Here is a 72,089-nt window from a genome sequence, read left to right on the forward strand (position 1 = left end):
TATTTGTTTGCTTTGAGTGGATGTACTCTTAAAAGTTCCGAAAGTAACGGGTATAACATACCGGCGTTGAAATATTGGGCAAAACCAAGTCAGAAAAAAGAAATCATTGGTTTGAACATGAGTGCGAAATGGCCACAAATAGAAAGAACGCAGCATATCAAAAAACCATTGACGCAGGTTGTACACGGAGAAAAAAAGAAGAGTATAGACGTCTTAGAAGAGAGGGAAAACGTATCCATCGACGTAAGAAGAGGGAATACGAACAGAACACTCTCAGTGAGATACAAAGTTTATTCGAAAAAATGAAACGAGGAAATACAAATCCTTAAATATTAGCCGTCGAGAATTTAAACCACGATTAAAAATTTGTAAAGACACTAACGGTGAAATTCTACATGATAAAAACTCAGTTCTTAACAGATGGGCAGAACATTTCAGCGAACATCTAAATATAAACGATATTGAAGGAGAGTACAATATAGAAAATGAACAAAATATACAACGTCAACTACACAGTGAAGACCCAACAAGAAGAGAAGTGTCAGATGCGATCCTAAAACTCAAAGACAATAAAGCCCCAGGAATCGATGACATCTGTTCGGAAATGTATAAAAAAGGTGGTGATCAACTTTTTGCAGCAATCCATAAACTAATAGTACTTATATGGCAGAATGAATGGGTACCAGAAGAGTGGCTGAAGGGAATAATATGTCCATTGCATAAAAAGGGGGATCAACTGGAGTGTAAGAACTATAGAGGCATTACTCTGTTAGCATTGAAGGAGAAAACTCTACGTTCTTTGACATTAATAATGGTCTAAGACAGGGAGACGCGTTGGCGTGTCTGCTCTTTAATATTGCCTTGGAAAAGGCAATCAGACAATTAAATATTAGAATGAATGGAACTATTTTTAATAGATCGACGCAAATTCTCGCATTCGCTGACGATATAGTTATAGTGGGCAGAAGTATGAGAGACATGGTGCAGTGTTTTACAAGGCTTGCGGACGCAGCAAGTGAATTAGGACTTGTGGTAAACGAGGAAAAAACCAAATATATGTTGGTTTCTAAAAACCCTCGAAATATCCAACAAAGAATTCAAATTAACAACCATACCTTTGAGCAAGTCAACGAATTTACATATCTTGGATCGCTAGTAAACGCAACAAACACGACAAGCGACGAAATAAAAAGACGCATAGCAATAGCAAACAGAACTGTTCACGGCCTCCAGAGACATTTAAAAAATAAAAATATAAACGTGCACTAAAGCTTAATATATACAGGACCTTAATAAGACCAGTTTTGATATATGGGGCTGAAACGTGGATCTTATCTCAAAATGATAAAAGACTTCTTGGTATTTTTGAGAGAAAAATTCTTAGAAAGATTTTTGGGGCCGTAAATGAAAATGGGCTATGGCGTCGAAGATACAACTTTGAACTGTATCAGTTATACACCGATCCAGATATTGTGAAATTCGTTAAAGTGCAGAGACTTAGATGGGCTGGACACATTGCTAGGATGTCAGATCACGAATACACGAAGAGATTAACATTTTCACAACCAGAGGGCACAAGAAGCAGAGGACGACCACGAATGAGATGGATTGATGATGTGGAAGAAGACCTACAGATTCTAGGGGTTAGAAGATGGAGGGAAGTTGCCAGGAATCGACAGGAGTGGCGACTTCTTTGTGAGCAGGCCAAGATCCACAACGGATTGTCGAGCCACTTATGATGATGAATATATTTGAAATAAGGCATCGTTTTGCTTTTAAATGTCATCTATTTGATGCTGATTGCATCGATTTGATTTGTTTTCTAAAATTGACGCCCCTGAATAAAATTATCATTAGCCACCATTGGTCAGATATTCCACGAATATACGACTGTTTTGGATTACTTCGACAACGAATATTTTACTGTGCAAGTAGAAGTATGAAGGTAAATTGGTCTAATCATTATTCCAATAAAAAGGATCTACTAGTATGACATCTAAACTAAAATTATTTCAGTTAATAGATATTCAGATAGACGCAAAATTTATTGTGAAATTTAATCCGAAAATAACAAAAAATTTTACACAAACGCTACTATAAATAAATATAATGACAGACATTTGGGTAAGCTTTCCGTGAAATGTAAACACCAAAGAGGCGTGTCGGGTTTCTTTGATATTACACTATTGTATTACTTTATTAGGTACTACAACTGTAATAAAAAGAAATATACTATTTTTAATATAAATGAAAAGAAATTGGCAGATCGATGGTTCAGAAACCAGAAAAAGAATCTAATATTTCACTTTGTTAGTTTTAAATATTTGTTTGCTTTGAGTGGATGTACTCTTAAAAGTTCCGAAAGTAACGGGTATAACATACCGGCTATTGATAGTTAAAGTAACAAGTCGTTACAGATATTAAATAGTAACGAAAATTTATATACAGTTTCATATATCGCCGACTGATTACGGCTATGAATCTGATCGTTGATGATAGTTTTAGGAGATTAGGAGAATAAGTAAGTTTTTTTGTTTTTTTAATACTAATTGAATATTCGACTAAATAAATTACACTATTTGATCACTTAAGTATTGTTACACTTCGATTAAATGACTTAATTCAAAAACCAACTTGTTTACAATACTAAACTCAATGATAGTAATTATATACTTCAAAATCTGAATTACTGTTCTATAATTAACTCTATAATTATATCATAACTTCATATTTAAATCTAAGGTTTATATCTGTCATAACAGTACTTTAAAAATGATGAGAATTTACTATTGTACAATTCAGCACATTGGACCATTTAAATCGATACCTTAACCCTTTCGGTCACGCTTTTTTTTAGTGTAATGAAATATATTTTGTTAATAATTCCAAATTATTCCCAGTTATGGTACTCTTTTGTAAGGTAATGTCTTTTGGTAGGAATATTAGCATTTTTTTAAATAAAATAGGGCTCGTTTTTGATGTTGTTAATTGACAAAATTGTGACTAACTGTAATATTTACTTAAACGAAGTTAAAATTGTGTAACAATAAAACACTGAAAACTTTGTTTTCAAAACTTCCGAAGTTAAAATTCTTGTGTCGTCAATTGACGACACAGTGACTGAAAGGGTTAAAGCGAATTTAAAACAGTCGTATATTCGTAAAATGGAGTATAGGAAAAATTTCGATACCGTCAACACCGGCAATTAAAATTAAAATCAAATTATATTTGCGAAAATTAAGAAATAGATGATTGTTTTTCATGTAATACAATATTTGCTCCAGAAATTCTAATATCTTAGTTTATCATTTCCATCTTCAAATTGAAAATAATTGTCAAAAATATTTTACCATTCTACGCTTAGATGTCACAATTAACGAAATAATGATGATTTAATATTATGTTTATATGGGATTAAGCCACAATTGACTGTAATGAAACAAATTGACGTTTTCCACTCACTGGTTTCCACTCCGGAAATCGTTTTCAATAAAGATTACTTTAAATTATGGAGTTGTTATTATAACCTGTAGTTGTTTAATTATATCAAAGAAGATAGACGCTTAATAATATAATTATTTAAGCCCTAATAAGCGTCTATATTCTTTGATTATATTTATAAAAAAGGGCCAAACCTACTATAGGTTATAATAACAATTCTATAATTTAACATAATCTTTTTTGAAAACGATTTCCGGAGTGGAAATTGAAACGTCAAACACAATTAGAAAATGTAAGTTTCATTACATATTTAACTTAGACATTCCACAAAAAAATAGTTTCAAAACCTTTTAATTATCAAAAAACACAAAATACACACCAAAATGCGTAGATAAGTATATAGCATTTTAAAAGAAAATCTTCCTCCTGGAGCATTTACACAAATAATCACCGTGAGATTCCACCGTACTGCTATCAAATACAAAGAAAGTACAGTAAAATCTCACGGAAAATAGTGGCATATTCATTACATATTAAACTTTCCGTTGGCACTCAACGCACAATTCGCAAGAACAACCTCTTCTACTGTTTGTGACGAAAGTACTAATCTACATCTACTAACAGAGAACTACGACTACTAATGAGAAAGCTGCAAAGTGCAGAGCTACCCTAAAATTTGAACAACTAGGGTATGTGCATTGGTAATGAGGGGGTAATAAAAGGAGAAAAGGTTGTTATTGATAGAATTCTCGGAAAACGGATCAGGTACACGGATCTGTCGATGGTGGAAGGCGGTGGCCGTGATTTATTTTGCGGGTACTATAAAATGATGTTTTTGAAATCAGTGGTAGTACAAAAAGGATTTGTGTATAATTACAAGGCAATAAGAAACGAGACATATGCACTTGTAAGAAAAATAAAAAATTATCACTGGGTACGCTGTTCGAAAGAAATGGAAAATGATTTTTATGGTCTACAAAAGAAAATAGGCGCTTTATAAGAGGTTAAAGAACGGAGGCAAAGGAACTAATAGAACCAAAACACATAGAAAATGATACATGGATTGACACCTAAAAAGATCTATACAGAGGCAGAACAAACGACGCTAGAACAGGATACATCAGAAATGACCATAAATAAAGAACTTAACATAAATATACAAAGAGTTCGTAAAATAGTTGGATAGCTGAAGAACAGAAAAGCAGCAGGTAAAGACGTGATAACAAACGAATTACTGAAATATTGTGGAGCAGCAATGACAATTAACAACATTATTTAATAAAATTATAAAATATCGGAAAAATTGAGAACGAGCGAACTAATTCGCAAAAAAGGAGATAAAACAGTCAGAAAACTACAGAGGTATAAACTTGACTACCCTAACTTACAACTGAAATTTTAGAAGAACTCATGAATCAGAGGATAAGTTTAGCAGATGAACAACAGGGTTTTTATAATAATGTATATTCTTATAATGTTTATGGGATTGCTTCCATCAAGAGTTCCATATAGTAGAACTCTAGGGGTAGTTTACCCCTGCTTGCGGGGTTGATTAACTCGAACTCACTGGATGCGCATAATTATTTTATTTGTTCCCTAAGTACAGTAATAGAGAGAGTACCCAGTTGACGGATGATAACACTAGCTTCGACTGTTCACTCTTAATTCTTAATAGTAATGATCTACTCCCGTTATTTTCTAGCTATTTAACTCACGTGCGTTTGTTTATATAATAATGTTTTACTAATATAATTTGTACACAATATCAAACAAGCTTTTGATTACATTGCAAAGGCTATAGCGGGATAAGATGGTCAAAAGTGCCCCCGCACCGATCAGCAGCGCGACCTGTGCTTTCGATAAAGCGTATAAAAACATGACTTCATACAAATTTTTAGCTTCCCAGATTCAACATAACCTCTTACATCTAAAAAGAAGCTTTTTTCGATATTATTTTTTTCTGGACGCAATTTTACTTTAAAAAATCGGAAAAAATTCATGAAGGTGTATCTTTCGAATACAAAAAGCCTGGTTTTTTTCAAATTTTTATATTGAAAATTGAGCCTAGGAAAAATCATTGAAATTTTCAATAATTTCTTAGGTTATGTTAATAATTTTTGGCTAACTTTTAAATAGTAATTTTTGATGTATTTTTTTTTTTTTCGTTTTTTTGAATGGCCAAGGTAGAATTTCCAAGTTCTGAGCGGAAAGCATCGAAAAATTAAAAAAAAAAACGTTTTTTTACTTATTTATTTGCACATAACCTCAAAACTCACTTGGTAATTTTTATCGGTAATAACATTTTTCAACATTTTTTCTTCCACATTATCAAATTCTATTATAAAAGTCCCCATTGAACTCTTTCCTTAAAGATAAAATTTACTATATATTTCGTATATTTACGAAAATACCAAAATAATAAATAATGCTTAGAAACAGTTTTTTTCAAGTTTTGACTATTTAACAAAAAAAAAAGACAAGTGGTATAACAAAATTGAAGGGTGCAATCAAAAATACGCGGAAACTCTATCATTTAGCTACTTGATTTTAAGGTTATAATATAAAGAGTTAAATGGGGACTTTTACAATAGAATTTGATAATGTTGAATTACCAACTGAGTTTTGAGGTTATGTGCAAATAACTAAGTAAAAACACGTTTTTTTTTTATTTTTCGATGCTTTCCGCTCAGAAATTAAAAATTATTCCTTGGCCATTTAAAAGAACGAAAAAAAAAATACATTAAAAATTACTATTTAAAGGTTAGCAAAAAATTATTAACATAACCTAAGAAATTATTAAAATTTTCAATGATTTTTCCTAGGTTCAATTTTTAATATAAAAATTTGAAAAAAATCAGGCTATTTTGTATTCTAAAGATACATTTTCATGAATTATTTCAAATTTTTTACGCAAAATTGCGTCCAGAAAAAAATAAAGTCGAAAAAAGCTTCTTTTTTAGATTTAAGAGGTTCTATGGCCTCTGGGAAGCTAAAAATTTGTATGAAGTCATGTTTTTATATGCTTTATTGAAAGCAGAAGTCGCGGTGCTGATCGGTGTGGGGGCACTTTTGACCATCTTATCCCGCTATAGCCTTTGACTGGGCCAGCGCGTGTTCTAGTTACATCGATATTTTCAATGTCATACACAAACAATCGCATTTAGCAATAAGCAATTATTAATATTATTAAAAGGATTTTAAATTTTTAAACTAAATTGGGTTACTTAGATCTGATGCTTAATTAAATCCCGTTACATCCCTATCCCTCAGAAGAAAAATTTTTTGAGTGCTGTTCGTTTTCAATCAATTACATAAACTGTTTTTACTCTTCCCTTCCGAAAGAAGAAAATTTTTCGTGTCATCATCAACTGATTACTATACATACATACATTACTTACATTCACAACATTTACATATACATATTTATATAATTGTATACAAATTTTTGGTACATATTTCCTTATATCTGTGTTTCTGGACTGTAAGCGTATAGCATATTTTTATGCACCTCCTTGATCTTACCGTTATCTATCTTAATTTTACAGTTAACGTTATTTACCTCTGTTATTATGAAAGGACCTGCATAAAGACTATCAAATTTACAATTCTCTTCTCTTTTGACCAGGACTAGGTCTCCTATTTCGAAGTGTTGTGGCGTCGTTTTTGACTTATTTCTTTCCTGTCGTTCTTTTTTGTGCTTTAATAAGAAGGTTTTAGCTCTCTTGTGTGCGAGTTGTAGTTTATAGCGTAACTCATTGTAGTAGGCATCTATGTTGTAACATGGTTGAAGGTCTCGTGTAAGGTCTTCAGTTAAGTTTACTTACCTGTCATACAGCAATTCGAACGGTGTATATCCATGATACGCGTTAGGGGTTGTGTTGTAGCAGTTTGTGAACATTCTGCAACACACGTTCCAATTTTCTTTGTCTTCATCTATGAATGATCTCACGTACTCGTTTAATGTTCTATGTAGTTTCTCACAACTTCCAATCGATTGTGGGTGGTACGCCGTTGAGAAGTTGTGCTCTATCTCTATCTTTAGCATTTTTGTTAGTCCGTGCATTACTTCATTTTTGTACTCTGTGCCTTAGTCTGTTCTGATTTGTTTCATGAGTCCGTATGTTGGTATAAAATGATCGAAAATTCCGCGAGCTATTGTCTCGGCTTCTTTGTTGCACACTAGTATACTCACTGCGTATTTCGTCAGTTCACACAGCATTGTGATACAGTATCTATCGCCTTCATTACTTCTAGGGAATGGACCTATCGTGTCGATGTACGCTATGTCCCATGGTTTTGAAGAAGTGTCCGATATCACGAATTCCTCGACACGTAGTCTTTTCGGTTTGTTAATTTGACATTTATGACATTGTTTAATGTATTTTCTTACGTCTTTTTCCATGTTTTTCCATTTAAATCTTGCCTTTAGTTTTTTTATTAGCCTATTATTTCCTACATGATTTCCAAACATCGGATGGTTATTATATTCCTCCATTATCCTACGTTTTTCTTTGTCGTCCTCTATTGTTTCTGGTACTTCGCATATGTATATTTCTATATTTTTCAATAATTTGTTTCCTTCTTTTATAAATTCATCAATTGTGCACAATTCAAAAATAATATCATTTACGTAAAAATAAATACATATATCTAAAACCCAGATGATGACAAATATTGTATTCAGCGAAGATATATGCGTAGGAACAAGATCCATAGACCAGGTAATGGCCTATAAATACCTAGGTCATGAGATTCGCATAGGAAAAGATAACCAAACCGTTGAGCTTCTCCGTCGTATAAGACTGACTTGGGCAGCCTTCGGCAAGCTGAACCATATTTTCAAATCGTCTGATATACCAATATGCCTTAAAAGAAAAACGTTTAATCAGTGTGTTTTTCCAGTGTTAACTTACGGTGCCGAAACGTTGACCATGACAAGGAGAACAGTTCAAAAGATCCGTGTGTGTCAAAGGGCGATGGAGCGTGCTATGTTGGGCGTTTCACTACGAGACAAGATCCCAAATCGCCAGCTACGACAAAGAACAGGAGTGGCTGATGCAGTAGAGAGAGTAGCAACACTAAAATGGAACTGGGCAGGTCACGTGGCTCGAATGATAGACAATAGATGGACAAAGCGGATACTGGAATGGAGACCAAGAGATGATGCCTACCGAAGTAGAGGTCGTCCACCAACACGTTGGACTGACGATCTAAAACGTTGTCATAGGAATTGGATGCAAGAGGCACAAGATCGAAATAGATGGAAAATTATGAGGGAGATCTATGTCCAGCAGTGGATAAGCGAAGATTGAATGATAATGATGATGATCATTTACGTATATCTTTACTTTACGTACTGCATTCTCTACCGCCAGCCAATCAAGCTGTGCCAACATTTGACTTAAATCAAGGTAATTGAATCCTGTGGCCATGCCCTTGCTGCACTTCATTTTGTTTTTGATCAGCATGCTCAGTCTTGGTGAGATTCGGTCTACTCCAAAAGACAAAATTAGTAGTCTATACGCCTCTAAATTATTTAGTACCCTTCTTACTGGTTGCTTGTGGACTTCCGGCTGTAATGTAGGTTTACTTTCTGTATCCTTGTGTCTTGTTTCTTCCATTTGTCTTCTTGATTGAGCTCGGGTTATATCTAGTATATGCGTGTTATCTATGTACAAGTCCTTTAGTTGATGCAATGTTATTCTCGAAAGACTGTCCGTGTGTAATTATTTTTCCCTGTTGTATATTCTATTTCAAAGTCGTATTCCTCTAGATCTAGTCTGATCCTCGTAAGTTTTGAGGTAGGTTCCTTCATTGAAAATAGGTGTGTTAACGGTTTATCATCCGTTTTTACCAAAAATGTTGGTGCTTCATATAAATAACATTTGAAATGGTTAATTCCCAAATGAATTGCTAGTAATTCCTTGATGATTATAGGTTTATTGCATATTACATTCTCCTTTACTATAACTTCTTGATGCGTATGCTATCGGTAGGTCTATTCCGTTGTAGTTTTGACTTAAAATTGCTGAACAACTCTCGTTGGATGCGTCTGTTGTCAAACTGAATTGTTTACTGAAATCCGGGTATTTTAAGATTGGCGGTTTCATCAGAGATGATTTGAGCTTATTGAATGATTCTTCACATTCCTTAGACCAAAACAATTCTACTCCTTTCCTCGATAATCTGTTAAGTGGTATGCATATTTCAGCAAAATTTTGAATAAAACGTCTATAATAGTTACAAAATGCTACGAATCTTTTTGTCTCTTCTGCTGTCTTAGGTGTCGGATATTGTTCAATCGTTGCATATTTTACTTTATCTGGTGATACTCCTTCCTGAGAAAGATCATGTCCTAAATATGTGACTTCTGTTTTAAAAAATTGACATTTTGCTGGGTTAAGTTTTAGGTTGAACTTTCGACATGTCTCAAATGTCTTTTTTCTGATACTCCTATTAATATTATATCGTCCATGTAAAGAAATGCTTTGTCCGGGGTTAAACCTGAAAAAGCTATTGATATCATTCTTGAAAAGCTATTCGGGCTTACGTTTAATCCAAAAGGTAATCTGGTGAATTGAAATGATCCATTCTCCGTGCTAAACGATGTGTATTTCCTCGATGATTTTTCGAATGGTATTTGGTGAAAACCTAACATTAGGTCTATAACTGAAAACCATTTTGCTCTTCCTAGTTGATCTAGTATTGAGTCTGGTAATGGGAATTTGTCTGTGACTATTTTCTTGTTCAGTTGACTAAAATCTATGCATAATCTCCATGCTTTATTTCCATCTATAGCCTTTTTCGGTACGAGCGCTACCGGGCTATTATATTCTGATGTAGATGGTTCTACAATTCCTTGGTCTCTCAATTTCTGTACTTGTCGGTTTAACTCTTCTTGTGCATGTGCATGCGGTGTCCTATAATTCTTGATGTATACTGGGGTTTGGTCTTTCACTCTCAGTTTTTGTTCGTAGAAGTTGTTACATGTTAGCATGTCGTGCCTTAGGGCGAGTATATCTGAGTATTCCTCACATAAAGATACCAATTTATCGCGTGTGTATTCTGGGATATCTAACTTAAATGATTCCCGTAATTCCTTGTTTCTATCTTTACTGTCATTGATCAGTCTATATATGCTAAACAATTTAATATTTTACCGTTTCATCTTTTACCGAAACAATCTTTACCGTTTCGTAGGTTATATTCAAAATGTTGATGTACGGATTATTCCTTGAATAATCCGTACTGGGTCAGCGCGTGTTCTAGTTACACCGATATTTTCAATGTCATACACAACAATCGCATTTAGCAATAAGCAATTATTAATATTATTAAAAGGATTTTAAATTTTTAAACTGAATTGGGTTGAAATGAAAATGTAACGGGATTTAATTAAGCATCAGATCTAAGTTAACCCTATGGTGGAGTAGTACGGCAAGAGATAAGGGCTTGCGGCTCAGTGATACTCCTCCATAGATCCCTACCAGAAGGGGGGCGAGGCGCCTAAATACCAATGTATATATATTATATATATATATATATATATATATACATATATATATATATATATATATATATATATATATATATATATATATATATAAACTAAGGTACACTCGAAGAGTGGTGGGTTTATCGGTCAAAGTGGAGAAATAAAAGACAAAGACGATGGCTACTTCATCTATTTATTGAAGACGTTTCGCTTTCTGCTCAGAAAGCATCATCAGTTCATCTAAAAAGAACAATATGAAACCAAACATCCATAGAGAAGTTATAACCAAAGTGTGTTACCTTACAAAGACATGTAGCAGTCAGTGATGTAAAAAATATGAAAAAGCTTACAAAGCTGGACATTCAGAGTTAACGTTGTATATAACAATTAATTGAAACTAGGTAAAGTTTGCAATTTGACAAAATTAGCACAGCAAAAGAACATGTGATAAAAATACATGTATATATAAAAAAAATTTTATAAAAACTTAGTAAAAAACATTAAGGTTTATTTTAAAGTGTAAAGAACTAGAAAGATCATTAGATTGCACTTCCAACAAATTTATTTAAAAATTATATTTTAATTTTAACTTTAGGTAACATTATAAGTTATTCAAGATTAATAGTAATAAAGAAAAAAAAAAAAAAAAAAAATTGAAGTTACCAGTCTTTAGCTTACTGAGGCTCGTTGGTAAATGAATTTAAAAGTTTTGACACCCACGCACAACAACGTGAGTAGAAGTGGCCTTGAAGTCACAATGACATAAACAGCAAGGCAAGCTACCAACCTCTATGTATAAGGCGGTATATTCAAAGAGTGTGATAAATTTGGTTGACAACTTGTCGTTAAAAAACCAAGCAGTGAAAGGAAAAGGTGGTTAAGATCACCATTTAACCCTACAGTGATTGATCTGTCAACAAAGAACAAAGCAAGAGAAGTCAATCCAATATTCTCTTGCTTTGTTCTTTGTTGACAGATCAATCACTGTAGGGTTAAATGGTGATCTTAACCACCTTTTCCTTTCACTGCTTGGTTTTTTAACGACAAGTTGTCAACCAAATTTATCACACTCTTTGAATATACCGCCTTATACATAGAGGTTGGTAGCTTGCCTTGCTGTTTATGTCATTGTGACTTCAAGGCCACTTCTACTCACGTTGTTGTGCGTGGGTGTCAAAACTTTTAAATTCATTTACCAACGAGCCTCAGTAAGCTAAAGACTGGTAACTTCAATTTTTTTTTTCTTTATTACTATTAATCTTGAATAACTTATAATGTTACCTAAAGTTAAAATTAAAATATAATTTTTAAATAAATTTGTTGGAAGTGCAATCTAATGATCTTTCTAGTTCTTTACACTTTAAAATAAACCTTAATGTTTTTTACTAAGTTTTTATAAAATTTTTTTTATATATACATGTATTTTTATCACATGTTCTTTTGCTGTGCTAATTTTGTCAAATTGCAAACTTTACCTAGTTTCAATTAATTGTTATATACAACGTTAACTCTGAATGTCCAGCTTTGTAAGCTTTTTCATATTTTTTACATCACTGACTGCTACATGTCTTTGTAAGGTAACACACTTTGGTTATAACTTCTCTATGGATGTTTGGTTTCATATTGTTCTTTTTAGATGAACTGATGATGCTTTCTGAGCAGAAAGCGAAACGTCTTCAATAAATAGATGAAGTAGCCATCGTCTTTGTCTTTTATTTCTCCACTTTGACCGATAAACCCACCACTCTTCGAGTGTACCTTAGTTTATAATGGATTGACGGTCGTACTCCTTTTCTCGATATATATATATATATATATATATATATATATATATATATATATATATATATATATATATATATATATATATATATATATATATATATATATATATCATCATATAACGGGGGTCCTACGGCGATTGCCGCTTCCCGCATTTCAGCCTCCATCTTTTCCTATCTCTCCAATCTCCCTCTTCTAAGCCTCTAGATTGCATTGTTTTTGTAATTTCTCTTCTCCAGGAATTTGGTGGTCTTCCCCTTTTCCTTCTTTCTGGCGGAACATACATTAAGGCTTTCTTTGGCCACCGCTCCTCCTCCATTCTCATCACGTGACCATACCATTGTAATTGCCTTCCTTATATATATATATATATATATATATATATATATATATATATATATATATATCTCTATGGAGGATCTATGGAGGAGTATCACTGAGCCGCAAGCCCTTATCTCTTGCCGTACTACTCCACCATAGGGTTAACTTAGATCTGATGCTTGATTAAATTCCGTTACATTTTCATACTAGAAGCTCATACAGATTTTTATCACGTAGACGATGCCGTCTTTATCTTCTGCTAGAATTATTTGATCATCAACTATGGATATATTTGTTGTCAATTTTTACTCCCATCTGTTCACATTTCTTGTTCCATTTTTTTGTGTTTCATCTTTTTTTTGTCTCTTTTATAAGGGGGGTTGATCCAAATGTTCGAAACATACCTCGGTCCTAGAAGGTGAACAGAACCGCCTTCCTGCCTCAGTTATGCAGGATTCCTCCAGCGTGGCCACGATGATATCCGAGACCGCCCGCAGGGGTTGTTCAGACATCATCGCCGTCAATGCCAGAGACCTACCTGCTAAAAAAACACCCTCCTCAGCAATGAATTACCGGCCGGATCGCCCTGTTTGGGACGAAACATCGGCACGGCATTTACCCGATCTCTCATTCACGCACAATTCTCACGCATTCTAGCAGTTTCTCACTACGACTGAATTCTTCTCTCCTTGTGTTCCTCCCTGTTTATGTTCAATCTCGCCTCTTCTCATTTTGCATTATCTTCTTGCTTGCTCCTGGGCACACTGCCTCCTTTTGGGTCTTTCTTCTTGTTTCTTTCTCTCCAACGTTCTCCTCACATATCTCTGAACTGCTCTCCACTGATCTGACAACCTAAGAAGCATCTCCTCCACCAGTTCCGTGACTGATTGCACCCTACTTCCGAGCTCTCTCTCAAGCAGGCTCCTCTCACCTATCTCTATCTATCGCATACTAATAGATTGTGTGAGACAGTGTCCGATATTTCACATGACAGGCATTTGTCATTTTCTGCCTTTCCAAATCAGTAAAGAAACCATGTCCTGTGAGCATCTGCGTCAGGAAGTAATCGGAAGCAAACGCCGGTGCCCGCAGTCCATCCATATTCTCAGAATTAGGAATCAGCGACTTCGTCCACTGCACCACCCGTCTCGTCTCATCCCATTCCTTTTACCACACCATTATGGGCCTCTCCCTTTCTTCTTTTCTTAAACGTTCTGTTGCTATGTCCTTATTTCTTCTCTCGTATATTCTTCCTCTTTCCTTCACTAGCACGTGCATCGGAATACACCCGGTGATAACTCATCCGCCTCGGCAGATACTGTTCTGTATGCACATGCCACCCTCAATAGACTCTTCCTATCTGCTCGGATGAGCTGTTTTCTGTACGCCTTTGTTAAAACTGCATTACTCCATACAGGCCCAGCGTAGAGGACGATCGATTGCACGACAGAATGAGGGGCCCTCCCTCCTCTCAGTTTTGGGTCCTCCGATGTTGTGCATGATCCCCCCAACGCGGCGGATCTTACCGCAAATCTTTGAGTAACCGCCTTTACGTGCTCCCACTACTTTCCGTTTTCGCTCAGAGTCACCCCTCAATACCTCATGCATTTCTTTGGAACCACTCTCTTTCCTGCACATTCGAATGTTATCCCGTCCCTTTTCCTTGGTCCCTTAAGAAGCATAGCCTCGGTATTACCCGCAGCCAGTTCTAGCTCATGCATTTCATCCATAAGATAAGGTCCTCTATGTCCTGCGTCACTACTAGCATAGCGAGGTTGTCCGCAAATGTGTAAGGAGTTACACCCTCTCCGTATTGTTGGCTCACAACCCCGTCATATGCCAAGCTCCACAGCATGAGTCCTAGGACCGATCCCTTCGGCACTCCAGCCGTCACGTCAACCACCACTCCTTTTTCTACCACAATTTTCCTCTCTGACAAATAGTCGGAGATCAAATTCATCAAGTACTTCGGACACCTTCTCTGTCGTAAAGCCTTCATTACCTCTTTCCATTTTAATGTGTTGAAAGCATTCCGGACGTCAAACAACAGTAGGATTATCCAACTCTGGTTAACCCCCACCCCGCGCAACTCCCGGAAGACTTCCATCAGCGTATTTACCGTGCTCCTGTTCTTTCTGAAACCATACTGCCTGGATGACAGCCCGTCTGACTCTTCAGTCACTGTGTCTATTCGACCTCTTAGCACTCTCTCGTATAATTTACCTACATATTCTGAGCCTTTCGTGTCTTTAGGGCACACAACGCTTCGTTGAGTTCGTCTACGGTAAAAGGTACAGCTCGCTCAGCTTCGGCGTCCAACCGCACCCCATGCCCAGGTCAGGTGGAAATAGCTCTCGGGTAACCTCAAGCTTCCTGTCCAGTGGCATCTCATACAGAGGGTACAGCTTGAACTGGTTCATTGCGATTTTGTACCCCTGACTTTAAACGTCCTCATCCAACTTGTCACACAGTTCTCTCCAGTGCCTCTTCTTCTCGGCTCGGACCTTCCTGTTCAGTTTCTTCTTTCGCGATTTGTATACTATTTCCATTCTGCTAGCTTCGGTTACTTCTCCTCTACCTCTTGCCCTAGTAGCCTGTCTTCTGATGGCAATGCATTCCTTCCTCTTGTTGGCGATCTCTTCGCACCACTAATGAGGCATTTTTCTTTTTTTTTAGTGTTTCATCTATATAATGTTTAAATAAGGGTTGGTGACAGGCAGCATCCTTGTCGAAGTCCTTTATAGGCTTCAAACGGTTCTGAGTAGCTTTGTCCGACTTTTATTCTACATTTATTATCTTCGTAAATGGATTTTAGTTAGAACTTTTTTAATAATAAAGATAATTTTTTTCCGTTTTAAAAATAATTGTTTCTGTCCCTTTATACATTGTTTTTACATTTACGTTTTACACAATAAAGATTATTTTATTTATTACTTGATAGTTATTGCATCCCAAAGATGATATAACAAAAAAGAAACAAATATTTCTTTTAAATTAGATTCAAACTTTACATAAAACTAGAAAAATTGTTGAAAATCTTTTCCAGTAAAATTTTCAATTAAAATAAAATTCTGTGCAACATGTCTATGGATTTATTGTCTTCTTCTCATCATTCTGTTTTATAATTGATTAGTTTTTGCACGTTGTTAATTCGTGTTGAATAAATGAAATTTTGTATACTCGGCCATACAAAGTACTGCACATGTTTAATCCGGAGGAGTAAAGTGATTTGTCGCGCGTGAGCATTTTGCTCAAAACTAGCATAAAACCATCAAATAGGTAAATATCTTTTCTTACCAAGATAAAGGTTTATATATAAAAATTTAACATTATAGTTACATATATATCATGAGAGGACAAGAGCATTTCTATGGTCGAGAGGACTAAGCTGAATTCAGACATTGCAGATGCCGTTACACAAATCTTTTGCGCACTTACAACAGATTTTTTTTGCTTTCCTACTCTTGTAGCATAGAAATATGGTCTCACTAACAGTTGATTCAGGTTGTGCGTTTTTCATTTTGACTGTTAAAATATTAACTAAGTATCAAAAAAAAATCAGTCTTGAATTTACATCGTAATTCCTCTTCAGTTTGTGGTAATGCTAACTGTATAACTTTTTTACTACTGGTTGATAATTATAAATAAAATAAACCTCTTCAGGTATTATAATTTAGCACAAATTTAACCAAACTTGTTTTTTAACTTGTTTAATGGGGGAAATGCTCACAAGAAGAACGTAACTGTGATAATGTCGTTTTAAGTTGGCGTTTTTACTAGAATGACAATTTTAATAGATTACATATGCAATAATTCATACAGAGCGAGAAATAAGTCAATCACTGTTTTTAGGAGAATTATTTTAGGAGGAAAAAAAAATGTGTGCAACATGTTCACATAGCGACCAACGTCGTATTAAATCTCAATATCTAGTTTGACAAATGTCCCTTCTTATTGTGTCATCAAAAACTCTTAAGATATTAAATCGTTTCTTTGGTCGTGTATTGTTAGACCATCACCTATAAGATAATTATCACGAATATTCTGCGAAATTTACAGATCGAAAAACTAAAAACATGTTTCCAATATTTTTCAAAAATCTAATGAATGATAGCAAACATAACCCGCCTAATAGAATTTTTCCAGGAGCATAATGTTATAGCCGCAAATACATTTTTTAAATTACCTAAGCGACGCCTTTATACATGGAAATCGCCAGCCGACAAAGACAACAAAATCGTCAGAAATCAAATTGACTACATCCTAATTAAACACAGATATCAAAACTTAATTCAGGCAGTAAATGCATATCCAGGAGCAGACGTATCTTCTGATCACAGTCTTCTTATTGCTGGGTTTAACGAACTTAACATACAGAAACTAAAATCAGAAGGAACAAAAGAAAATCTGAAACACGAAATCAACACAAATCTAGATAGAAACCCAAGAAATAATTGCAACGTAGAGCAGCAGTGGCAATTCTTCAAAACCTCTATATTGGAGCCAAGTAAAAAAGTACTTAAAACAACCAAATGTAAGAAAAAAGAGTGGATGACCGAGGAAATTCTAGAGTTGATGAATGAAAGGAGAAAAAACAAAACCATCAATACGATCCGCTATAAACAGCTTCAAAACCAAATAAGAAGAAAAAGAAAAATTAGGGAGGCTAAAGAAACCTACTTCTCTAAAAAATGTAAAGAAATAGAAGAACTGCAGAACAGATATGACAACTTTAATTACATAAAAAAAGTCAAAGAACTAGCCAGAGTAGGAAGTAGAAGAACCTCGAATATATTGGTCGACAAAAATGGAAATATTATACTGGAGACAGAACAAAAACTACGACGATGGAAAGAGTACATCGAGGAATTATTTCATGACCAGAGAGAAGCTAGTACATCTGTGGATAGCCAAACGGGAGATGTAGGCCCAGAGATAAAAAAATCAGAGGTTAGTCAGGCATTAAACTCAATGAAAACCAATAAATCTGCTGATCCAGATGAATTACCAAGCGAGCTATTAAAGTTGGTCAACGAGAAAAACCTGGACATAAGAGTAGAACTGTTCAACGCTATCTATACTACGGGAAACATCCCTAGAGAAATGTTGACATCAGCATTTGTGTGTTTGTTAAAGAGTGCAGTGACTATCGAACCATAAGCTTAATGTCACATACCTTGAAAATTCTGTTGAAAATTATCCACGTCAGAATTCACTCTAAATTGGAGCTGGATATTAGTGACACACAATATGGGTTCCGCAATGGTATGGGTACCAGAGAGGCACTATTTATTTATTTATCGTATGACAATTACAACACATTTAGAACAAATACACAAACACTAGTAATATAGGTATTTGACAAACTTTAAATAGTTACAAACAAACATTAAGTGTATTTATATAATCAATTGACTCTGAAGTTGCAAACAGGAAGTCTTCATGGCTACCATTGTAGGATCTTGAGGGACACTCTTGAATAATGTGGTCGATGGTTTGGTTCTCCCCACAGTCACATTGAGGAGACGGGTTCTTTCCCCATTTATGTAGCATGTATGCACATCTGCCATGTCTGGTTCGGATCCTATTTAGAGTGGACCATGTTTTGCGTGGAAGATCAAAATCTGGTGGCTTGTGGGTAATGCAGGGCATGTTATTTTGCCATTCGTTCCATTCTTTTGACCATGCATTCGTGATGTTGAACTCCTCATGTATCATTCTTGCCGTTTTCATTTGTGGTTTTCTAGAACGGAGACGAGTATTTCGTGCATCCTCGGTATCTTGGTGGATCGGCAGGTTTATATTGTTCATGTCTTTTTGTATTCACGTGTAAGTCCATCGACTCGTCGTAAATGTGGAGGTGGGATGTGACTTAATACTGGAAGCCATTGGGTGGGAGTTGATTTAATTGTACCAGCTATCATCCTCATAGTGCTGTGCAGCTGATTGTCGACCTTTTTTACGTGTGGACTGTGTAGCCAGACTGGAGCACAATATTCAGCGGTCGAGAAAACAAGGGCCAAGGCAGTAGAGCGGAGAGTGGAAACCGATGCTCCCCAGGTGGTACCGCAGAGCTTCTGTATAATGTTATTTCTTGTACTCAACTTTTGGGCAGTTTTTGTTAAATGCTCTTTAAATGATAGCGTTCTGTCTAGTGTTACGCCCAGGTACTTCGGTGTTTTGTTGTGGGTAAGTGTGGTATTTTCAAACCGTATGTTGAGTTCCTTTCCAGCAAGTTTATTGTTCAGGTGAAAGCAACTAACTTCTGTTTTGGATGCATTTGGTTGAAGTCGCCGGCACTTGCGAAAATATTTGCCCAATGTATATAAGTCTGCCGTCAGAACTTCTTCAGACGTTTCTAGTATTCTGCATCGTGTAGCGAGGGCCCAGTCATCGGCGTTCAGTCATCGGCATCTTATTAAAAAATTACTAAGGTTTAATACAGTTTTCCATTTTCGCATTCGTGAGATATGGTTTATGGAGAATAATGATTCTCCATAAACCATATTCGTTAGAGTATTATAACATTTACTAAGATGTAAATTGGAGCTGAGAGGTCAGATAGTAGAACAAGTTATGGAGTTTAAATATCTAGTCATCACATTATCTAGATACGGAAAGCTCGAAACAGAAGTGAAAAATCAAGTAAGTAAAGCAAACAGAGACGCAGGTTGCCTGAATGAAATAATATTGAGAAATAAAAATATCGAAAGAGAAATGAAAGGCAGAATTTACAAAACAGTCATCAGACCAATAATGACATACGCGGCAGAAACACGACCTGACACAGTGAGGACAAAAAGGATGTTAGAACTAGGGTAAGAAATAGAAGAGTAGAATGAAATGATCATATAAGCCGAATGACAACAAATAGAGTAGTAAAGACGGCAAGAGACGGTTCCACAATAGGAAGGCGATCAGTGGGAAGACCACGTAAACGATGAAATGACAGCTTACTGGAGGCACATTGAAAAACAGACAGAGTTATGTCTAAATCAAAAGAAGAAGAATAGAAGTTTTATTAGACTATTTCATGGCAAGAAAAGACGAAATACACCAATGTAAGGACTGCAAGGTAATAGTAAGTGAGGTAGTAAGAAAAAAAAAATAAGTTGCGTGTGCTGGACATCAAAGTAAAAAGCTAAACTAAACTAAAATATCGGACAGGACCACAAACAATCAAGTTTTGGATGTTAAAAATGAGAGAAAGGTCTATTTAGGGTAAGAATAGTAGAAAAAATGAAAGGAAATCCTCACACCATTTGGAGGAAGATGGCCAGTATCATTAGAGATACTGCCATTGAAATACTTGGAAAAATGCCAGGAAAGTCGTTTGAGAATAAAGTGGCCTGAAATAGAAGAGAAGGGAAAATTATATAAAGAGTAGCAAAAAAATAGATCGGAAACAGATCTCCAAAGTTATACGGTCGCCAAAAGGGGAAGCCAAAGTAGCAGTAGTAAAATCTAAATCAGAGGCGTATACAAAGGGTATCCTCCGTTAAGGCAAAATGCCCTCATTCTCAGAATTTAATTTTTTTACGTTCTATGTGATTAAAAAATAAGGTTCAGGGCAATTTTAGTCCGCCACTTCTTACCCTCCACCCTCTATCCCCCAAAAACGTAAATTTTTGGTTTTTATTTTTTTTTTTAGGTAGGTTGCAATAAATTCACAAATTTCAAAAAACTCACAAGCTTGGTTAAGGCTTTTACAATCTACATTTATCTACATTTTATAGACCCGTAGCGCGTAATTTGAGCGTACATAACCTAAAAATGCATTTTTTTTTTCGAGAAAACCGTATAACTTTTTTTGAGGGTGGTTGTAGGTCCAATTTTCTTTGGATTTTGTGTATTGAATCAAAAAATATATCTCCGATTTTTTCAGATTTTTCTGTATGGTGCGCCATCTTCAAAAATCCAAAAACTGTTTTTATGGGTTTTTGGGGATGTTCTCCATTTTATAGACTTCAAAACAGATTAAATCAAGGTGTTTGTGGGTTATATATAGTTTAAACTAAATGAGGCCTTTATAACTTTAAAAAATTTGGCCAAACACCTTTAAACCACCCCAAAAACCATATTTTTACAGTTTTTCGTGATTAAATATATTTTTTGACATCGACTGAATCAATTTTTTCATATTTTTACTTTTTATGTGATTAAAAATAAGACTCAGCACAAATTTCTTATTTTTATAGACCCGTAGGTTGGTTGTACATAACCTAAAAATAATTTTTTTTTTTTCAAAAAAAGCATATAACTTTTTTTGGAGGTGACTGTAGGTCCAATTTTGTTTTAATTTTGTATATTTGATCAAAAACTATATCTCCAATTTTTTTCAGATTTTTCCGTATGTGCGCCATCTTCACAAATTCGAAAAACTGTTTTTTTTTTGGGTTTTGTCCATTTTATAGACTTCAAAATAGATCAAATCAAGGTTTTTTGTAGGTTATATATATATATGTATATATATATATATATATATATATATATATATATATATATATATATATATATATATATATATATATATAAATATATATATATATATATATACACATATTCCAAATCCCTCAAAAAACCATGTTTTTCATGGTTTTAAGGGTTTTGGCGGAGTTAATATTTTTTGATATCGACACAACCTGAATCAATTTTCTTATATTTTTATTTTATTTAATTAAAAAATAAGACTCAGCGCAACTTGTCTATTTTTATAGACCCGTAGGTTAATAATGCTTCCCAAAAATACATTTGTTAAAGAGCTCATAACTTGTTTTGAAGATGGTTTCAAGTCCAATTTTTTTATTGGATACAAAATTCTTAAACAAGTATATTTTCTAGAATCAAATTTACAGAATCAATAACATTAAAAAGAACTCTTGAAACCTCATTAAAAAGATTAGCCAGAATTGTCTCTTATCGTTGTTATCTCAAATTAATTCTACAACTTTATCTACCTGTGCAAGTGTTATAAATAATCCGAAACGATTTCACATTGTATTACACGTTACAGAAACATTAGAGTAAAAAATGAAGCAAATAATCACTCTTTCAATTTTGTGTGTACTTGCAGTCCATTTTGCAAGTTCCGTCAGTCTTCAAAAGGGTACACTTGATATTATAGAAGGCAATTGCACTCATCCAAATCCAAAGCAGGCCGTATTGCAAGATTATGTCCACAAGACTAGCATTCCTTTTGTCAAAAGAGACGAAACAGTAAGTACCACACGATATAGTAAATACTCTATAAGACGATTGTTTATTATTACATTGTACTGTTGTGTCTTCTTCTTCTTTTTTCTAGAACCTATATTTTTTTAATAAACATTTATTTTGTTCATCTTTTCCAGTTTTTTGGCAATTCTTCCATCGATTGATATCTTTTTCCTTTCTCTCACCCTATAACTATGATTTGGTCTACCTATTTTTCCTCGCTAATCTCTTCCTTCTTTTGCCATACCTTTGGCTTTCATCACCTGCTTTGCTATACCTTCTAGGAGCGTACCAATTTAGTTTCCTGTTTAATTATTGATAAATTATTTTATCCTATTTTTTTGTTATTTTTCTTAATTATTGTATATCTACTGCGTTTAGTGTGTTATCCATTATTTTGGTTTTTAGTGAGAAATATTATTCATTATTGAAGCTTTTAAGCAAGCTGGTTGTCTGGAACTCTTTGAGAAATATAGAGAAATGTCGAGGGCTTGGAGCCCTAATATCAACAATTTCCAGTTCAGTCCATTAAACGTGAAGTCAAAATTTCTGTCTTCGTTCACCCGCCAGAGATGTGAGTGGAAACAAGTTTTCTGGTTTTTTATTGCTGAGAAACCTACCATAGTTTAGTTAATAGTGGTTCTTCTATTCAAAGAACTGCGCCCACATCTGTTCCGATTCTACGCTACCTCGTTCAGTTTGTGTGCCTCAAACGCTGATCATTGTTTAATGTGTTACAATCTCAATCATACTCTTAGGGACTTATTGATAATAGGTGAGACTGTTGGTTTGGAGAAGTTCCATTTTTTTGAATAATTCATCTCTTGGTTAAGTATCTCTTCTATTGAGTTTTTCCGCTCCTCATATTTAGTTGCAGCGAATGCCTAGCGGCCTGCGGTAAGATATTGGATGGTTTGTTGAGCATGATAATGATATTGGCATTTGTTGTTTCGAGGATCTTTGATGATATGTTTCAGAAAACTTGTAATTGGAATAGCCTGATCCTAAATAGCGAATAGGAAACCCTCTGTTTGTATAAAAATATATTTCCATTCGGCATATTGACTAATTTAATTTTGGTTGATATGTAGCTCATGGAAATGTTTCCCTATCCGGATACACATTTTTTCTTCCTTAAAAAGATGGTTTATGCGTAATTAGTTTAAGCGGTGTTGTAACATCTTAGTAAATGGCGTATAAGTCCTCTTCCTCCTAGATATCACAGTAATATTGTTTTTTCTACTGTACCACCAGGATGACCTTTGTGGGAAGGAATTTATTTTTATTATTCTTATTATTTACAGTTTCATCAATTGTTTTTTCTTTGCAGGTTGAATGGCGCGGTGATCAAAAAATTTACTGCGTAACAGCCATCAGTATTAAGAGCGCCGAAAAAGGTTCAACTGCTTGGATCTCCGATGGTGGAGTGAACCACACCTACATCTCAATCGAACTGGAATCTGGTAGAGGTCATGGCTTAGAATACAACGTTACTATTTATGCTAAATAATGTTATTGAGATGTTTAAAATAGTTTGTGTGATGTAAAATAATAAATGAAATAAAACAATAATTTGTTTTTTAAATAACTTTCGATTGAAAGTTCAATAAAAAAAAGTGGACAAAATTTTCACCTATCACTGAGCTAGTCGTAAAAAACGTCAAGTTGCAGAACTGGTGGTTGTATCTAATTCGAGGACGCTGAATCCATTAATGTTAACCGTTTTTCAAAGTTTGCTCCAGTAATATTCAGTTAAAATATTATGCAATTTTTTTTTAATTTGTCATATTTGTAATCCAATTGCCCTGATTATTTAACATTACCATCATCGTCTTGTACAGTCCAACAAATATTACAGAAAACAAAATTTAGCTTTTTGCCGCTGTACTGTATCGCATTTAGTTCTCCTGTTTTCTTCTTCCTTTCATATTATTAGGCCTTTTCCGCTCTTGAAAACCAAGTCCTAGATTCTTAAAACTTGGTAAGTATATTCTTCTTGATGTGAGGAAGTGTACTTGATCTGAGTACTGAATACGGGATAAACATAAACAGAAGATATTCTTCCTTTTGGTATGATTGTACCTTTTCTTTTTTTTTTAACATAACATCTATAATCTTGTAATTTGGTACTTAATTTCTTCTTAGTATAGGCAAAAAGTGTACTTGTTGGAGTTGGCCCCAAAAAGTCTGTTTCTTCGTATAATCATTTTATGTTTTTTCTTTATCTCGAAATAAAATTCATAGAGTCTGGAGACAGTACAATGGTCCTCTTAATTTAGGGAAGAACTGTATTGAATATGGGAAAAGAATTAAATGGATGGTCCATTGGGTGGGATACGCCTATTCCTCAATATGAAGACTTAAAATTTGATGCTTGCAATGTATATATATATATATATATATATATATATATATATATATATATACAAACAACACAGTTTATTAGGGTTGCAGTCAGAAAATTGGCCAGGATGTTAATGAAACACTCTTATGACTTTTCGTCTAGCTTTCGGAATCGTTTTGTTCCTTTTTCAAGACTCTATAATAAGAAAAAAGTGTAAATATTTATAAAATATCACAAATCTTCAGTGCAACTTACTAGTCGTTGAGATTATTTACAAAAGCATAGACACTCAACATTAATAACAACACACATAAAATATAAAATAGTGGACAAAATACATTTAAAATTCTTTAAAATTTAGGTACAAGTAGTAAAAATTTTGTTGTCATCTTTTACTAGTGTCTTTTAACTCTGGCACATAGAGAACAAAAAGAAAAAATCCTATGATTAAAAAGTAATTAGGTGTATTTAGTATCATGTTTCTTTTTAAGAAATACTCGAGGCCCATCTTAGGTGATTTTAATTTTTAAACCTGTCTTAATGGTATGCAACATGTTATGCATATAACTGTAATTTGTGTGGGTACGGGTACAGGTAGATATTAATTTTATTTTGGATGTTTTTCCAGTAAGTAACAATAAATGTTGCTCAGTTTATCTATGTCTGACTTTTTATTGATGCAAGATGTACTTGATTTTATGGAACACATTTCCAAGAAAACACGTTTTGAATGGTTCTTTTCCTTTGCCAAAATATGTGCCAGAGTTAAAACACACTAGTAAAAGATGACAACAAAATTTTTACTACTTGTACCTAAATTTTAAAGAATTTTAAATGTATTTTGTCCACTATTTTATATTTTATGTGTGTTGTTATTAATGTTGAGTGTCTATGCTTTTGTAAATAATCTCAACGACTAGTAAGTTGCACTGAAGATTTGTGATATTTTATAAATATTTACACTTTTTTCTTATTATAGAGTCTTGAAAAAGGAACAAAACGATTCCGAAAGCTAGACGAAAAGTCATAAGAGTGTTTCATTAACATCCCGGCCAATTTTCTGACTGCAACCCTAATAAACTGTGTTGTTTGTTTATATTGACAGTCACTAATATCCAGTAATTCTTGTATATATATATATATATATATATATATATATATATATATATATATATATATATATATATATATATATATATATATATATATATATCTGTACGAAACGAAAAACGAAAACGAAAACTGCAATACTTGGGACACATTACAAGAGGCGAAAGATATGAACTGCTTCGAATAATTATGCAAGGGAAAATAGCAGGAACAAGGTCCATAGGAAGAAGACGAAACTCCTGGCTAAAGAATCTACGGGAATGGTATAGCTGTAGCAGCAACGAATTGTTTCGGTCAGCAGTTTCGAAAATACGTATAGCCCTGATGATCGCCAACCTTCGGAACGAAGATGGCACTTGAAGAAGAAGATATATATCTGTATATATAATATATAAAATATATATATACATATATATATATATATATATATATAATATAATATATATATATATATATATATATATATATATATATATATATATATATATATATATATATATATATATATTTGCAATTTTTTTCCTTTGCGTCTCTGTTTAGTCTTTTTTGTTTGTACGTTTGTACTCATTTACTATTTTAGGCATACTTCTAATGATGTCCCATAGTTCTTTTACTTCATTGAGCTTTTCTTTTTATTTATTGCGACCAAACTATTATATACGTTATTTTTACAACGGCCCTATCATTTCTTATAGGTATTGTGTGGTATACCAAAATTTTTGTTATTTTATTTTATTTCTTTTTTTATTATTATATTTTGTACTTTCTTTGTTCGCTTTTGTATTAATCAAAATAAGTTTTGTATATTAATACCTTTCTGATGGTAATTTTTGAACAAAACGGAAATACTTGCGACTTTTTCCAACTCTTACGTGCAGTTGTTGCACACCCTTTCAAAAACAGCATCGCCTGTATGGAAAATAAAATGAAAATACGAAAATTCACGATAATACCCGACGTATATTTTGCGCTCGGCGCCAAATTGTTATGGAAAATGAAAGGGGGTGAGGCTGAAGAGTTCGAAAGGGGGAAAATTTGGGAAAATGAAGAATGGGAGCCTCGGGAAACAAAGGCTGAGGTGCAGTGGTTCCTTAATGTCTATTCGCAATCAACTTTTAAATTGTTGGTAGTGGGGAAGAATGATAATTTCATTCAAGAATTGAAAGAATTTATTAAAAGAATGAAGTTATAGATAAAGATATCTAATAGAGCCAAGCATCGGGTGGTTGATGTAAACGAGTCTTATGGAATGAAACTTACTTGTAGCAAACGATTTGTAAGTAGGTACCATGTTAATAAATGTTATTCTGACACAAGCAGACCGAATCTCCCATCTCGAATGTAGCCTAAATAAGGTTTGGTATCATTTTTAAAAGATAAAAGAACAGAATACAGAACATCAAAAAGGAGTTCAATGTTTGCGAAATGTATCTATATATATATATATATATATATATATATATATATATATATATATATATATATATATATATATATATATATATATATTACTTCTTCTCATGGTGCCTATCTGTTACAGATGTCACTAACATTACTATTTTGACGTTCTGAAAAGTCCAGTAGTGGCCAAGTTAAATAATTTTTGTAGGTTATGAAGCCAAGATATTCTTCTTCCTGGATCTTTTTTCCATGTTTCTTGCCTTTAAGTAATTCCGAAGTAGGTCTTACCGTTGTTCAAGGTATTCCAGTTTGCGACGTTTTATCCTGTTTACCCATTCTGCCTTGAACTTTTTCGTTGGGAACTTTGTCTATCCAAGAAATTCTCGACATGCGTCTATAGCACCACATTTTTAATGCTTCGAATTTCTTCAGTGATGCTTCAGTTAACCCTCCGTTAGTCGCTATCAGTGTCACAGACCGACGACAGAATTATTCATTCGAGATTTACAAATAACTGTTATTTTTTTCTAAATATATACAAATCCATCTGCAAAATCGCTACATGGAGCGTAAGAAGTATGTATGAACCTGGAAAACAGGAATATACAGCAAGAGATGTTGTGACTGGAGATTGATATATTAGAAATAAGCGATACAAGATGGATCAGCTCTGGCGAACTCAATACAGACAATGGACGAATTTATTACTCTGGAAGCAGCGACACTCAACACAGATATGGAGCTACTATGATCCTCAGTGAAAAAGTAACGAGATCAGTAACAGGCTTCGTTCCGATGTCCGAAAGAATTATAATGCTGCAGCTATTGACAACCCATGGAAAAATGAACTTAATTCAGATTTATGCGCCAACTGGTGACAAAAATGAAGAAGAAATAGAAAACTTTTATAGCGAACTTCAAAAAACATTACATCTCACAGCATCTAGAGATATAACAGTGATCATGGGTGATTTCAATGGAAAAATTGGCGAAGGAAAGTGTTACCCTAATGTAGGACCATATGGGCTTGGTGAACGAAACGACAGAGGATATCGCCTAATAGAATTTTGCCAGGAGCATAATGTTATAGCCGCGAATACATTTTTTAAATTACCTAAGCGACTACATCCTAATAAAACACAGATATCGAAACTCAATTCAGGCAGTAAAGGCATATCCAGGAGCAGACTTATCCTCTGATCACAGTCTTCTTATTGCTAGGTTTCAACTTCAACTAAAAAAGACGCAAAAAAGCCGCAACAACAATAAACTAAACATACAGAAACTAAAGTCAGAGGAAACAAAAGAAAATCTGAAACACTAAATCAACACAAATCTAGATAGAAACCCTAGAAATAATTGCAACGTAGAGCAGCAGTGGCAATTTTTTTAAATCTCTATAATGGAGCCAAGTAAGAAAGTACTTACAACAACCAAATGTAAGAAAAAAGAGTGGATGACCGAGTAAATTCTAGAGTTGATGAATGAAAGGAGAAAAAACAAAATCATCAATACGATCCGCTATAAACAGCTTCAAAACCAAATAAGAAGAAAAATTAGGGAGGCTAAAGAAACCTACTTCTCTGAAAAATGTAAAGAAATAGAAGAACTGCAAAACAGATATGACAACTTTAATCTTCATAAAAAAGTCAAAGAACTAGCCGGAGTAGGAAGTAGAAGAACCTCGAATATATTGCTCGACAAAAATGGAAATATAAAACTACGACGATGGAAAGAGTACATCGAGGAATTATTTCATGACCAGAGAGAAGCTAGTGCTAGGCCCAGAGATAACCAAATCAGAGGTTAGTCAGGCATTAAACTCAATGAAAACCAATCAATCTGCTGGTCCAGATGAATTACCAAGCGAGCTATTAAAGTCGGTCAACGAGAAAAACCTGGACATAATAGTAGAACTTTTCAACGCTATCTATATTACGGGAATCATCCCTAGAGAAATGTTGACATCAGCATTTGTGTGTTTGCCAAAGAAAGTTAATTAGAATGATTTAAAAATTATGGATGAAAAATGGAAAAATGGAAAATTTCACAATTTAGTAAAAAGTTTCATTGAATACTTTTTCGAACAGGACAATTGTTCAATGAAATAATTTGGAAAATTGTCTAAAAAGTTTGATGAAAAGTCCTGAAAAAATTAAATGTTTGGTTGAAAAATTTTGAATTTTTTTAAAAATGTTTCGTTAATTTTTGGGCAGAAAAACAGTATAATAAAAAGTTATGTGACGGTTTTTCGTTGTGTTGGAACAAACCTATTTTTAATTCAAAGTTATAAAATTAAAAAAATAAATACTTTGAATATTGTAAATATCATACATTTTTAATTTTAAAATTAAAAATTTAACAATTTAATATATTAAAAATAAAGATTTTATTGTGAAAAAACAAAAAAAAAGACAGTTTGCAAATCAATGGCATCGAAATTTGTTTAGGCGTAGATGCAAAGTTACCCGTTCGTACTCCTTTCCCACTTCCCCCTAACTACATATTTCATTATGAAATTTTCATAATAGTTTTAAGCCGACGGCCACGGCACCACGTTTTGAGTTTATGCAGCCACCCTCTTTTGAAGTATAAACCGTAACCAAATCGCCCATTTGAACTGCTCTTCTAAAAGCGTCTATATTCTTTGATAATACTAACGAAATCTTGATAGTAGAGGGCCAGCAGATCGAAAGAGTAAAATAGTACACTTACCTAGGAACACTTATCACAGAAAATAATGACTACACTGCAGAAATGAAAGCCAGAATCGAAAAAGCACGTTCTAATTTTATGAAAATGAAAAAGGTCCTATGTGGCAAAGATGTAACATTAGCTCTTAAAGTACGCCTAACAAAATGTTATATATACAGTGTACTATACTATGGAGTGGAATCATGGACGTTAAATCTAGACACAATGAGACGACTTAACGCCTTTGAAATGTGGACCTATAGAAGAATTATGAGGGTTTCCTGGATAGATAGAGTTACGAACAATGAAGTACTGAGAAGAATAGGTAAAGAGAAGGAAGTTGAACTTACAATTAAAGAAAGAAAGCTACAGTATCTCGGACATGTGATGTGGGGCGAGAAGTATGGCATCCTGCGACTCAGAGATGGCACCTGAAGAAGAAATAGAAACATAACTCCCCCCCCCCCCCCCCAGGGAGGCAACTTTGAAATCTTAAATTTCCACTTAGGAAATTTAAAAATAATTTGGACTGTGGCTACCGTTGTGGACTTCATCCGTGACCCTGGATAAGGGACCCTAAGCAGGTGCTAGTTTCCTGGGTCAGGAAACCCCTGGAATCTACGGAGAGCAGGGATTGATTCATTTTCCCTGATATGATTTTATTTATATCTTATCGCTCTTACATCCACAACATACGACGAACCAACTCCCTTTCCGGGCCTAACCCATTTATAAAATAAATCCTTATCAAAACATTTGAAGAAATTATGGTGAAGATACTTAACATTATGAGGTTGAGATTTTCTGGCTTCGAGGCACACGGGAACATAGTCAGCTGGGATATTGATCATATTATGCAGTCTTCGTTCAATAATAGAATGCATACAATCAGCTTCCATCTGAGTATTCCCAACCTCTAGGTATTTTTGTTTAATTACAACCTTAGTTGGCTGTGAATTCTCATTAATTTTAGTACTCTATAGCACAAACGCTGAGAACTGCGCGGCAAGCTACTCTTTTAAGCGCAAAAGTTTCTTACCTATATACGGGGTATCGTAAACTGTCTACAAACAATATATGAACAATGAGAATTCGAAAGTAAGAACGGGAGAGGACACAGTCGTGGCAGGTACAAAATCAAAATCTCACATCAAAACGTCGAAAAAAAGTTACTTACAATGTTTTTATTAAAAAAATTAATTTTATAAGTACAAACTGGACGAAAACACTATATCTCTTTTTATAAGTTTTATGGCTGCGTTAAATTTGTCTTCCAGTTCCGAATTCCCTATAGTTTTCGAGGCTTGCACCATCTGCCTCAGGAGTTCTTCGAGTCTACGCATGCACCGGACTATCGAACCTTCGAAGATGTCCGTTTGTTCGCAGATAGTCTTGAAGCTGCTACCGGTGCACCAATTGTAGCATACGTCCATAAGAAACGGCTTGTATCGCTCGACGTACGAGTCTTCGTCGAGGGGGAGTTTGGATTCGTTGCTAACTTTAGCTATCCGCCTTGCCAGGTCCTTAAAGAGATTAATGGTTCCATTAGCAATATACAAATCATCATTAACAATATATAAACATTGAGACACACACCAAAATATCGTTCTTAGTAACTAATCAACTAGCCGGATCTTTTTGACATGTGACAGGAGTAGTGTCACAATTTTTATGATGTCTTAGTGACGTAATCATTCAAAATGATAGACGGAGGCGATTTTGCAAAATTCTTTTAAACGGGATCGTATGCCAAGTAATATCATTGGAAATCTTATAAATGTTTGAAATAAATTCAATCCTAATAAAGATAAAGCATATATATGTGCAGAACGTAAAACAGTAGATTAGTGGCTAACTTTATGAAAGATAATGGTCAAACAAATTTAGAAAACCTATGAACGCCATATATGTTTATTACAACAAATACGCAAGAAACTTAAGTTAGAAATTCAGCGCTTGCTTCGCAACACCCGCTATAGGAATCTTATGATTAATTAATTATGAAGTGTTCCTTAGAATATTAACATGAACAAGTTCACAAATGCACAATTTCATTTATCTAAAAATATCCTCTCCTAAATGTTTTATCTTGAAACAGAAGTAGTTGTAGAAACAGTTGTTGTAATGACAATAACAATTTTCAAGACAGTAAAATAATAGTAACATATATATGCGTCATAAGCTTAGCAGGTTTGACAATTAGAACACTATAATTGTCAAAGAATGTTCTGCAATCCTACTACTACTGTGCCAATTTTGTTATTTTCAGGTTTTAAAAATTCTATAAACCTTTATTTAACTTACGATTATTACACTAATTAAAGTAAATTCCAACATACTAATCACTTACTTGCATAACCCTCAAAGGTCCTGACAGTTCTTCCGACAGTTTTGGAGTTTCTTGACTTTTTTCGTCGCACACAAAACAGCTCAACAACGAGCAACTTTGTGCCGGAGTTAGAGGATTAAAAACACCATTAAATATGAGTTCAGTAATCAATAATTCGTCGGCACTAAAATATAGAAATAATTTAATATTGGCGCAATTTTATTGAATTACTGTTAAGACTTTTTGAATATATAATTGAGCAAAAGTACTTATTCTGTTGGGTTAATGGTAAAATTTAGAGTGAAACAAGAAGTACTGTCCAGTATGTTACAAACAAACAAAAGAAAGAAGAAGATACCGAAATGTAGGTTACAGAGCGATGACTTAAAGTGTCTGCAATTCTTCCAATTACGCCACATTCATTAAAATTTCTACGAAATAATATTAATCAGCATAATATGATTCTGAACTTTAGATTTATCATCTTTTGTAAAGTTTTCGATAATTTTTTCCTTCAAAAGTTCAAAAATAACGAGAATCATCCAAGACTCTTCTACAATCCTACTAACTGCGCCAATTTGTTTCTTGTATAATTCTTTCACAATTTAACAATTTCAAAAACTTTATTTAAATGATGAGGATTACAACACTTAAAAGATATTTTATAATGACTTATTTTTTTGTTTAAATTGAAGCTGAACCGGAAGATCATTTTCAAAGTTAACTTGGCATAGAAGTATGGAATATACGATGTTACAGCGAAGCATTTGTGAGAACATTAATAAAAGTGGCATGATTGAAAGAATTCTTCATTCTGTCCAAAACTGCTGTTCTAATAGAATTTTTTCTGGGTGGCAAAATTTATTTAGAAACGTCAACACATTTCTAGAATAAAATACATACATACCTGCTTAATTCACAAGCTACTCTGCCCTTTAACTGAATAACATCAGTACTGGAACAATACTCCAACCTTCTCAACACCCTTTTTCTAGATTTCAACTCGTCCAATTGCAATACGGACTTGGCTTCCATTAGTTTTGATCTCGCCAGTTCCAAATCCGTTTGTGCGATAATTTTCTTTTCAAACTTGGGGTATTCGGTAGATAAAATGTCTGTTTTGTGCAAGGGGTGACTATACATTCTGAAAGGAAGTTGAAATACGTCGATAAAACACAAAAATTTTTACACAAAGTATTCCTAACTGTTAATAAGTAAATAGTGTTTTGATGTATGTAATGTCAACAATTTAAAATGTGCAGACGATACACTATTAATATCCAAAAAGAAATGATTAGGCGATCAAATTATTAAAGTCAGATAAAAATATATGAACAATTTGTGTGTCAAACACTATAATTATCTTAGTATTCAGTGTATTTAAAGACTTAACGAATATTTTGGATTTCTAGATAATTTGTAATGGTATAAACAGCATAAATAATCCTTAGCACTACTCTGTTTGACTCGACGTGCATGTGCACCGATCGCAACGTGGCCTATATTAACCCCTTCGAGTTACGCGAACCCTACGATACTTTGCTCAGATACGATTTCTCTCACCGGCCACGCTCCAATCGGTGAGCGGTACAGTTGGAAATTGGTTGTAAGAATTAACTAAAAGTCGTTAAATCGTACTTACTTCTGTTCTAAAATCTCGATCTTCTCTACGATAGATAAAAATTCAGGTTCTTTAATCTTCATATCCGTCACAGGGTTTAATAGTGGCGGTCCTTCGGGAAACCGTTTCTTCACTTCCTTAATAGCTTTGTACATTCCTTTTCGACTATCTTTCGACCTTAGATCGTTGGGACAGAATAGTCGCACAGACGACAAATGAGTTATCAACGTCGAATCTACAGTTACTACCTCGATTTCACCTTTCTGAAAATTTCAAATGTCTATTTTATCAAGGGGATGTACGATACGTATACAAAGTTAAAATATTTCGCTAATACTTCGATTTACAAAAAAAGTTCTTTCGAGTAAAAAAAGTTGTACATAATTCAGTCGCAATTATATCAGGAGAGCAATTATGTTCATGATTTGTACCAGACACAGGCAAAATACGGCCCTCGGACAGCGTCAGGACCTTCGAGCAAGTTAATCCGGCTGGCGCCATGGTTTTTATTAACTCCTACATTTACAGAGAACAAAATGTATTTTCTGCGAAGCTAGGAATAGGCTATAGTAGATTTCTGCAGATCGGTAGTATAACGATGTAGAATTGCACGTCTAAGTTCAAAATGAATTCGGCGCTATCATTAGGGTGTTTAAAGGAGAGATAGGTCATTACGACTCTGTTCTGGTACAAAATTTTCCGGGTTTGAGAATGATGACGGCGCTGGCTATTTTGCAAAGAGTAGGAAAATAGATTAGCAAGAGGCATACATTGATTATTTTGATTATTATACTTTCAGTTACAAATAATGGCGAGGGAATAATTTGGAGGGAGTGATTCACTTACTAGGGCTGATCTATACGTCTCACGCAGAGGAAGCTAGAACGAAAATGGAAATACACGAAAAGAACCAAAGTGAATTGAAAAAAAGTTATGAAGAAAATAATAGATTCGAAAACTAGGCCAAAATATGATGCTTACAACCTTACAATTAATTAGGAAAAATATTGTTTTTATGTTTTCTAACATGGAAATCACCATTTTGCGGAAAAAATTTCCACAAGTCAACATCTCTCATATTAAAAAAAAAAACGTATTCATTCTCTGTTATGAGTTTTTATAAACTTACCTGGTCTTCTAAACAAGGTTTCGGTATCATTGTTTCATCGCTATTTTCTGGTAATACGTGTAACAAAATATCCACTTTGACTTTAGTCTGGGTTTTGCTTTGTCCTTGCTTATTTTTGCGCCCTGGAATAATCTCTTGGACTTTTTTAAAGTTAACGACGGCGCCCCAATCGTATTCGTCTTCAGTTGATTTTATCTAAAAGTTAACGTTATTTACTTATTTAGTTCAACTTAACAAAAATGTTCTGTTACGTTCCACTTACCTTTAAAAGTCTACCAGGTTGAAGAAACGGCAACAAATATTGCGAACTTGTGAGATACGTCCTAAACTTGACACCCAACAGATCTAACTCTGTTCTAATTACGTGATAAGATTGTATTCGCTCTTCGTCTTTAACTTCCAGAGAATTGAAAAGCTCTAATTTTTCGTTGTAATCTAAAAAATGAACAATACATGGATAGTAATTTAGATATTTAGAGAGAATATATTATTGAACGAGATTATCAGACACTGATAATGATACTTTTGCTCGTAATATAGTGTGTATCAGCCAAATGGAATAAAATTCGATAAGGTACAAGTAAATGGAGGCGTGTTCGAAACAATGCTAGGACAGGTCGATTCATATTTTTAGTTGCGATAGTCTTGCTCTTCTTGTCTTTTAGTTTTATATGGACCATCTGCCTTTCTATGGCACTTTCTCTTTTAGCTAGTTTTCCCACGTTCTCTTTCGTCAGCGTCAATGTTTGTGCTCCGTATGTTAGCACTGGAAGAATCATCACCATCTGAGCCTTTCATTCCTGATGGAATGCCGCACTTACATCACACTTAACACTGCATTATTCTTGGGTATTGTCAAAGTTTCTTGCATGCCTTGGCTTTCGTTACAATTTTCTTCCACTCATTTCGATCTGTGCATAAGTCCCTCCAGTTTCTCTTCCAGTCCCTTCACTTTCACAATTTTGATATCTCTCATGACGTCGTCCTCCTATCTCTCTAGGTCGTTCCCTTAGTCTCTGGTTTCTGGCTTCCATATGGTGACCTTCTTAATCAGTAGGTCGTTTTTCCTTCTCTTTATGTGTCCCAGCCATCTCAGTCTCTGCGCTTTAGTAAATCTAACTAGCTTCTCCTTTCATAATGACTCTTATTTCATGGTTCATTCTTCTCATTTCCCCGTTTTCCATTCTTATCGGGGCCATAATTCTTGTAAGAATTTTCCTTTCAAATATTCTTAATCTTTCTTCATCTTTATCTGTGAGGCACTTTGTGTCAGCTACGTATGTACCTACTGGTATGTAACTAAATGTAAATTTTGTATGTTGTACTCAGTAGAGATATTCTTCTATAGTTGTTTAAATATTGGTATAATGCTGCCTTCTTTCTAATCCTCGGGCTTTTCTTCTGCTTACCATATTCTATCTAGTAAGTTGCAGATGCTCGTTAATAATTTCTGCCCTCCCTTCTTATTCAGCTCGTTGAGAATTTCATCACGGCTAGGTCTTTTTTCTGTTTAATTTTTTGAATGTGTAAATACTCATCATATGTTGGTATTTTTATTTCACTATCTCTCATCTCTTCTGTTGCGCATTCTTCCTCTTCAGGGCGTTCTTTGTGTCTATTTAATTGTATGAAATGATTCCCATGATCCACTGTTAATTTTATCAGCTGGTCTACATTTCCTCTGTTGAGCTTTTAACTGGTAGAATACATTGGTCAAATATTTTGGTCCGGAGATATTAAGGGTGCCTATTTTTCGTTTTTCCATATGTAACTCAGCTTTCCATCTCAGCATGGAAATGTTAGCCTTTCCATGTTAGCTTTATTCAGCGTTTTATTCCACCGCCTTTATAAGTTGCCTTAGAAATATGTATTATTCCACTTGACCTATTGTTTCTTTTCCTTTTTTAATTTTTTTGTCTTGTGCGGAATTTTTATAGTTCATTCTCAGTTTATTTTTCCTTGCTTCATCACGTTCGTTGTCATCTCTTCAAGATCTTTGGCATTTTTTTGCAATGAGTACAATATATCATCTGTATATCGCAAGTGATTCAAACGTTGTCCACTGTCTAAACATGTTTATACCTTTGTTTTCTCAATTTACTTTTTTAAATACTGTAGATATAAAAAAAGAAACTACATAAGTGGTCCTTCGGGCCAGATTTTTGATGGCTTCAGCAAACAGAGATATGGCTTCGGCCTCATCTTAATTTGCTCTAAGATTGTAGCGGCTGTCTGATGTCTGGAGAGTCTTTTTTGAAAACTTAATATGTCTTATGCACACAAAACACTGTTGTCATTTTATATATTTACAGAATTGGCGAATTATGGTCAAAAGTAGAGTTTTTTGTCTCTAAATTAAAAAATATTTTTTAATATTTCGAATATATTCTAGTTGATGTATTTGAACAAATAAATCTTTTAATGCTTTGAAAGAATAATTTAAGGGATATTGTGTCCCTTGCTTCATTCCTCGTTTGATTTTTATTTGTTTGGTGCCTTCATATATTCTGATTCTATTTATCATTGGTCATTGGTCTATTCTTCATGATATTAGTGAATTGTTTATTGCTCAACGCTTTTTCAAAGTCAATAAAGGTATAATGGTATATTCAATAAAGTTAATAAAGGTATATTGTACTCGTATTTAATTTTTCTATTAGTATTTTCATTGTTATCAGATGGTCTATTGTAATAAAGCTTTTTCTCTCACTCTGAATAAATAGAGATATGGGGTTATCGCTTCATTCCAATCTTCGGGCATTGTTTTTCCTTGAGAAATTTTATCCAATAACAACTTTCCACCGTATTTTACAAGTGCTATAGTAAGTTCATCTTTTCTTGGTGCCTTATTTTTTTTTACATATCTTTAAATTCTTTCCGTTAGAGATTTCTTTTTGGAAGCATAGTTTTCTTAGCGCGGGCTACGAATGGAATGCAATGAAACCAACGATCGCGCGATCACATATGCGTGTTTCTTAATAACATGAAATAAATTAAAATAAAATAAAATTAAAATAAATTAATCTAAATTAAATTACGTACATTAAAAACAATCGGTCCATGCGTAGATGATGAAAAAGAAGCTATAATTCCCCTTCTCGGAGTGCCACACATCCCGTTTTTATGTAGTGTGGTTTTGGTAAGTTCGTCTCCCAATAAATTTTTGACTGTAATCCAGTGTTGCCAATCGGCGCATAATTATGCGATTTGCGCATAATTTAATTCCCAGCGCATAATTTTCGCATCCTTCATAAAATCGCACAATTTCGCATAATCCAGCTAAGCAAAAGAAAAAGCCAAGGCCAAGCCACAGCTTACAACGTTTATAAGAAGAGTCCGCGTCTTCTTTTTTCCTTTAAAAAAAGATGTTTGTACTGACCTGACATTTTATAGTTATACAGCATTAACTTTAGCAAATAAAAATTACTTTATGGAAGAAAATTTCCATTCTATGGCGGCATTATATCGAAAATAAATTTACAACATGTAAAAATTGATTTTCGGCCACCTGAGTCACCTTCATTAAGAGTGGTTTAGGGTTAACCCGGGAGTGGACGGGTGGTCTGAAAAAGTCACCTGTGGAGTCCATCAGGACCAAAATTTAAATGACTTACAAATTTCAGATAACATTCACATAATGTTTTTAAGTATTTTGTCGGTTTACGTGTCTATTACTTAAGGACCTTATGTTATTCTATTTTTGTTGTTTTATTTTTCAAAAAATATAGGAATTAATCTAAAACCTTTAATTTTCTGCTTTGTTTAACTTTTATTAGCACTTGGTAAACAAATGTTTTCCAAAATTCCTACAGATGTTTTATTAAAATACAAATATTAACCTACACAAATTTGGTTATAACAATAAACAGAAAAATTCTCTGCTCAAAATACAACTTTGAATTTTACTCCAAATTGTTCTCTGTGCATTCAGAGCAACATGCTACAATGTTCTCCATACACAACCAGGACAGACAAAATGTGCAAAAATATCGCGTTTTCTATCTTTTTTAGTATTTGCAATTTCTTTTTTTTATTGGTGGTCATTTCTAATGGGCCTGGTATAGGGGTATTTGATAAGTGTAATGCTGGTTGTTGTACAACTCAAGCTAAATGAGGGTTCAAAGCTTTCCTCATATTTTATTTTGTCATATTCCTAAATCTTTCAAATATTTTTCAGCAATGTTTAAATTCTTCTGAATTGTTTTTTTTATAATTCGAACGAATTGACAGCAGCAACATTCATGAGGCCATAGAATAATACCATAGGTTAACATCTAGAAGTGTATCTAACAAAATTATAGGAATCTCTATTCCTTACTTTGTCAGATCATAAAATGTAATAATTTCTATATATGTAATAATTTGTAAGAAACCGAAAAAAACTGCATAACAAGTATATGAATCTCAATTTCCCATAGTAACAGGAGTAGGCGGGTGAGGTCTGCCAAGACATATTAAATATCTCAAAACCAAAAAATAAATTTGTTTTAAAAATTTCACCATTATTTGGAGGGAGCAATTATTGAAAGGTACTGAAAAGGAAAAGGTCATTTGTATAATATAAATAACATTTACATTAAAATCATTTTTCATTCTTTGTAGTAAGAATCTAACTATAAAGTGCCCTGTTATTCCCCAAGCAAATATTTCTCACCAGAAAAATCCCCCTATCTGACAATACCCAATCAATACACATTGAAGGAAAGGTTTCACATATATTTGAGTAGGTAGGTACTTCACATTTGTATTTACAGGGATTTCACATTAAATTACATATATAAATATAAGGCACAAATTGAAAAAAAAAATTAATTATTCAAGTGTACTTCTTCAACTGTTACTTTGTGTGTTGTGTTTGTGCAAAGAAACTAAAAAATATATAGAAAATGGATAAGTGGCTTTTCAGTTTTAAGGTAAATATAAAAAATAGTTAAAAGTTACAATCATTTATATATATATATATATATATATATATATATATATATATATATATATATATATAATAGAGAAATCACATAAGCATTAACCATAACTAAATTTGTACCTTCTAGGATGCATGTTCAATAGTTTAAAATAATTATTTTTTGTTCACATCAAAAAATCATTTCCTATACAATAATTAATGGTACTTATTGTTTTTTTTAAGTACCATATAGTTTACAATATCTTTATGCTTCTTCAAAAATCAAAATTACCAACATATACCTGCTGTGAATGAGAGGTAAAAGTTCAGTAGATTTTGTATAGATCTTTTAAGCTTCTTAAAATTAAATTTTGTGTTTTAATAAAGCAAATTGTTTTTTAGAGTAAACATCAGGAAACAGAGACAAATAAGCAGAAAGATTCCCCAGTACCACTTGATGTAGAAAAGCCAGGTTGCAGTCATCAAGTTGAAGGCTCCCCTATTTATCCTGCTCCCACACATTCTCATATTATGAGTGACAATGGCGATACTATGGTAATGTATTGAAGCAATTGATAATTTTATAAAAATTACATAAAAACACAGACTTCATATCGTATTTATTTATTAAAATTATATAGATAATATAATTAAATTAAACTATAAACTACAAATATCAGATATAATTACAGAAATTAGGTATAATATGAGAAAGATTTAAAACTACTACAGTAGTGAAATACATTTGTATTTGACTTTGACTAATATTTTATTGATTTACACCATCTAAATTATGATTATATTTTTAGAATGATCCTACACCAGCAAAAAAGAAAATAAAAATAGAGAAAGCATCAAAGAGTGAAAAAAAGAAGACTTTTAACAGCTCTTGGAAAAGTGTACCACAGTTTAAGAATTGGTTAGAAAAATCAATAAAACAACCATCATCTGAGGGTAATGAGTACGCCTATTGCAAGGTATGTGATTGTGATATTGTAGCTCATAAAAGTGTATTACTAAAACATTCAATAAGTGAAAGGCATAAATTAAATTGGACAAAAGTGGCGAGCAATACTAAACTCACTGAATTGTATAAACCAAATGCTGATGATGTAGCTGTAAAAACGGCAGAGTTAAAGTTATGTGCCTTGTTGGCAAGCAATAACCTGCCATTTTTATTAGTAGACACCCTAACTCCTTTAATTCAAAATATATGTTATGACTCGAAAATTGCTAAACAATTACACTTAAAACGAACCAAAGCTAAGTCAATTATTTGCAATAACTTGGGGTATAATTTTCTTGAAGAACTATATATTAAATTAAGGGAGCCAGGATGTTTTTTTTCTTTGGTTATGGATGAAACTACTGATATTTCAGTAAAAAAGCAATGTGCATTCACTACTATAATTTATGAAAATAATTCAACCAAAACACAATTTTTTGATCTTGTCGAGGCTCATGGATCAACAGCTAGTGATTTATATGGTATTCTAAAGAACTGTTTAACTTCAAAGAATATTCCACTGACTAATTTTGTAGGGTTTTCATCAGATACCACCAATGTTATGGTTGGAGAGTTTAACTCTGTATTTTCCAAGTTAAAAGAAGAATTTCCACACATAGTATGCATTAGATGCTCATGTCATATGGCACATTTAGCTACATCAAAAGCCTGTTTAAAATTACCTAGGCATGTGGAAGATCTGCTACGGAACATAGGCAGTCATTTTAATAGGAGTGCTTTGAGGAGACACAAATTTATAGAGTTCCAAAATTTTTTTCAAGTGAAAATTCACAAGATACTCTCTCCAGCCATAACAAGATGGTTATCTATTAAAGAATGTGTCGATAGAGTACTTGAGCAATATGAGCCACTTAGAGCATATTTGACAGAGTATGTATTTGAAGACCCGTCAATTACAACAGAAACAATGTTGGAAACCATGTCAAATTTGTTCACACCGGTGTATCTAGAGTTTATGTCATATTCTTTAGGACTAATGACAGATTTCAATTTACTCTTTCAGTCAGAAAAACCACTTCTTTGTAAGGTTCAGCCACAAACTGAAACTCTGTTGAGAACGCTGTGTTCTAATTTTATAAAGATGTCTGTAATAAAAAGAACCAACGACATATTTAGACTTAACCATGAAAACCCTACAAATTTTGTTAGTTTACATGATATTTATATAGGAGTTGCTGCAACAGAAAGCTTGAAAGAATTAAAAAAAAAGCCAAATTTGAACCAAAAAGAATTTGATAGTTTTTTTAAATGTATTTTAGAATTCTATATAGAGTTAGTTAGTAATATTAAAAATCGATTCACCTTTAACGACCCTATCTATAAAATAATTTCAATATTGGATCCCAAAATTGCACAAAGCTTTGAAATAAAATCATTACAATGTGTAACTAATCAATTCCCTATTTTAAAAGAATATGTTAATATTCAGGAGTTAGATAATGAATGGAGAAGACACGCTTTATTAGACTTTGAAAAATTAAATTTAAATTCAGATGACTGTGAGCAATATTGGTCTCAAATATTTAATTTAAAAAATGATGCTAATGCTTTTTTATTTCCGAATTTAAAAAAAACGCTACAGCTACTTTTTGTTTTGCCATTCTCTAATGCTAGTGTAGAACGTATATTTAGTGATTTGTTTAACATAAAAAGTGACAAACGGAATTTATTAAACTCTTCAACAGCAAAGGCTATTTTGGCAACCAAAGCAGGAGTTGAAAAGAATGGCGGTTGCTTAAAATTCATACCATCCAAAAAAATGCTAGGCCATAATACATGGAAAGACAATCAGTAGCTTGTATTTTAATATAGTATGTTTCTACTTTAAGTATACCTATGTTTTTGTTTTAATAGAATAATTTACATTAGTTTAAGATATTTAATCTGTTGTTTACTTGTAAGTACCATTCATAACTGATTATTAAAGCTAAAATATTACAAATGATGTATATTTTTCAAAATATCCTATTTTCCTGATAATATTTTAAGTAAAGAAAATAACTTGGCAAATAATTTGCAAACTTTTATGTCTTCAGTTTCTGAGGAAGACAAATTAGTTGAACATGTTCTTTTTGTATTCACATTTTACCGATCTGAGGTATATGCAACAGTTTTCAATTGCAAAGGTACATTTTCTTTGCTGATATGAATAACAGGAGTATCATTGTTATCCTCAAAAGCACATAAGTAAACTCCTTCCACAATAAGTTGTCTCTAGGAAACATAGAAAAATACCATGGAGGAACTAGACAGGTTCATCAATTGCTCATGACACAGGACACAGTACATAAGGTATTCTGAAATAAAATAAAAAAAAGTTAAACTACATAATTATAAAAAAAGTATTACAAATATGTAGGAAAGAGTCATAATTATAATTTTTATTGTATTCAGTTTCCATAGATATTTTACTAGAACCTTGCAGTTCCCAGTTGCCACTTTAAGAGCATATTTTCATATGCCTATGATGATGGAATAGTTCTTATTCTTAGTACCATATAAGCATTAAAAAGTGAACAGGTTCCACAATCAAATGAATTGTAGTTAAATAGGATAAAAATATATATAATTATGTACTCACCTATTAAAATTAATCCAGTCTAGATGCGCCATATTCTTGTTTTTAAGTTATAACATAACCATCAAGGGCAAGGGTGTACCAGTATCACACACTTTTTTTGGGCATTTCGCATTTTAAGGCACTCTAACCTAGCCAAGCTTTTATATGACAGTTAACATACTCTTAAATCAACAAATAAAAATTAAACCTCAATCCTACTTATTTTCTTTTCAGTTTCTTGTTTATTTTGTTTACCATCATTTACCATTTTGTTTATTTGTTTTGTGACTGTGACACGCTTTCAATCCATTTTCAATCATGATTTTCAATCACTATTACAATGACAACTGACAGGACGTGACAGATGACAGTAAGGACATAAAAATAAGGTTTGTTTGATGTTTGTTGATTGCTTCACACGTTTTACAACACAGCGCATAATTTTGGACAAAATCGCATAATTTTTGACAGGGAGGTGCATCTTTCCATGCCCAGCCATTGGTAACACTGCTGTAATCTTCATTATTTCGATTCTGCCTAAATTGTCTTACCCTCTCTTGCCTGATTAGTTTTTAGGATAATTTTTTGTTTCGACGTATTTTCTTGAACTCTTATTTTTACTTATTCGTCATTCGTCTTCGTTTTCCTCATTAGTCTTCGTTTTCCATCAATTTTTCGACTTAGAAAATATCAGCTAAACTAATAATTATATCCCCCCTCAGTTTCTATAAACCAGAAATTATGCGAGAAGCAATTGAGATCGAAAAGGGTCATAATTGTCTCAATAAGAGATGGCTTTAACATAGTGACGTCTTCACAATTAAAATAAAACACCGCCCATCAACACAACTCTCACCATCAAGAATCTTTTCGCAATCTCTCACCCAAACTTCAGTTCTGCAAATTACATCACAATCGACGGTTTAAATGGACCGTCCCCGACGAAAAGCAGCGTTGTGTGCAGATAGATGAATGAAGAAGTCTTCATAGAGGAAATCGAAAACTAGGCTTAGAAAAATTGGACATGGTTCAATCCAGAAACTGAGTAATTTTGATATTGATTGCTCTAATACTATATAGATATATATATATATATATATATATATATATATATATATATATATATATATATATATATGTTAATGTTTGAATAATATAAATATTACATACCATCATAATATCCGGGAATTGCAGCTTGATTTTGAAACTGGAAGAACGATCGCTCCAACATATACTCGGGATTGATTTCTTCGACTCTTAATAAGTTCAGTACCATATTGTAAGTCAAATGGAAGGCGGAGTTGATAGGGTCCGGCAAACCTTTAACTATATTTCTACCGGCTGCCGGAGGCACTTTCTCGTCCACCATCAAGATTACGATACCTTAAAAACGTTAAGAGGTAGTATTAAGTCGTAGGTAACGCGATTTAGTTACCTTTATCGTCCAGGCCTCTTCTTCCTGCTCTTCCAGACATTTGGATGTATTCTCCAGAAGTAATCTAATAACAGTCGAAGCTAATTTAGAATAGGTAACAATAATTACTTAATTAACTTAATAGATAATGAAAATAGATACAGGTGAGCTAAGATATTTTCTAGTTAGTGTTTATGACTGTTGAAAATGACTTTCACAAAGTTATATGAAGAAATAAAAAAAATTAAGAGTTAATAATAGAGAGATCATAAAGAGAAATATCAAATTTCACTTATTATTTATAAAAACAATCCTTTTTTAAACAAATCAAACTTATGATGATGAAATAAGACACCGGATACAGGTAGTCATTAGGTATAGCTGTGAGAAAAAGTTGACTAGAGGTTTTCGATGTGCAAACAAATCTAGACAAGAAAATGATAAATGATTGCACGGATGGCCTAAAATAATACGTTTACATAGGAAAAAGCTGACTGATGGCATCAAATTCCACTGAATCAGCATACAACTTGCATCTATAAATTGTTTTACATATATAACCATTGGGGATTATAACTTAGCAGAAAATAAAGTGTAATTAATTTTTTTTTTCGGGACGTCACTATTCAACAGAAATAATAATAGTTTATTTTAGGAGCCATTCGAGTTGAATTTCACTGCATTTTTCGTGAAAGATGATCGTCTAATTGTTTTATTCAACCTGAGCGAATCAATATTTCAATAGCTACTACATCTTATATCCCCTTTACATGCAGCCATTGCTGCTGCTACTCGCGTTGCCCACTGTCCTGCCCGAAATAATTCCACGGCAGCATTTAAGGCAAATGACTGTTTACATACAGCTACCACAGGGTTGCATCAGTGTACCATCAGCAATGGAGGGCATAGAAATTAATGTGGCGGCAGCTCTGTGTGTTTTAAGTTTACAAAATTATCTTAACGTTTTAAAAACAAATGAGGTAGAAAAAAAACGTCGATGTCGAAAAAGTTTTTTATTTGAATAATAATCTGAAACTTGCTTCAAACATTTTTTTATGGAGGACATATGACAAACTTTTTGCTTCAGAAAATTGAGCCCATGATAAAAACAGACTAAAGTAAGAATTCCAATACCACCAAAAATACGCTTGGTAATAATATTACGATATTTGGCCACTGGGAACGGTTACCAAAGTTTGCATTATTTATTTAAAGCATCATCACCAGCAATTTTGCTGTTGTGCCGGAAATTTTTAAAACAATTAATATCGTTTTAAAGGGCCAAATTACGATAAGCAATAGACACAAATAAGAGTTAAGAAGTGTTTATTCTGTTTAACCATTATTGCAATATTTATAAAGTATTGTCTTCCGCCATGGCGTCTTTTGGCGACTTTTTTTTTTCGATTTCAGTTCTTCTATTGAGGTATTTTCCAAATTTATGTTGATCTTTTTCCACACATTGGGTATTTTGTGCTTTTTTTTTAGTCTTTATGTGAAGACTCCCACAACAATCTCTCACTAGCATATAGCTTTAAAAATTTCAGCACTTGGTCATTGCTTCACTCAACCATAGCTTTCGAAAAATTTACCAAACAATAAACAAATAAGTCCGTGCACTGACAAGACAGCAAGCAGCATGTAAGCAGTCACTGTCACTCGCACTGCAAGTCCTTTGATTTCCGTTTAAAAAACCGCCAATGAAGGGAGCGTACGACAGCAGCATGAGTAATGGCAGGGCGAGTGACTTATTTACATACTTAAGCTGCCAACTTCCCTGCTCACTGCCGCGTAAGTGAGCTGCATAGGTAATAAGTTGCTAACGTAAACAACGTTTCTCCCGGACTTCTTTTTCACTTCCTCTCCTATTACTACTGCTAGACCAACCAATAATATAAATACGCATGTAACTTCGGTAAAAGCACTCTCTATAACGCCAGAATCTTATAGCGTATTAAGTAAAGCATCGAAATATAGTATACGTGAGAAAAACACGTTACAAACCGCACTATTACTATAAAAAAACTTGTATGGTATACTATATACTGAAAAATATCGATATGAGAACAGTCAATCAAGAAAACTCACCCATCTGTACTCACTGCCATCAAATTTCCTCATTCCAGTAAACAACACAGTTCTCGCAGGCATATTTAACCCCATAGCGAACGTTTCTGTGGCAAAAAGCGCTTTTATGAGCCCCTCGCCGAATAAAATCTCGATAGTTTCCTTCAAAATCGGCAGCAAGCCACCGTGGTGGATGCCTATTCCTCTTCTTAATAACGGTAGAAGGTTCTCGACTTGTGGTAGTTGCTTATCGTCGTCTGATAGTACATCCATGGCGTTGTTGAAGACTTCATCGACGAGTTGTTTTTCTGCAGCTGGAATGTTGTTTATATATTACTGTAAATATTGTTTTACATCCCAGTCGTCGAGAGACTAAAATGCCACTGAACCTCTAAAACCATATGAAAAAGCTGAATTCTGCCGAGAATGTCAATTTTGGGACACAAAAAAAAAAAAAGTTTGCACCCCTGTTCCATGGCCTCCCCTAACGCCCTTCCTCGCAGTATGGGAAAACGGTAAAAATCGATATACCAAGAATCTGTACGGTAGAAAAAAATGTTTCAAATAAAAAATGTAGCTGAGATAATTTTAAACAAAAATGTTTGTTAGCACTTTTTGTGTAGAATGAACCGTTCTCTAAAAAAGAACGTGGCACTTATGGAGTGCCGACAGAAGTGAATACTTCTTAGAGCGTGTTATTATTATATGTAGGTTAATGAAATTTTATGTCTACTTATTACCGAATTGTTAATATTTGTAATAATAACGCTACATATTTAAGTTCTTTAAAATTTAAAAAAGCTTAATTTTTTCTTTCAAAATTTTGTTTAATGATTTAGTAATTTTCAAAATTTGTTAAATATAATACCGATAGATTTTATTCATCATATACAGTTTCATTATCTTGCATTTACACCTAATTATGTCATTATGATTATCATTATATTCTAAAAAGAGTCATGAATAATGGGAGCGAATATTAATTAATTTTCATTAAAAACTTTCCATTTGTAAATACTTATCTATAAACGACTATAACATTTCTAAAATAAACTTTGTTTATTATATTTATTTTTCATTTAATTTTATTGAATTTTTATTTGATTTTATTTAATTCTATTTAATTGTATTTATTTATTTAATTTCATTTAATTTTATTCAGGTTTATTTAATTTTATTTAATGTTATTAAATTTTATTTAATTGTGTTTATTTTTATTTAATTTGATATAATTTTATTTAATTTATTTTATTTCATACAAATATTTTAAACTAAGAATTAACCAAATCGATCCAGTCGTTGTTTAAAAGTCGAGTTGTTATAAAAAAAAATAAATATAAAATTATAATAAATGTATATGTATATTATGTATAATATGGTAAACCGCAAGGTTACTACACCCGTCTCGATTTTTCGAGTCACGCTAAATAGCATTTTGCCCGTGCAAAACATCATACCGAGCGCCATATTCACTTCAAAAACAACGCTTGAAGCGACCGGTGATTTTGAATGTCAGTTACGTCAGCCCATCGGTAAAAATTAGATATATTTTGATCAGAGTGTCCTATCGACAAAAATGAAAATACGTTTTACAGGTTTTAAAGCGCAGCTTTCGTATGCAATTTTTGTATTTGCCGCCCAATGAAATGAGTTTTTATAAAGCTTTTATATAAATAAACGTTGCGAGATTTTTGCCATTTTTATAATTCACTTTCATTGACCGGTCACTATGGAATTTCTATTGTTAGAACCATAAACATGTAATACGTTTTTTGAACCTTCACAACTTCAGCTACCAATTCTAACCAATACCGTCTTCGTGGAGGCATTTCCCGTGACGTGCGATCGTATGTAATGTAAAAATGTAAATTCTGCGTTTTTAGGAATATTTCAAATGCCTCATATATGTTCCAAAAACTCAAAATCGAAATTTCATGTTTTAAGTTTTGAAGATTAGGTTCTAACTATATACATATAATACAAGATCAACCACTTGACCTTCTCATTGGTTATTTAGGTCGCGTGGTCGATAAACCTGGCAAATTAAAAAAAGATGCAGGGACTGCTTTGCGACAGTTTTCCCTGTCGCACTGGGGGAACGGGCTTGTATTACTTATTTATGGTTCTAACAATAGAAATTCCACAGTGACTGGTCAATAAAAGTGAATCATAAAAAATGGCAAAAATCGCCATTTAGTTCAATTTATATAACAGCTTTATAAAAACTGGCTTCATTTGCGGCATAATACAAAAATTGCATACGAGAGCTGCACTCTTCACCTTTAAAACGCATTGTGATTTTTGTAGATAGGACACTGATCAAAAGATATCGAATTTTTACAAATTTTACAATACAATCTTTTTTAATATTGATTTCACACGTGTAACTCACATTTAAAATCGCCTGTCACTTCAAGCGTTGTCTATGAGAGAACGGTTCATTATACAGAAAAGTGCTAACAAACATTTTTGTTAAAAGTTGTCTCGGCTCCATTTTTTATTTGAAAAACAGATTCTCGGTAAATCAATGTTTTCAGTCCTCTTCGCCTATGTGGGGGGTTTTAGAATAGAAGTGGCAAAATTTTTTTCATCTTTTTGAGGTCCCAAAATTGACATTCTCAGCTTGTTCGTCAATGTCAATTTAGCCAATTCAGCTTGTTCGTATGATTTTTGAGGTCAAATCTCTGACGACTGGACTATTAAGAAACTAATGTTGGGGTATAAATAATTTCTTTATTGTTTTTGATCTTATATTGAGTCTATTGGTAGGTAAAAAATGAATTTTTTTTAATGAGGTTTATACTTAAAGATACCAAATATATTATTCCTTCAGAAATTTAAGAACGACCCGAAAGTTCTAATTAGACACTAGTCGCTGAATACAGATGATTTATTTAGGAATGGATGGCCAGATAAAACGACAACAGCGAGAAAGAGAGACAGAGAGAGACAGCTAGGAAGAGAGAAGGAGAGTACGAAGGGAAAAGGAGTGAGTGGAGATAACTTTTAAATTTAGAATCAAATAATTTTAAAAATTTGACAGAGCAGCATTAAAAATCGAGATAAAACAATAAGAGAGAGAGGAGGGTGAAAGAAGGGAAAAAGGATGGAGAAAGAAGAAGAGATAGCGGAAGAAAAGAGAAAGAAAGGGTTGAAGGTGTAACATTTTAATTTTCTTAAATTTAAAACTTTGACGTAAAAGAGAAAAATGTCATGGAAGTTGCTTAGTTAATTATCTTGTTTTAAAGATAAAAGACTTTAAAAAGAAATATTTGTGTAAATGATCAATCAATTAATTTTTTTATTCAGGGATATACTAGCGACATTTACTTACTTGTGTTAAAATCTAGCTTGGTCATCTGCATAGCGTATAGCTCACAGTCCTTTTTGCTGAAACTAAACACAATAACTGGTGCGAAATTGCGTTCCATAATCATCTTAACCACTTTAAAAATATCAGTTTGAGTTGGGTCCTTGTTGGCAAATCCCCCTTTCTTTCCTTTCTGATCACCTTTGGCGGCATCACCCGAGTTTTGAAGTACCGCCATGGCGGCGTTGTAGCTGTCATCTTTAAATGTGCCCTAAAATAGAATTAGAAGGATAAGAAAAAGCATCTTAAAAGCAGGTGATACGTACAGTCTCATCTACCACCATGTGGATTCCATTTCCTCCAGCTGGATATATAAAATGCTGTAGAGGAGTGGGTCTGTAATCGGTATACACGACGTGGCAGGGTTGCTGATGTAAATGGGATACCCATTCGATGAATTGTCTAGCGTTCGGAATTGTTGCTGACAAAAACACAAAATGTACATTATGTGGTAGTAAAATTAAAGTTTCTTCCCATACGACACCTCTTTCTTTGTCACGCATGTAGTGTATTTCATCGAATATCACCCAACCCACTTCCCTCATGATTTCTGACCCTCTATATAACATGTTACGTAAAATCTGAAAATTAAATCATAAACATTATATAACTGCGGGGACTGTTACTTTTTCTTTATTCCCTGGCATCCAATCGTGGCATCATCCACATAAAAAAAACTCACAAAGAATCATTATCCTAGACCCTTCAATGATTCGTTAGAAATTACCCCACTGACTGATAAGACAGAGCGACCCAGAGGACCCAGAGCAATACCCAATCTGACTTTTCAATTTGCAAGTACGGCGATAGTACCAACCAATTTTGCTAAATATCTAGATATGTAAGTTTTTGGGAAGTCGCCACATTTAAGTTTGTATACACCACTGTGTAAGTGCTTTTTATTCAGTGCTTACATCAGTCAAACTGGTAGAACCTTAACAAGGCAGAACATATAGCAGAACATAAAAGGGCTTTCAATAATAGGAAAACAGATTCTACATACGCACTCCACGTTCTAGATCGTAATCATTCTTTTAATGATGAATTTCAAATTCTTCACATCGAAAATAAAGGCCCTCAGCTATCTTTATTAGAATCTATGAAAATTAACAAATTAAAAAATACAGACATAATTCTGAATGGCCAACTTGAGACAAACAGTTCTCCCCTCCTTAACCTATTTCGTTAAAGACTATAAATTGTAAACACATCAAAAAATAGATCACTTGAGAAAGGCACTCAGCCGAAACAGCTGTAGTGATAAAATATAATAAATTTTGAAAACAAAGTTTTCAGTGTTTTATTGTTATATAATTTCCATCAAGTAATGGTCGAATCCAACACTTCTTATTAGTTTTATTAGTATCATTTTCATTTTTTTTAATTCAGTGTCGCTATTCTCAAACTCTTTTCTTATTCATCTTTAATTTTTTTATTTCTCGATTCCTCGCAACATTGGATTGAGTTTCTTTTAGCTTGCTTTTTATTTGTTTGGAGTCATTGAATATGTTGTTATTAGGGATAAAAGTGTTATTTAAAGTTTCGGACAGACATTCACAGTTATTTTACTTCTCGGGGGTCATTGTCAATATTTTGGCCTTGCCAGGCTGACAACCTCGTCAAGCATTTTGCAGTTTCAAGTACAAACGTAATGTAAGTATGTATCGAAGTCGGAAAAAAATGCAAATGGGATTCACATATTAAGGTTTCTGAATTGTTTTTAAATTCCTACAAACACTATAGAGGAAGACATGAACCACTGAGCATATCTCCAGCACTCGGCATGGGCCAATTCTCCCGCATACATTACTTGGATATTAAATTTTACTCACAGAAAAAACGATCAATCTTAGAAAAGAAACACTTAGCACACGTCAAACTACAATAATCAGGCAATACAACAGTAATAGCACACAATACAAATCTCTATAAACAATGTCGCAATCTCAAAACTACAAAAATTAAGAAAATTTACTACGCTGTAGGCCATTGTAAAAATAACGGCGTGCTTGTAATTTCGCGTAACGCGTTTCGTTAGAAGTTGAGTTTTAAAAGGTGGTTCAACCCTCCCATCTGGGCAAGTCTCCCGGACTCCCCCAAACAAGTTGTAGGTAAAAAACCAGTATCTTAAAGTACAATATATTGCAAATTTCACCCAATTAGTTATAGTAAAACATATTACTTACTTCAGTTGTCATAATTAGACATGAAGCGCTAGGGTTTATCGTGACATCACCTGTGACCAATCCCACATCTTTGAACTCATCAAAAAATTCTCTGTACTTCTGATTTGACAACGCTTTAATGGGTGTCGTGTATATTACTCTCTGCTTGTTCTTTAAACTTGTTGCTATGGCATACCTAAGAAATATAATAAAATATTTACACTAGAATCTCCCTTTATCTGATATAAAGGGAAACAGGTATAACATAAGTTCTGGTCAAGAATATTAATAGAGAAGTTAAAAAAATTTGGTTTAAGACACTTTGTGTCAAAATCTTTCTATTTTCTAAACTAACGTTGCTAAATTCTAAACAAGGTTGAATATTGTAAACCCAATCAAAATTCTTTAGCCAATGGTGTTGAAGTACTAATAGTACAAGATCCCACTGCAGGGTCACTACATTATTATAACCTAGTTCATCAAATTCACATTTTTACATACATTTAAAATTAGGAGAATACATTGAAAATCGGTTGCTAGTCAAAAAGTTTTTTTGTTTTTTTATCTCAAATTAAATTAAATTTTTCTCTTAATATGATGATGAAGGTTGCCTGAGAAAAATAATTAGTGTTGCCAGCTGTTAAAAGCACGAGGTACCAAAGATAAAGTAAAATTGAGTTAGGGCGCAACCACACTGGTTTGACAAGTGATAATATGTATACTATTATATATCTATCAATGTATGCTTTAAAAACTCATACAACTAATTACAACATACAAACTAATTGTCGACCATTTTTTCTCAGGCAAACTTATATAATCATATTACAAAAAAAAACATGTATATACTTCATGAGCAGCGGATTTTATTTAAAAAATAAATTAATGAAATAAAAATTTTGTCAAAAATTAATTATTATTAATTGAATTAAAAATTTTTGTGGCCACTTTTTGACTGGCGACCTATTATCATGTTCTCCTAATTTTAAATGTATGTAAAAATGTGAGTTTGATTAACTATGTTATGAATGTAGTGATCCTACAGTGGGATCTTTAGTAATACTGAAGAAATGTAAATCTTCTAAATATCAAATTTATTGCTTATTGTGATTTCTCAAATAAAATAAAAGCCACATATTATCATTAACAGATTTATAAACCAAAACAAATAATAATAACTTACTCAGCAATCACAGTTTTTCCTGCAGAAGTATGAGCCGAAACCAAAACTGACTGATTATTTTCCACACACAATATAGATTCCTTCTGAAAGGGATCAAGCTTGAAGGGATACTGTTTAACTGGCTCCCCTCTGGCAGGCTGTAGGGGAATATAGTCATAGCCTGGAGGACAAGCTACTTCATGGGTACAAGAATCAACTGTATGTATAGTGTGAACCACTATTCTATTTTTCAATTCTTCAAAACTAGAATAAATAGGTGTGATCAGTTAATTAAAAATTCTTTTTGTTCTTGTTTTTTTCTTGTTTGTCAAGATCATATTACAAACATAATAATATTTCAGAGACTTAAAAAAATGGGGTATAAATTGATAGTTAGGAGCATGGCTTAACTTCAAGTCATCAATAAATATTTCACAATGAGAAGAGAAAAATGATAAATTTTATATTAAAGCAGGATTTGGAATAGATAGATTAGATAAACCAAAGTTACTGAAAAATAGAAATATGGGGCAAAAATAACTGAATGCTATATGGAATGTACAAAAAGTATAATATATTGGTTAGTTATGGATACAATAAATATTCAGAACTAAGAAAAAGTTATTAACAAACATGGTTAGGACCTTTCAGGATCGGTTTAGTGTACAAATCAAGTAAAATTTAAAGCATTTTCTTCCAAATGATAGGTTCATCTTCAAAACAAACACCACCACTGTGTGCAACTAACACCAGCCACAATATGATACAATTTTAAAAATAAACCTCACAATATTAACCACAAATTCAAGGCAAATTTGAACTATATTGCTTCATCAAAAAGTATATAGTAGATAGATAAAAAAAGCAGTCCATTATATTAGATGATGGGGTAGAAATTAGACACTGTGATGAATACAAGTACCTGGGTATGAAGATAACTCAAGATGGAACACTTGATGCTGCTATAAAAGACAGAAACATACAGGGTAGAAAAGCCATATCCATGATGAACAGCATTCTGTGGGACCAAACAACATCTAAAGCGAACAAACAGCTCATATACAACACCATACTTAAAAGTGTAATCACATATGGCAGTGAAGTTTGGCCAATGAAACAAAGAACAGAGAAACTGTTACTAGCAACAGAAATGGACTTCTGGAGAAGAGCAGCAGGCAAATCAAGAAGAGATCGGATACCAAATGAGAGAATACGAGAAATGATGGGAGTCAAGCATACAATAGTTGATGACATAAAAACAAAACAGTTAATATGGTTCGGCCATGTACAGAGAATGCCAGATGACAGGATTCCGAAACAGATTTTGACGTGGACACCACAAGGAAGAAGAAAAAGAGGAAGGCCGAGAAGAAGCTGGAGAGAGGGAATTGAAAAAGAACTAGAGGAAAGAGGAATCCCTCCAGGCCTATGGTTAAATAGAGAAGAATGGCGGTTAGGAGTCGGAAGGCGTCGTAGAACGCTGTGAACGGATAGGAGTAGTAGTAGTAGATAGATAAAAAATATTGTGGAGTTACACCAATATGAAACTTACTTTATGTCAATCACGATATCTTCATTTTTAACTCGTTTCGGTGCTGGAGTACGCTCTTCCTCTTCATCATCGTGTTGGTCACTTTTCCTTTTAAATGTATCAGAAGTCCTAAAATATATATTTTATAAAGATCCCAAACGTGCACTTTTGAGGTTATAATCTTAAAAAACAGCTACTATGATACTAACTTTATCGGTTCCTTGGAAGGGGTCTCGTCTTCGAAACAGTCGAAAAGGTCGTCTATTAAATCTGCCATTGTTTGCTTTAATATCTTCAGTATTAATAGTTCAAATTGTAATAATCATAACAAATCTTTAATTTAATTTTTCGACATAAGCCCAGAGCTCAAACAACTAAACAACAGACACAACCAATCACAATCGACGATCGACTGATAAATATAAAAATAATTGACTTGACAGAATGACAGATCTCAAACAAGGGATTTTTAAAATCAGTGTGAAGCTGGCAACGCCGCATCCACCAGAATTTCTACTGTCATAATTTTAAATTCATGGTTGCAGATATTTGGTGCCCATACTTCAATTTAAAAACTCGCTTTTACCATATTGTTATGTGGTGCTCTTACCAATGTCTAAAATGAAAATGACACAATTATCATGTCTTTTTGGCCATTTTTCAACATTCTGATAACGCTGTCATCAAAAATTTAAACTTTAAGATTTAAAATTCGTATTTAATGATGTTTATACAATATTCGAAACCTCAACTTAAACAAAACACATTATGGTTTTATTTTATTTTTCCTTTTACCATTATAAAAACTGTTTTAACCTATTATAATATTAAGTATTTATTCAGCATATATTAAAATATTGTATTCCAAACCGTGGCCTCGACCAGACTCCATTTTAATTGTTACAAAGCTGTGGTCCACTCCTCCTTCGGTAATTTCAGCTGTTGAACCTTTTTCCTCGCTCTTAGCACTAATGGCAGTTACACAGAAAATTTTTTGGTCTCCGTGCCACTCCACCTAAAATTACAAAAAGGCCAATGGTCAACAAAAGATGTTTATGCCTAGAAGCTTTAAGAGGTACACCAAAAAAACGACTTAGTTCAAAAAAATGAATACGCTGTTTATAAAGGAACTTAGTCATGGTTACTAGAAGTCAAAAAGTTTAACTAATAGGTCAACTTTGATCAAATGAAAGGCAGATATCGAGCACAGTTTATTAATTAAATCTTGCCCAAGTACTTTCGCTTTCTAGAGCATCTTCAGAGGCATTTGGCCAAGGCAAAATTGTACATTACACTACACGACACAAGGACAAACAGGTTAAAATTAAAAAAAAAAACGGCGAAGCTACATATTGGTTGGCATCAGGAGAGATAATAAATTCATTTATTCGAGCATTCAACCTTATATCAATTTATTACAGGTCATACTAAAGGCGTACAAAGCCTATGAAGGAGGACGAAAGACAATTCATAAGAATAAACGTATATTCCTTCTGTTATAATAACCAAATTCTATAATTTTGGATACAGTGAAAAAATATTGTTTGGAAAATGTTACTAACAATAATCTTTAGGTGTAGGTACTAATTAACATTAATAACTCAATGTTAATTCCACAATGATCTCTAACATTCAGTGAGGATCTGGTACCTCAAGAAGAATAATAATATACAAACTTACAGTGGCATCTCTTTTTGATAGAGGTATACCGATCTTTTCGATGTGATCCCTGTATACTATTTTCCTTGGATCTGGATCGTTACAATCTCCAGATATAATGTCCACTTGGCCCCCTTCAAAGTCTATAGATAAAGAACTTTCAACATGTACCGAAATAATACAAAAAACTGACAATATGACTAAAATCTTCATTTTAAATTAGATATAAAATTTCTAGGAATAATTTTTACAAAATTTTGATTTGTTCGTGACAATTTATATTTTTCGTAGATATTGATAAAACTAAGATATGTAGATATAGAGATAACTATAATGGCATTGTATACGAAAACAATCGTTTTGACTAATTCAAGGACATTGTATCATTCTAGAGTTTCTCTGAAATAATTGTTATATTTATAAATAAGCATATAAAGAGTGGACCAAAAGTCTGGAAACGCCTAATTATCTCTGAAATGGATGTTCCGAATTATACAAAAACAGGGATACACCCACGATACACCTGTTCTGCAATATGAAAATTTGAAATTTGATGTTTGTAACGTTGCCGGATTTACCATTTTCTGATATCATTAGTCACTTTGGTTTTTTAAATACTACACCCTGTATATTGTATTTTTATTGAAATCTCCACTTCATTGATAAATAATGAAATATTTTCTAGCAGTGCTATCTAGTGGCTACTTTACTAGTTATTATGTTGTGTCACCTTTTTGTTTTAATCAAATCTCCATTTTTGTTCCACAACTCTATAATTTAGCAACAGGTTATATGCCCGGACCAGGGCCGCCGCTACCATGTGTGCCAAGTGTGCATCGCACACGGGCGGCCAACAATAGGGGCAACCAAAAGCAGTCCACTGATGATAATACTTTTTTAAAATGAAAATAAACTCAAATAATTAAATAGTAATGATTCAGATAATTAAACTAACTAAAGATAATGGGCAGGACGAAGGTCTGTAGGGCGGCCTAGAAAAAGGTGGAAAGATGCAGTCAAAGAAGATCTAGAGAAAACGGGAGTGCGACAATGGGAATTATTGGCACAGGACCGACAAACATGGAAGGCAATAGTAAACGCGGCAAAGACTCACGAAGAGTTGTAGCGCCATTGATGATGATGATTCAGATAATTCTGTGAACTCTAATATTCCAAACAATAATAATTATTCATTACGTGATAATACTTAAATGCGTTTTATTTATCATGTATACTTCTTTTTTTCATCCTAATCTAAAAAAAATGTCAGAAAATATTACTTATTGTATGAACTGCCGCCCTTTTGTAGGTACAGTCATAAAGCAGTTTCGGGAATACTTTTAAATTCAAAGCGGCTGGCGGCTTTCGGACTTCAGTTATTTGAGATTTCACACGTAGATACTTTACAAGAATTTAGGCAAGTGGTTGTAAAGTTTCTGTTATAATATTGTTCCTATGGTTATGTTTATAGATGGGTTATTATGTCTTATGTTCAGTCTTAGTTGAGAATTCGATGAATTTAGACACGCTTTTGATAAACGATTTTGTTTGTAAAATATAGTACTGTACCCGTTTCTTTTGCACAGTAGTTACTGTATTTCGAAGTAACGTCGAGATCAGAGCAATTTTATTCGTATACGCGTTACGGCTACATATTATTTGGAGAAACATTATTTGGACAACTTATTTGCAGTGTTTTTGGATTTATTTTGTTAAATTCGCCCGGCTTCGTTCTTAAGTGATAATTTCAAAATGTCTGAAAGAAAAAGAAAACGACTTTCAGGTTTTTAATATAGAAAAATAAAAGAGGCAAAAACTGAGGAGAAAAAAAACTTAGCGGTGCACTGGAATCATTTTTGATGAAAAACATACATGAAAATATAGAAGACTCGGATATAAATTTAGGGCCTTCAACTTCAAGCAAAGTCCAAACCATAGAAAAAAGTACCAAACAATTGAATATTCCTGCGGATAGAGACGGATGATTTGATGACAATAATAGCGATAGTGCGAGTACTGATGCTGAAACGCCTGAACCTGAAACCACCAACCAAGCCCGAACAATTAATGTTCCAGTTAATCTGGATTGCAGTGTAGGAAGCTCCAGCATATACTTCGTTTCAGATGATCCTGGAAAATGGCCTGCAAATATGAATCCAAGTGAAGTTCAATTTGTTGTTGAAAATTTTTCTCAGCAAATTACAAAAATTAACTTCCCCAGAGATATAAATAATAGGAAATTTTCAGAAACTTATTATTATCGCACATTACCTAATCAAGACCAAATTCATCGCCCGTGGTTACTTTACTCATTATCACTAAATAGTGTTTTTTGTGCACCTTGTAAACTATTTTGTTGTGATGAAAGCAGCCGACAATTACTTAGTGGAATTAATGGGGTAAGTGACTGGCAACATTTAGCTGTTATTTTAAAAAGACATGAATCCGGTGCAGCTCATATAAAATATTCTCAAAAACTGTTTGAACTATCTACAACATTAAAAAAAGGATTAACAGTTGCCTCTGCTCATCAAAAATTATATGAAATGGAGAAAAAACATTGGGGCGCACGTAGAACAAATAACAATTGTAGTAAGATGTGTTTCTGATTTCTGCAATGTTATCTATTGAAGATGAAGTGTGTGCGACATTGGACATTAAAGATATTGTCAAAAAATTTTCCGAGACGAAAGCCAGAAAAGTGCGTTTTTAGTTTTTTATGTGTTTGTTTCTATTCATTTATTTTAATTAAATGAACGTTTAAATTAGGATATTAGGATATACATATTCTGGACGTTGGATCATGGTTATTAAATTAGGATAATGGACGTTTAAATTAGGATATTAGGATATTAGGATATACCTACATTAGGATAATATATGGACGTTGAATCATGGAGATTAGTCTAAATGTTCAAGTAAATATTTATCTATTTAGAAATTATTATTGTATATATTGTTAAATAATAGTATGTATAAAACAAAAAGAGAAATCAAACGATTTCTACTTAGCGAAACCGAATTCAAATCTTAACCACTGTGTTTCCTAAAATTTGCGAAACAAACAGCTGGATGAATTAATCGGCAAGGGAATCTAAAATTGCATCCCACAAGCCGTTCATCCTAGTCAAAATTCGTAGTGAATTCAGTTTCTCGTACTTCCAACGAAGTAAATAACAAAACAGAATGACGGTATTAGATCTTTGTTTTGATAAAGTGCAGCAACAACCGTTGATACGTATTTCGACCTCCTTAAGTCTCTTCAGAACGGTATAGCCACTGCTCTGAACCAAAACAAAAATCTTTCCCGTCCTAGAAAATAGTTATTAAAATAACTATATACATCTGTATATAGTTATTTTAATAACCAGGAGTGCACCATTTTGGGTGCGTAATCGGCTCTAAAACCCCTTCGCAATAAGCCTGTCCAGTTCAACTTCGATTTTGTCTTTTAGCACAAGTGGAACTTTACGAGCTTTACGCATAACCGGCTTTACATTTTTGTCCAACGTAAAACTTACTGGGGGACTCCGGTAAAATCCCAAATCTGTATTAAATACATCTGGGTATTCTTCTGAATAATTATGTGGGCACAGTGTATTGCTTTTTAAGCAATATACTGTGGTGTGGGTATCACTGTGTTTTGATAGTCCCGTAAAATAACACTGGATTTATCTATTTTAGGTCGATTTTCACTAAAGATTTTATGGTAGGTTGATTTGCTTATCACTGAATAACTCGCGCGCGAGTCAACCTCCATTTTCACTTTTTGGTCATTGAGTAGCACATCTACTAAATATATTCCGGTAATGCTATCAGACGTCACGTTATTTAACGAAAATTCATAGTCACTACTTTGATAAAAAACACTCTGAATTTTCTCCGAAACCGGCTCGGTATTGGACCTAGCTTCCACGGTAGTCTGATGTACTTTGCGTTTTTTCTTCTTTTTAGCAAAACAAGCTATTTTGATGTGTCCAACTTTCCTTCAATATGCATAGGTTGATTTAATGTGTTCACAAGTTTCAGGAGAATGTTCCCTTTCGCGCCGAAAACATTTCTTCCTTTCGCGATTAGCTAATTGTTGTTTGAACTGGCCCAGTTGATTTTTACGAAAATTTACAGCGTTTACATCTGCGCTCGACTTACTTTCTCGTAGCACCGCCAAACTTTCCACGTCCACCTCGTGTGCAAGGCACATGTCTTCGCGTTCTTAAGTTTTAACTTATCTGTAGCTAGCAACTTTTGCTGTAGCGATTCGTCGGTAATACCACAAACGAGTCGGTCACGTAGCATTATGTCAAGGCTAGTTCCGAAACCACAGGGTTCTGCCAATTTTCGTAATTGTTTCAGATACACAGATATTGTTTCATCAGTCTGTTGATTTCGACGATAGAACTTAAACCTGCACACAATTTCCGACGTTTTTGGAGAAAAATGCTTTTCTAACTCAACTATGATTTGGTCATAAGTTTTATCAGACACTTTGGACGGCGCGACCAAAGATCTAATAATCTCGTATGTATTTGCACCGCATAAACTTAAAAATGTAGCTTTTTTCTTATCAGGGTCCGTAATGTTATTTGCCGTGAAGAAAAAATCCATACGCTCGACGTATGATTCCCAACCTTTGGAGTCCCCCACCTTAAATTGTTCGATGTTTCCGAATGCCGCCATCTTGCACACAATTTGCTTTATTTATCACCGGGACGAATAATGCACTTAAACTGGCACATACACGGATCCCATCCTCGTCGCCAAATAATAAGTATCGGACCGGGTTGTAAATAATAACAACAGTATAGGAAATACTACCGAAATCACTCCAAAACGTAATGCAAATAAATATACATTAATTAAACGATCCTCCCGTCTGTCTCGCCCTGTGTTTCTTCCAGCTGATTGTGACGTAACCGCACTGTATGGTTGCCAATATATCATATCGCCAGAAAATAAAACATGTTAATTTGCCCAAAAAAGACAAAATGTATGGTTACAGCAGCAAATTTACTAAGATGTAAATTCGAGCTTGAAGGTAAGATAATAGAACAAATGATGGAGGTGATGGATTTAAATATGTAGGCATCACATTATCTAGCCATGGAAAGCTCGAAACTGAAGTGGAAGATCAAGTGAATAGAGCAAACAGAGCCGCATGCTGCCTGAATGAAACAATATTGAGAAATAAAAATATCGGGAAAGAAATGAAAGGCAGAATTTACAAAACAGTCATCAGACCAATAATGACATACGCGGCAGAAACACGACCTGATACAGAGAGGACAGAAAGGATGTTAGAAACAGCAGAGATGAAAACAATTTAAAAAAATTATGGTAAGACACTATGGGACAGAGCTAGAAGTACAGATATACGACGTAGATGCAAGGTGGAGAACATCAAGAACTGGGTAAGAAATAGAAGAGTAGAATGGAATGATCATATAAGCCGAATGACAACAAATAGAGTAGTAAAGACAGTAAGAGACGGTTCCCCAATAGGAAGACGATCAGCAGGAAGACCACAAAAAAGATGGAGCGACAACTTACTGGAGGCACATTGAAAAACAGACAGACTCATGTCTACATAAAAAGTAGAAGAGAATAAGAAGAAAATGGCTATAAACTGTCTCACAAGTGTGCCGTATTTAACCGGTAGGAACAATTACCAGGATTGGTCGTTTGCGGTTGAGAATGTCTGCGTTCTAGAAGGATTATCGAAGTGTATTCAAGGAACTAAAGAAGACACAACGCTTGTTGCCAAAGCTAAAGCTAAGTTGATATTGACTTTAGATAAATCCCTATATTTGCGTATGAAAGAAGTTTGTACAGCGACAGATGTATGTGATACGCTGATAAAATTATTGGAAGACTCAGGTTTTTTGAGGAAAATAGGATTGCTTCGAACTGCGGAAAACTGCGATTCCATGGAATCATACGTTAATCAAGTGATCTAAACGGCCCAGAAGTTGAATAGGACCCTCTTCCAGATTGATGACTCCTGGGTTGGCTCATTACTTTTGGTGGGACTTCCAGAAAGATATATGCCCATGATTCTAGCTATAGAACATTCAGGCGAAATCGCAGTATATGCAGATAGACGGCGCTAGCAGTGGAAAGCAGAAATCTTTAGCTACAAAGTCGAGTGAAATCAGCACTATGCATGTCAAGAACGTCAACAAGAAAAACAAGAGAAATGTAAACTGTTTTCGTTGTAAACAGAAAGGTTATTTTATGAATAAGTGCCCTAGTTTTAATAATAATGCGTTTAGTGCAACATTTTTAAGTGGAAAATTTAAATCTACAGATTTTTACATCGATTCTGGATGCAACACGCACTTACAGCGAGAAAAGATTAGTTGAGAAATATCCGAGATGCCATTTCGTCGAATATAACTGTGGCTAACAGTGAACTTCTGACAGTGGAGTGTGTTGGTAATATGATGATAACCACAATTGTTGATAATAAGAGATCTGAGGTAAGCATAAATAATATATCATATTATGTTTTTTTCTCAACTGATAAAAAATGGAAACGATGTTATATTTAACAATGCAGGTTGCAAAATATAGGTATAATAAAAATGGAATGATTGCAACAGCTGATTTAAAGCGCCCAATGAACAGAAAGTTTTTATGGCAACTACCATTAATAGTAAAACATGGCAGAGAATATTTGGTTATATAAATTTATATCTAATGAAAAATGGTTTAGTAAACGGTATAAAATACAACAGGGATATAAAAAATAATGATGTTTGCAAAGTAGGTTGTGAAGGAAAGCAGACTATTAGACTTCCGTTCAGTTATAGAGGTAATAGAGCTAATGCTTGCTTTGAGATTATCCACGCTGACTTATATGGATCGATGGAACTAACTTCGTTAGGAGGTTCTAGATATTTCTTTATCATTCAAGATGATTTTAGTAAGATGTCTTTTGTTTATTTTCAAAAAGTTAAAGATGAATCTTCTCGAAATTTTCGGAATTTTAAATCTTTAGTGGAAAAACAGAAGGATACTAAGATAAAGATTTTGAGAACCGATGGAGGTGGTGAATTTTGTACATATTAATATTTTGAAAATTTCCTAACACATAATAGAATCATTCACCAAAAGCATTCACCTTATCCTGTACAACAAAATGGCGCTGTAGAAAGATTAAACAGATCATTAGTGGAGAAAGCTAGGTGTCTTTTGTTTGACTCTGGTATAGAAATTATTTTTTGGACTGAAGCAGTGAACACTGCTGTCTACTTGGGAAACCATTCAATTGTAACTGGTGTGACTAAAACTCCGATAGAAATTTGGACCAACAAAAAACATGAAGTTAGTGATCTAAGAATCTGAGGTAATGATGCCTACCTAAAGAAAAAGGTATAAATGGGACAAAAAATCAAAGAAAACTCTCCTTGTTGGTTACAGTGACACAATTAAAGGTTACAGATTATATGATCCCGAAATAAAAGATATTGTTAGAAGTAGGGATATAGTAATAAATGAAAAATCAGTTGATGGTTCAATCACAGTTGGTGAAAAGTTGTGAGGATTATCAGATTCAGTGGTAGATAACCATAAATCATGTCAGGATCAAAATCGTCACGATGAAGAGAACACATCGATTGATGAAATTGCTGAAGACAATGACCTCGATTACCTATGTGACTTACCAAATTTGCCAGATGGAATCAGGAGATCAACCAGAATCCCTGATAAATTTGTGAGTTATTTGTGTTCGGATAGTGACAATGATCCAGTTAGTGTCGAGGATGCCATGTCGAGACCAGATAGTAACCTACGGTTAGTGGCTATGATAGAAGAACTACAATCTTTCGAGGATAATGCAGCATGAGAAGTGGTTGATGTTCCTGAAGATGGTTGTATAGTGATGTGTAAGTGGTTTCAGGTAAAGTGAAATATCGTGCCAGATTGGTAGCAAATGGTAACACCCAAAAGTTTGGAGTTAATTATAATAAAACCTTTTCTCCACCATAAGGCATTCTACATACATTAAGACTTTTATTTGCTTTGTCAGCAAATTTGAATTTGGATGTTTTTCATTTTTCATTTTTAAAACGGTGATCTAAAAGAAAATGTTTTTATGACAGTACCTGAAGGTTTAGAAATCGAAAATAACAAAGTGTTAAGGCTCAAGAAAGCCATATATGGTTTAAAACAGTCAGCTCGGTCTTGTATGAAAAAATCGAATTTCTTAATTAATCTACCTAGTAGATAGATTAGCTTTAGATAGATTCTTATAACTATCTAGATAGTTATAAGTAGTCTGATTATGAACCATGTCTATACACAAAAATGAAAAATAGTCTAAAAACCATCATCTCTGTTTGTGTTGATGATTTTTTTTATTTTTTCTAATGGTTCAAATGAATCAGATAATTTAAAGTTGAAATTAAATTACTGTTTCAAAATTATAGATTTAGGAGAAATTGAGAATTGTTTAGGTATGAAAGAACCTCGTAATAAAGAGAATGGTGTTATAACTCTAGATCAAAAATCCTATATTGAACAGTTGTTAAAAGGTTCAATATGGAGGATTCGAAAGAGGTTGCTACCCCAATTGAGATTAGTTTCATTAGATTTAGTATCATTCAGAAATGCATTCGAAGCATGTAAAACGGATATTAAAATACTTAAAGGCTACAAAAGAGTATGGTTTAGGTTATTCAAAAAGTGATAATTATTTAAAAGGCTATGGTGTTACATATGGTTGAACTCGTATTGAAGTGAGAATTCCAATAATATTACTGTTAACAAAGTGTTGTATTTAAAATACCAAAGTGACTAATGATATAAAAAAAGGCAAATCTGGCAACATTGCAAGCATCAAATTTTAAGTCTTCATATTGCGGAATAGGCGTATCCCACCCAATGGACCATCCATTTAATTCTTTTCCCATATTCAATACAGTTCTTCCCTAAATTAAGAGGACCATTGTACTGTCTCCAGACTCTATGAATTTTATTTCGAGATAAAGAAAAAACATAAAATGATTATACGAAGAAACAGACTTGTTGGGGCCAACTCCAACAAGTACACTTTTTGCCTACACTAAGAAGAAATTAAGTACCAAATTACAAGACTATAGATGTTATGTTAAAAAAAAAAGAAAAGGTACAATCATACCAAAAGGAAGAATATCTTCTGTTTATGTTTATCCCGTATTCAGTACTCAGATCAAGTACACTTCCTCACATCAAGAAGAATATACTTACCAAGTTTTAAGAATCTAGGACTTGCTTTTCAAGAGCGAAAAAGGCCTAATAATATGAAAGGAAGAAGAAAACAGGAGAACTAAATGCGATACAGTACAGCGGCAAAAAGCTAAATTATGTTTTCTGTAACATTTGTTGGACTGTATAAGACGATGATGGTAATGTTAAATAATCAGGGCAATTGGATTACAAATATGACAAATTAAAAAAAAATTGCATAATATTTTAACTGAATATTACTGGAGCAAACTTTGAAAAACGGTTAACATTAATGGATTCAGCGTCCTCGAATTAGATACAACCACCAGTTCTGCAACTTGACGTTTTTTACGACTAGCTCAGTGATAGGTGAAAATTTTGTCCACTTTTTTTTATTGAACTTTCAATCGAAAGTTATTTAAAAAACAAATTATTGTTTTATTTCGTTTATTATTTTACATCACACAAACTATTTTAAACATCTCAATAACATTATTTAGCGTAAATAGTAACGTTGTATTCTAAGCCATGACCTCTACCAGATTCCAGTTCGATTGAGATATAGGTGTGGTTCACTCCACCATCGGAGATCCAAGCAGTTGAACCTTTTTCGGCGCTCTTAATACTGATGGCTGTTACGCAGTAAATTTTTTGATCACCGCGCCATTCAACCTGAAAAGAAAAAACAATTGATGAAACTGTAAATAATAAGAATAATGAAAATAAATTCCTTCCCACAAAGGTCATCCTGGTGGTACAGTAGAAAAAACAATATTACTGTGATATCTAGGAGGAAGAGGACTTATACGCCATTTGCGAAGATGGTGGTTTAAGCGGTGTTACAACACCGCTTAAACTAATTACGCATAAACCATCTTTTTAAGAAAGAAAAAATGTGTATCCGGATAGGGAAACATTTGCATGAGCCACATATCAACCAAAATTAAATTAGTCAATATGCCGACTGGAAATATATTTTTCTACAAACAGAGGGTTTCCTATTCGCTATTTAGGATCAGGCTATTCCAATTACAAGTTTTCTGAAACATATCATCAAAGATCCTCAAAGGCCAATATCATTATCATGCTCAACAAACCATCCAATATCTTACCGCAGGCCGCTAGGCATTCGCTGCAACTAAATATAAGGAGCGGAAAAACCCAATAGAAGAGATACTTAACCAAGAAATGAATTATTCAAAAAAATGGAACTTCTCCAAACCAACAGTCTCCCCTATTATCAATAAGTCCCTAAGAGTATGATTGAGATTGTATGACATTAAACAATGATCAGTGTTTGAGGCACACAAACTGAACGAGGTAGCATTGCTCAGAATCGGGACAGATGCGTGGTTCTTTGAGTAGAAGAACCACTATTTTCCACTATTAACTAAACCATGGTAGGTTTCTCAGCAATAAAAAACCAGAAAACTTGTTTCCACTCACATCTCTGGTGGGTGAACGAAGACAGAAATTTTGACTTCACGTTTAATGGACTGAACTGGAAATTGTTGATACTAGAGCTCCAAGCCCTCGACATTTTTCTATATTTCTCCAAGAGTTCCAGAATACCAGCTTGCAAAGCTTCGATAATGAATAATATTTCTCACACATCATCGTAATTTCAGTCGCAAAAATTGCCCAAGGGCTAAGAGTGTTCCACTCAGCGGGCGTTTCTAACGCCGATGTTAATCCAAAGATAAACAAATCCAAATCCTCGATAAACGCAATAAAACAAGCATTAAACGTTTATTCTATTTCAAGAGCCACTAAGTGTTTTTTCTTTGAAAATCTTGAGATGTTTTTTCGAATGTTTATCATAAACTAACGTTTGAATATATAAGTGGAAGACGCCGAGTTAAAACCCTATATAGGGTCGCATGAAAGTTATCACTGTATGTATCAAATGGAATTAGAAAAAAAAATTTGAATTGTCCCCAATCAAATGCACATAATAGACTAGATCTTATACTAGTTAATCAACAAACTAGACAAACAACGTTTTATTGATGTGCCGATAAGGTCAAAGTCCTATTTTGGGGCTGTAGCAGCAGTGATGAGGAGAGTTTATGTTGGAGAAAAAATAAACTAAATGGCTATCTATCATTATACATTGCATCATTGTTCATTTTGCATCATCAATGAAATAAGAAGAAGCAGAATCGAGGATGATAATTTAAGAATGCAGATAAAGCCACCAAAATAAATGAAAAGGCCTCATAAATCTATATGCGATACCAAAAATAGAGTTTCAAAAGATACTGGAACGAAAAGTTCTAGATCTAGATGGACGAAAAGTCGATCAAAAAATTATTTAGCGAAGAGAAATACTAGTGGCAGCATAATCGTATCCGTTATGACTGTAGAAGAAACAGAAAATGTGAAAATTCAAATAAACATTAAGAAAATCAAGACCATAATAATATCGAAAACTCAGAAAAATAAAGTCACCCTCTTCTCCAGGTGTCTTTTTCTAAAGAAAGTTTACGATGACTGGAATTAAGGCTAGTTCAATCTTAGATGTTTATAACCAAGTCATATCTCGTCTACCAGAACCACGTCTGCACTCAATTTTTTCTATTAGCTTTATGAAGTAATATCTCTTATGACTAAGAACTTGTTTTACGGTTTTTTACTATTCCTAAAAGTTTTCAATTCATACAAATTGGCCATTTGATCTTTTTTATTTATGACTTGGTCCATCCATGGAATCTTGTATGCGGCGAAATATCCACATTTCAAAGCTTTCCAGTATTCTCAGTGTACTTATTTGCAATGTCTACGATTACATGCCTTAATTAAGCAAAATAACTTAAATAAAAGTTTTAAATTGCCTTCTCTTAGTTGAAATTTTATAACTTGGATATGAACGAGCTCATTATTTATCGCTTATTATCTATCTGGACTTTCCCAGTGCTACCTGAATTTAATAATTATGCGTTTTCCATAAAAAATATTATTTTATTAGCGTATCAAGTCGTAGGTAACTACCTGCTTTTGATGGTCTAATTATTTTGTCAGTTTCCGGCAAAAAATTTCCGGCAGTATCATGTGTAGTGTTTTTGAAGTGAATAGCTTGGATAAAGTGTTTTTCCGAGTTAAAGTTAAGTGGAGACAAAGTATTTTGCAATGCCTGTTTCAAAATCGTAAATTACATTCATTTTCACATGTCACTTCTTAAACGAGGAATAACAAAAATTGTACACAATTCTGCTTTTGTTCTTTAGATCCTCATATGAAAATTGATTTATTTGTGGAGCTCGAACATTTTCTCTTTGACAGGTTTTCTGTGAGAATAAGTACTAAGACTAAGTTAAAGTTAAAAAAGATTGCATTAGGAGCCGTTCAGTAGTCGATTCATATATCTCTTCAAAATGTTCAAGATGAATCAAAACAAGAAAAATGTTTGTTTAATCAAGACCTGTGTAAACTCTGTTAGCAGCCAACATTCCATTAAAAAATTACAAAATAAACATTTTAGGCAATTTTTGCAAAAATATTGTACGTCAATATTCCTAACGAGGCAACACTAAAGGTAAAAGTTTTTAGTAGAAAATTTTGAAAAATATTTAATTACAAATTCATACTATAATGTTTTAGATTCTTAATTATAATATCTGTTTTTGTGTCATTTCATGTGTTTTTATGTGAAAAATAAAAATACATTAAACATAAATGTTTATATTTAATATTTTGTTTTATTTTTGAGTATTTTCAATATGCATTTGCCTATTTAGGCATATTTAGAAAAAATAGCTGCTAACTTTTAGTAAAAGTAATGCATTATATATGCGCATATTTTCGTAATTTTGTGTTGCATATATTCAATTTTCTATACATAACGTTACAGACATAAAGTCGACCTTACATTATGCAATTTTCATGCTATGTAAGAGCTGAGTCGTTTAATTCCAATATCCGCTAACTCCACTTTTTACACATTTTGAACTATCTTTGCTTTTAGATAGTCTGTGCAATTTTTTAGATGTCATTATGTTCTTTTTGTGCCTAAAACCGCCAGCTCCCGACTAAATTTGACAACAAACTTACGAATTTGTTCCAAAACCCGCCAACTTCTTTCGTACTTACTTCCAAATCCCGTTACATCCGTTTCGACCAAGCACAACACTCTATTCTGAAGATTTCAATTTGACGGTACAGTCCAAAACTGTGTGAATATTGCTGTCGGTAATTTGCATTTATTAATTAAAATAATGGAAGAACTAATTAAACAAATTGCAAAAGCATGTCCTAATAAAGGAAGGAAAAGAAAAAGTCAGCCGGATTTATGGAAAAAGAACAAATTGAACGAAAAAAGGAGAGTTAAAGTTCTGTTTTTTACTGGCTTTAGGTAGTATTAGTAAAGTGATACAGCATGTCCGTTTTGTTGACAATTCATAAGAAGAACATTAGGGTAACATTAATTCTCTATGATTTACAATTATTTATTTATTATACACTTGTAAGATGAGCTACGTTTAAATCCATGTTTTTCTTTTTGGATTAATGTTATTAACAGTGGAGTACATTCTAACATAATTCCGTCATGTATTATGAGTAAGTATCTTTATTTTTTTCAGATATGCACCTGTTGATTTGCCCGTTTTACCGAAATGCAAACATAATACAAAAAGCTTAAAGTGCGGTTCTTTGATAATGACCGATATCATGAATATACACAAGCATTTTTACACAAAACGTAATAAAATATACCAAGATAATTTCATTTTAAAGAACTGTGTGACAAAAAATATTCAAAGACATCGACCTAAAGATGAAAGTCGAAGTTCCAGAACAATGAGTACAAAATATTTCCTTTATAACAAAACTGATGGAAAAAATTTGCGTGTATGCAAATCAGCTTTTATGTCAATTTTACGTATCAACAAGGACATAATTACTGGAGTATTGCAACGGTCACACCAATCGTCAGGTGGATTAGCAAAAGAAACCAGAGGTGGAGATCACCGATCTCAGAAAAACGAAGAAAAGCGTATCGCTATTCACAATTTTATTCAGTCGTTTGAATGCAGCGAAGCACATTATTGTAGAGGAAAATCGGATGGACGAGTGTATTTGAGCCCTGATCTCAAAATAAAGTGAAGCAATCATTTTTCAGGAAGGAATTGAACATTAATTACAATATTGGTTTTGGAAGCCCTCGAACTGATGTACGCTGCCGCTGTACCGAATTACTGGAGAACATTATGTAAACGTGGCTAAAACATACGAAGAAAAGCAGTCTCTAATGGTAACTAAACGAGTACATAACTTAAAAGCTAAAGCGTTTTATAACCAACTCAAAGATGAAGACAGTAAAATAATGTCACTTTCTTTTGACTGCCAGAAAAATCATTGCCTACCAAAACTTCCTGACCAGAGTGTATATTTTAGTAGGCAATATATGTAACTTTTATAACTTCACTATTGTCATTGGCAATTCTAAAAGTAAGCTGAGTACTGAAAATGTTTTGTGTTACTATTGGTATGAAACAGAGAGACCCAGAGGGTCAAATGAAATCGTAAGTGCAGTTTACCATACTTTGAAGACCATAAACATACCAGAACACGTAATAATATTGAGGTTATTTGCAGACTGCCAAAACAAAAACACAATTTTGATTGGTATGTTTTGCAAGTTGATGTATTCATTTTCATCAGTTCAATTAAAATAAATTGAGATTATATTTCCGGTAGTCGGTCACTCTTTAATTCCAGCAGACAGAGTGTTTACTAAAATAGAAAAAGACATTCGAAGAAAAGAAGTCACCATGAAGCCAGAGGAATATGTGAAAATTTTAAGTCAGCATGGACAAACATTCCATCTCCCACAGGAAGTACCAGTTTTAGACTGGAAAAACGCAGTAAATGCTGTATTTAAACCTCCAGGAAGTTGGCATTTTGGTTTCAATATTTCAAAAAGATTTTTTTTATATAAAAGGAAAACGAATGTTGCCGTACAAGGAGAGGAAAATTACAGGAGTGAAAGAAATGATAAAAAACTGGTTGCCAAAAAGGGTAAATCTGTATCTATCTTATCACCTATTAACTTACCTGTGGGAACTAACTTGAAAAAAGAAAAAGTTAATGATGTCTGCAAATTACTACAGAAGCATTACGGAGAGAATTGGCGTGAACTATCCG

General features: G+C 33.5%; 4 protein-coding genes across 4 annotated transcripts in view; 2 read left to right on the top strand and 2 right to left on the bottom strand.

Annotated features, from left to right (window-relative positions):
- The first annotated feature begins 22,027 nt into the window (after positions 1-22,027).
- Positions 22,028-23,824, top strand: LOC140440681 (uncharacterized). Its single transcript, XM_072531039.1, has 2 exons — positions 22,028-22,255; positions 23,583-23,824. The coding sequence occupies exons 1-2, from the start codon at positions 22,070-22,072 to the stop codon at positions 23,760-23,762; spliced, it is 366 nt and encodes a 121-aa protein (XP_072387140.1). The 5' UTR covers positions 22,028-22,069; the 3' UTR covers positions 23,763-23,824.
- Positions 23,825-30,965: 7,141 nt separating this feature from the next.
- Positions 30,966-55,485, bottom strand: Mtr4 (exosome RNA helicase Mtr4). The gene is made up of 15 exons (XM_072532174.1): positions 55,289-55,485; positions 55,101-55,208; positions 53,570-53,812; positions 52,408-52,582; positions 50,488-50,802; positions 50,186-50,432; positions 46,873-47,165; positions 44,806-44,869; positions 44,541-44,753; positions 35,143-35,315; positions 34,881-35,075; positions 33,773-34,014; positions 33,038-33,274; positions 32,152-32,314; positions 30,966-31,324 (listed from the first exon to the last, which is right to left on the bottom strand). The coding sequence occupies exons 1-15, from the start codon at positions 55,354-55,356 to the stop codon at positions 31,004-31,006; spliced, it is 3,057 nt and encodes a 1,018-aa protein (XP_072388275.1). The 5' UTR covers positions 55,357-55,485; the 3' UTR covers positions 30,966-31,003.
- On the top strand, positions 39,752-42,605 carry LOC140441444 (uncharacterized). The gene is made up of 3 exons (XM_072532175.1): positions 39,752-39,793; positions 40,186-40,338; positions 40,593-42,605. Exons 1-3 carry the CDS (start codon positions 39,767-39,769, stop codon positions 42,603-42,605), a joined length of 2,193 nt encoding a protein of 730 aa, XP_072388276.1. The 5' UTR covers positions 39,752-39,766.
- A 10,890-nt stretch (positions 55,486-66,375) lies between the features above and the next one.
- LOC140441445 (uncharacterized) overlaps positions 66,376-72,089 on the bottom strand; it is a 7,543-nt gene continuing 1,829 nt past the window's right edge. The window contains exon 2 of the mRNA XM_072532176.1: positions 66,376-66,617. Coding sequence (XP_072388277.1) covers positions 66,438-66,617 — 180 coding nt within the window. The 3' untranslated portion in view covers positions 66,376-66,437. The remainder of the gene's footprint in view (positions 66,618-72,089) is intronic.

The sequence above is a fragment of the Diabrotica undecimpunctata genome, chromosome 5 (assembly GCF_040954645.1).
Source record: "Diabrotica undecimpunctata isolate CICGRU chromosome 5, icDiaUnde3, whole genome shotgun sequence".
In the NCBI taxonomy this organism is placed as follows: Eukaryota; Metazoa; Arthropoda; class Insecta; order Coleoptera; family Chrysomelidae; genus Diabrotica; species Diabrotica undecimpunctata.

Bases quoted from the DNA above. Each gene is read 5' to 3' on its own strand.
- LOC140440681 (XM_072531039.1), top strand. From the start codon at position 22,070: ATGAAGCAAATAATCACTCTTTCAATTTTGTGTGTACTTGCAGTCCAT. The intron at 22,256-23,582 runs GTAAGTACCACA...TTTTCTTTGCAG, and splicing joins TTGTCAAAAGAGACGAAACA to GTTGAATGGCGCGGTGATCA.
- LOC140441444 (XM_072532175.1), top strand. From the start codon at position 39,767: ATGGATAAGTGGCTTTTCAGTTTTAAG. The intron at 39,794-40,185 runs GTAAATATAAAA...ATTGTTTTTTAG, and splicing joins AGTGGCTTTTCAGTTTTAAG to AGTAAACATCAGGAAACAGA. The intron at 40,339-40,592 runs GTAATGTATTGA...TTATATTTTTAG, and splicing joins GTGACAATGGCGATACTATG to AATGATCCTACACCAGCAAA.
- Mtr4 (XM_072532174.1), bottom strand. From the start codon at position 55,356: ATGGCAGATTTAATAGACGACCTTTTCGACTGTTTCGAAGACGAGACC. The intron at 52,583-53,569 runs GTAAGTTATTAT...TATATTTCTTAG, and splicing joins GGAAAAACTGTGATTGCTGA to GTATGCCATAGCAACAAGTT. The intron at 35,316-44,540 runs GTATGTAATATT...TTCATTTTTTAG, and splicing joins AATTCCCGGATATTATGATG to ATTACAACGAAAAATTAGAG.